The sequence below is a fragment of the Phoca vitulina genome, unplaced genomic scaffold (genome assembly GCF_004348235.1).
Source record: "Phoca vitulina isolate PV1807 unplaced genomic scaffold, GSC_HSeal_1.0 scaffold9, whole genome shotgun sequence".
NCBI lineage: Eukaryota > Metazoa > Chordata > Mammalia > Carnivora > Phocidae > Phoca > Phoca vitulina.
Window position 1 is genome coordinate 35,680,311 of NW_022589712.1, and position 57,434 is coordinate 35,737,744.

The 57,434-nt window shown below is 37.0% G+C and overlaps 1 protein-coding gene and 1 pseudogene across 1 annotated transcript; both read right to left on the reverse strand.

Moving 5' to 3' along the window:
* Positions 1 to 13,284: 13,284 nt before the first annotated feature.
* On the reverse strand, positions 13,285 to 32,676 carry CUNH6orf58 (chromosome unknown C6orf58 homolog). Its single transcript, XM_032408259.1, has 6 exons — positions 32,376 to 32,676; positions 30,639 to 30,725; positions 29,225 to 29,409; positions 28,196 to 28,296; positions 23,225 to 23,463; positions 13,285 to 13,412 (listed from the first exon to the last, which is right to left on the reverse strand). Exons 1-6 carry the CDS (start codon positions 32,674 to 32,676, stop codon positions 13,285 to 13,287), a joined length of 1,041 nt encoding a protein of 346 aa, XP_032264150.1.
* On the reverse strand, positions 17,406 to 17,859 carry LOC116634786 (annotated as a pseudogene).
* Positions 32,677 to 57,434: the final 24,758 nt, after the last annotated feature.

Below are 57,434 nucleotides of genomic sequence, written 5' to 3' on the forward strand. Positions count from 1 at the left end.
TACGGGAAAGATAAAATATGCTAATCTGTGTGTTCTACTAAACATAGCCTAAGGGACAATGCGTACATCTCTTAGATCACAGGGCGGCTGTTTGGGTTAAGAATGGTTCGAGGAAGGTAACTCCCTGTGGCATTCCAACGGCAGAGTGGTCAGGCAGCCCCGGCATTCCAAAGGCCCACGCCCTTCTCCGAAAACCTCCCTTGCCCCCAGCGGCCTCTGTATTACATTTTAGCAAGCCAGGTATTATGGGGATTTCATGCTCTACATTAACCCCAACATTTCTACTCTGTTCCATTGATCTATGTGTTTCTTTTTGTGCCAGTACCATACTGTCTTGATGATTACAGCTTTGTAATAGAGCTTCAAGTCTGGAATTGTGATGACAACAGCTTTGGTTTTCTTTTTCAACATTCCTCTGGCTATTTGGGGTCTCTTCTGGTTCCATACAAATTTTAGGATTGTTTGTTCCAGCTATGTGAAAAAAGTTGATGGTATTTTGATAGGGATTGCATTGAATGTGTAGATTGCTCTGGGTAGCATAGACTTTTTAACAATATTTATTCTTCCAATCCATGAGCATGGAATGTTTTTCCATCTCTTTGTGTCTTCCTCAATTTCTTTCATAAGTGTTTTGTAGTTTTTAGAGTGCATATCCTTTACCTCTTTGGTTAGGTTTATTCCTAGGTATCTTATGGTTTTGGGTGCAATTGTAAATGGGATTGATTCCTTAATTTCTTTTTCTTCTGTCTCATTGTTAGTGTATAGAAATGCAACTGATTTCTGTGCATTGACTATATATCCTGCCATGTTGCTGAATTCCCATATGAGTTCTAGCAATTTGGGGTGGAGTCCTTTGGGTTGTCCACATAAAGTATCATGTCAACTGCAAAGAGTGAGAGTTTGACTTCTTCTTTGCCAATTTGAATGCCTTTTATTTCTTTTTGTTGTCTGATTGCTGAGGCTAGGATTTCTAGTACTATGTTGAATAGCAGTGGTGATAGTTGACATCCCTGCCATGTTCCTGACCTTAGGGGAAAAGCTCTCAGTTTTTCCCCATTGAGAATGATATTCACTATGGGCTTCTCGTATATGGCTTTTATGTTATTGAGGTATGGTCCTTCTATCTCTACACTGACCCCTAGCTGGGGTCAGTGTAAGCTGCTTCCAGTTGCTCTTTGTGGCTTTTTTTCCCTTAAGGCTTTTCCCACCACTTTAGAGGATGAAAAAAGTTAAAAATGGTGGCACCCTGATCTCCAGCCCCGGAGCTGAATGATCGCTCTTCAGTGCACCCTCAGGGAAAAGCAGTTGATCCCTTTTATGCGCACCAAACTCCGCAGACTCCTACGGTGCACAACCATAGCGTCCTCCCAGGAGCGGTTGCCTGATCCTTCATGCACCCACGTCGCTCCTCCCAGTGGAAGGAGGAGGGTTGCTGCATTTCTGTCACTTTCAAGACCACTGCACAGAGATTGGTTGCCCGATCGTTCCCCAGTTCCCAAGTTTATGGCAACATGTAGCTGAAAGGCCACTCTGGGACTCTGGAATTGTAGCCAGCTTCCCCACTCCAATGTTTGGGAACTCTGCTGCACTAAGTCACCCCCATTCTTTCTGTGACCCCAGGGATCCTGAGACCAAACTGTCCCACCTAGGATTCTGCCCTGCTTTGCCACCTGAGCACCTTTGAGGCAGGGATGTCCCTCACGGGAGCAGACTTATAAAAGTTCTGATTTTGCACTCCACTGCTATATTACTTTCCAGTAGCCAGGTTACAGAGGCTCCCTCCCCCTGTGGTTTATCTTCTGATATATTCCCTCAGATTCACATCTCCACACCTCCTACCTTGCAAAAAGTGGCCACTTTTCTATTTGTAGAATTGCAGCAATTCTTTTCTTAGGTCGATTCACAGGTGTTCAGAATGATATGATAGGTAACTAGCTGAATTCAAGGGACCAGATGAAACATGGGTCCCCTAGTCTTTTGCCATCTTTTCTTCATACTATCACATTTTTAGCAAAAAGCTGCAATAATGGGAGATTATAGCATAAAGAAAAAGAAGACTATACCTAGATTTATAGGTAGTTTGAAAGATCAGTCAGCTTTTACCTTGGAACTCAGGGACCTGGATCATAGAAATCCGAGAACTAGTTGAGTGAAATAAAGAAAAATCAGGAGAGTATGTTGTACACCCCAAACTAATGTAACATTGCATGTCAGATTTTGAGCATAAAATTTGTGAAAAATTGACATGACTAAAGCCATCTTAAAATAGAGTTGGAGAGGCCACCATGGAGAAACTCCTTACCCATCGTTATTTGCACTGGGCAAAATGGCAATTGTTTTAGGCAATTGTGTGAAAAGTCAACAGAACATTGACCATCCTGAATCATAAGTCTGTTGGTTATGGACTTTCTGAAGATAGAGTAATTAAATAATGCAAACCAGGAATAGTTTCATTTGTTAACACCCACAGAATAGTCAATCTGTGTGTCACCAAAAGTGGCTCAGCCTCTTAGTAATTTTTTTTCCCTTTTATCCAAATCATGTAGTTGCCTCCTTCCTCTTTTTCATAAAAACTCCTTGTTTGCTCCCCAGAGGCAGATACTTTCTGGTTACTGTGGGAATCTGTACTCCCCAAATTGCAATTCTTTAATCCCAAATAAATGTTCTTTGCCTCTCATGCAGCTCTTCATTTTCAGGTTGACAGCTTCATAGGTAAAACATAGGTAAAAAGAGAGAGAGCTTGGAGATTGGTCGCCCGATTGTTCCCCAGTACATGTAAATGTAAAAATTAAAAGACTTTTCATTTTCTTTTCAGAAAAATCTCTCTCAGCCTCTGTTGATTCTTAGGGAATGTAGGGCACCATCCTGCCCAAAATATGATTCAAACAATGATGACATTTCACTGTGAAAGACAATGAGACCTAGTGTGTCAAAACATTGATCACAGTATGAAATCCTTTGAAAAATCAGGCACTGATATGTCCAGAACGGCAGTGGTCCTGTTGGATAAATACTTGTTTTTCACAAAGAATAATAAGAGTTGGGTTTTTTTTTTTCTAATTAGTATACAGTGTTGATCTAAAACCCAACATTGTTTCTTAGGAAGGTTCTTTGCCAATATAAGAAAAAAAGAAAAATAATTTGTAGAATAAATGGAATGAAAAGCACTGCTTCAACATAAGTGCTTAGTTTTCACTTTTTTTTTTGGAAAGAGACGACCTATTCATATACATATTTTCACTCTGGAACCAAAGCTCTTAACTAGTGTTAATTAAGCCAAGCAGGAAAACAATTACGAAGGAGCTATCATCACCGATGTGTGGTAGGAGCTAAGTTTTAATGCATCATTTCCATCTGTCCGTATTACTTAAGGGAAGACTCATTTATGCTTCGATACTAGAGAATTGAATATATTTTATATTTTATTTTTAAAAGAACCATTACCTGGTCCAAGTGGTTGATTGAACAGACTTTTTCACTAAATACTCATTGAAATTCTAAAGGAAAAGAAATTAGGGAAATCAGAGAAAGATGACTTCAAGCAATATCTGGAAGACATGATATTGATGAATTTAACTTGGTGAATGGCAAACCACCCAGCAGCTCAGCAGTCTACCTGGAGAGTCAATGGACAGTTTTCAGAGAGATCTGAAACACAATTAAGCTCCAAGGTGCAGAGAATGCAGACAAGCCTAGCCTGAAGCTGGGTGGGTGATGAGTGAAGGAGGGAAAGGGCGTTCTCAGCCTTTACCGGAACACATCATAGGGAAGTACATGGATACTGATACAGGGCTCACAGGCTACCATTCCCATTTTGCATTTGGCCCAGAAGGCATACGAGTAAATGAAACCAATAGAAATATTTGCTTAAAGGAAAAAGCAGAAGCAAAAACAAACCGAACTGTACACATTTAAGCTGTGAAGAATATAATAGAAACAAGATAAGATTATAGCATTGCCTGCTGTGGTCCAGCATAGTTTAGGGAGTTTTAGCCAAGGAAGGAAAGAAGGAAGGAAGAGAGGAAGGGAGGGAGAGAGACAAAGGAAATCAATAGGGTATAAATATGGAAAAGAAAGAATCAAATTTATGATTATTTACAAGTGATAAGATCATGTACCTGGGAAGTCAAAGATAATAAAAGAACCATTAACACAGATGAAGGAGTTTAAACAGCCACTGCTTCCTAGAATCAAAATAGAAAATTCAAGGCTTTCCTATATTTGAGGGGTAAAACAGATAAACCCAAAGAAAGAAATCAGAAAACTAGACAAAATATGTAGCAATGGTGAAAGAACAGATAAATGGAACAGAAAAAGATCAAAAATTGGCCCAAGTATGTGAAACAATTTGGCATAGGATAAAAGTGGTGCTTCAAATCAGTTTGATCTTTCAATAAAGTGTTGGGCTAAATGACTAAAAATCACAGTAGATCATTACCTCAGCCAAATTAATCATGTATCAGTGCAAAAAACTAAATTTTTGATGATGCAGAGAGTTTGAAAAATTATATAATCGCAGAAATACTAGAATAAATACTGGTGAATAATCCCAAGTTTAAAGACCCTTTGAAGTTAATGTCACCAAAGGTAGAAAACAATTATGATCTGCTCAAGATTTTTTTTTTCATTAAAACAAAACATGAAACATGGAAGTGAAGTTGGAAAATGATGTGGAAACCTATTGAAATTCAGGATTTAATGGCTGTTCTTAGTATGTTGGGGCTCTTTTCATTGTAAGTGAATTAAGATTTTGTTTGGTGTTCTCCAGGTGATTCAAACAGAGGTAGCATTTCCAGAAAATTCATCTATAGTCTTTCAGGTATATATTTCTCAGCTTTGGTCCAAATATGGTGCTCCTATAATCTACCCAAAATACTTGGTCCAGGAGCCTTGCAAAGAAGCCTTGTAAAATGTATTATTTAGATAAACAGTGATTTCTGGTTGTTATGAAGATCGTGCCAGATCTAGTATGTCCTCTGTCAGAAGAAACCAGAGCACAAAAGGTATTTCTAAAACTGTATTATTTACAAATTTCTAGAAGTATGTTTCTATTTATCTCATGGATATTAATATAGTTATGCATTCCCCAGAGGTCTGGCTTCATAAAGATCAAGGTGTCCAAGAGCTGGTTTAGAAGAGGATTGGTGAAACCTATTAGTAGTCTTTAATGGCACAGCAGTAAAGCTGAGGAAAACCTTTTAGAAACATAGTTATCCAGTTTTCTTCTTCATGGCATGCATTGGAAGAGCCCAAGAGGAGATGGATGGTACATAGCTGATAGAGTGTTGTATAAAAGTATACGTATAATCTGGTTCTATGGACTAACTGTGGAAAAGAGGGGAGATAGACTCCAGTATTTTTTTAAAGATTTTATTTATTTATTTGTGAGAGAGAGCGCCCATGAGCAGGGGGACAGCCAAAGGGAGAAGGGGAAGGAGAAGCAGACTCCCCGCTGAGCAGGAAGCCCAATGACACAGACCAAGGGATCCCAGGACTCCGGGATAATGACCTGAGCCAAAGGCAGATGCTAAACCAGACTGAGCCACCCAGGTGTCCCTAAGACTCCCATATTGAACAATCTGTTTCTTTATCACACACTTGGAGTCTAGAGTAATGTGTAAAACAATCCTTGGATTCAGGTTTGAATCACATCTTCAACATCAATATATCTGAAGTGCTTTTCTACTCTGTACAAACCATGTCCAGTCCCAAAGGGCTAGGGACTTTGGGTTTTAAGGCTACTCAACATGGATGCTACCCTTGTAATTATTAGAGAATAAGGAAACTTCCTCTCTGGATCCACTGACTATAATTCCATATGTCCCTTGATTCTTCTGCTTCCTACCAAGTTCATGCCCCTTCTCCTCAGCCTGCCCTGGTACAAGTTGTCAAGTGTTCCATTTCATCAATTTCCAAGGACCTAGAGTTATGGGAGGAGCAGTGGGGGAGAAGGAGGGACCAAAAAGGGCCTCTTTCTAGTATAATTCCTAAGAGTTTTTATGCGAAAATGATCTCTGCCTCTTCTCCTGATTTACATTGCATTTCCTAAAGCTAATTTTCTATCCTAGGTTTGTCTTACACTTATTCCCAGAAAAAAAGTTAGGTATGGGAAAAATGGACCATAGCCTGTTGAAAAAGCCCTAATCTCAGGCTCTGGGAACTAGAACCACAGTTCAGTAGATAGACTGGTCTCTCCCTTGTACGATACCTTGGTGAGGAATGTTTACAAAAGTATGCTTTACAAGTTTTCCTGAAGGAGGTAGTCCTGTGGGTTTCCAATAGGAAACAGTATTGAGGAAAATATGGGAAATGGATATGGAGATCAAGGCAATTTTGTGATGTCTCCCACACAAAGATCCACAGGGGAGTTTTTATCAGTATCGGAAACCTCATCTAAAGGCACCCACCAGCAGAGTCCACTTACTCGGGACGGTCCTATACAGAGGGGACACCAAGGCCACATTGCACCAGAGATTTGGTTCATAAAATGGATTAGAACACACCCTCTCCCTGCCCCATTCCCTGCTTTAAATTATCCTACAGAAGGTCTGGGGGAAAAAAGCCAATATGGTTTCCATCATAAACCCAACTCAGCTAAAGCCTGGGGTCCTCTCAGTATTGTCAATGGACCCAATAAATCTCTCCTTTTAAATATTGGCCCTCGGGGCACCTGGGTGGCTCAGCTGGTTGGGCGTCTGCCTTCCACTCGGGTCATGATCCCAGGGTCCTGGGATCCAGCCCCGTGTCGGGCTCCCCACTCAGCGGGGAGCCTGCTTCTCCCTCTCCCTCTGCCTGCCACTCCCCCTGCTCATGATCTCTCCATCTCTCTCTCTCTCTGTGTCAAATGCATAAATAAAATCTTAAATAAATAAATGAATGAATAAATAAATAAATAAATAAATAAATAAATAAATAAATAAATATTGGCCCTCATGAGGAAGAGTCAGAGGCAGTTGTGTTTCTAAATCTTCAGCTCAAGGAAGAGGAAGGGCCAGGCATAGCTGACCCAGGCAAGGAAAATTCCATTGTACCAGAGCTTGGAGGAGGACCCCGACAGTGTGGTAAAGATGAGCAGATAGTCCCAAGCTCTTCAGTACACCTGCTTAGATCCTATTCTAGCCATACCCAAGCTGATTTGTCTCGTGTCCCTGAATAATTTGTGAAACTCTTCCTGGTCACTGCCAAGAGCAGGATAAGTTATGTCTTGCTGTAAAGTATTGGCAAATAATGGTGCTCACTTCATTTTAATGTGTAAGTTATGGAACATGCCTAGAGAATGGTCAGGAATCTTAACATCTTGCTTGGATACAGAAAGGCTCTCCAGTGTATTTTCCCCAATAAGGAGAGTATGACCAAATACCACTCTTTCGGGTTTCTCGAGGTGTTGAACCTTGAGTGTGTGTGTATGAATATTGATTTCTGATAAATCTCAGGTGATTTCTTGCTCACTTCCAAATTCCTCTTGAAGGAGGGAATGGGGTAGAAATTAAGATATTGCAAGAGCTGCTGCTTTCTATATCCCAAGGAAACATTTTTAAAATTTTTATTAAGGTGATACATTTTTAAACAGCTGCAAGGATACCAGATGATTCTGTGATATGACAAATTTAAATAAAATACATTTTAATCCACACATTTATTTCAACTAAAAAATAATTGATGACACATGTATATATTTTCTATTTAAGGCCGCTTTAAAAAAAAAACTCAACGTTCTTTTGACACAAATGAGATTCACAATGTATCAACTTTTAAATGTTGCAATCAATTGCATTCATTAGCTCTTAGTTTATCTGTGCCACAAATAACTGTTCCCATACCGGCATTTAATACAGATATTGATAATTAAACTAATTGTAATAAGCTAGAATAGCATCTTTTTTTCACCTGGGGCAGGATAAATTAATATGTCCACTCATCATAAAGTATCATTAACTCAGGGAAAGAGAACATCGTGTACAAGCCACCTGCTTTCTCTTTTTTTTCTCCTTGCTAGCTAATAATATCAAGTTTGAAAGACCTCATCAAGTAACTGGAGATGAATGAATATTAGACAGATTCTAGGCTTCTAGTGCATGGTATGATGAATTCTCTAGATGTAAAAGCTCTTGGTACATGTCTCATTCTCCAGGGAAAATTTATTGATCACATACACTATGAAATATTATTTCTTCAATATAAATATAAGTTGCTACTAAAAATCATCAGGTGATGTTAAGCTAGATATAATCTTTAAAATATTCGAATCGAACAGTCATTTTTTTATATAAAGCTGTCAGGTACCACATTAAAATTGTACTGCACTGTGGTGAAATGATAAATGCTCTTATAATTCCCACATGGCTGCACTGTGTCAAAATTGTTGGTGGGACCGGAGTGGACACGTGGATTCAGAGCCAGGTTGACCGGCCAGCTCTGCGCCCTGGGGCTTCCTCTGTCCTATCCTGGTTGAGAACTGCAAAGCGGCTCCGGTACCATCCGTGGGATAAGTGAGCACGTCCTCACGAAGGGCCCCTAGCGCTTATCTACTTTATACTTCATCCTTACTAGCAACTATTTACTTCCCAGAAAGAAGGCTCACATACCAACCAGAGTGTTGCAAACCTTGAAATCTGGCTCATTTTATATTGCAGCTGAGAGCAAATGCTTATTTTCTGCAAGAGAACGTATACTAATGTTTTTCAAATTTTAAAGTTATTATCAACATCGGCACTGGAAAGCTGGTTTCTTGAATGTTAGTTGGAATGATCCTTTAAATGTGTGCTATTTTCTTTGTTGGGCCCGTAAAATATGTAAATATGTAATTGTAAATATATTGCCAATTTATAATACCTGTGTAAAGACTGCATTAAGCAGAATAAAATATCCTCAGTTATTACATAGGGTGAAATATGTACAATGATGAGATTCTTTTGATTATTACTAGATGGTACTATAAAAACCTAAATATGACATATTCTCTCTCTCTTTTTTTCTGTTCTCTGTTTTAGGTTCTTTCCAAATGGCATCTTAATGATTGCAAGTCTAATCATAACTAATACTTATTTAATGACACTGGACAAATAGTATTGTATTAGTTGAGTGACCTTAGACAAGTCACTTATCCTCCCTGTTCTCAGTTTCCTCATCTGTGAAATGTAAATAGTAAGTGTGCCTATCTAGCTCGTAAGAGTTGTTGTGATGTTTAGGTGAGCAAATAGATGTAAGCATTTAGAGAAATCCTTGACATTGTGTAGGTTTGTTATTATTATTATTTACCAGATACTCTACCAGACACTTTGATATAAAATGTGTATTTGTGTGTATGTTTTCCAAATTTTAACTTTCCAAAGATCAGAACTGAGACTTGAACTAATATCTGCATGACTCCAAACTACATGGACTTAATCCCTAGGCACATAGCTTCTCAGTGTGCGGTGCTGGGGCTCCTTAAGCATTCAATCTCCATTAACCACCCAGTTCTTCAACATTTATTAACTGCCTACCATGAACCAAAAATGGTGGTAGTTTCAGGGGACATTCTCAGCTTCTATAGAGAGAGGCAGGTTCTGCCAGCAAGGAGAACGGTTGGAATAGGATAAATCTTGGGCAAGCCATTCTGACTGGCATCACATTCCTCCAAAAATAGTTCTGTTTGGGTTTTGTTTTTTTTTTAAGATTTATTTATTTATGTTGGGGGGGAGCGGGCAGAGGGCGCCAGGAGAGAGAGTCCCAAGCAGACTCCAAGGCTGAGCGCAGAGCCCAACGTGGGGCTCCAAGCCACGACCCCGAGCTCATGACCCCAGCTGAAACCAAGAGTCCGGCACTCAACCGACTGCACCATCCAGGTGCCCTATTTGTTTTTTAATATGGATGCTGCCTTAAATTGAAGAAATGCATGGAATTCTAGTATGGAATTTCAAAAACCCAAGCACATGAGATACCAATTTTACAGAAACAATAAGGCCTTCTCATTTTCCTTGAAATCTCTCCATACACAGGGTGTAGTCACATGGTTCATTTGCCAGCACTTCTCAGTCAACACTCTCCTTCAGCTATCTCCCTTTCCAGTTAGGCCACACGGTTTGAATGGGAGCTGTTATGTTATTTCAGATCTGATCTCCAAGCCCCCACACTTCCTGTGATATTAACTAGTCCAAGATTAGGCCCCAGACTCAGGCTGGGTCAGTCATGGCACTGTGGCCTCTTTGCCTTGGCTGAATACACCAAGGTTGGCCTATGACCTAAAAAGAGTAACTCAGTATCCTTCCCTGGGGCTTTTTTCAAATTGGAATTAGGGAAAGCCAGCCGGTGCCTCTTGGTAGAAGGAGCAGCAACATGTGGGACGCAGGTGCTGGGAAGCAGGGCAAGCAAGAAGCCAGCCTCTAATGGGAAAAAAAATGAAGCTGAAAAACAGAGAAGCAGAGGCAAGAGGTTGGGATAGAGAGTCCTGGCAGTGTTCATGGCCCAAGGATTGATTAACAACTCTCCTTTAATTACTTTTGACAACAAGGTGTCCCTCCACTAGATCCCCTTTTTGCCCTAGGGGGTTTGATTTGGGTTATCGTCACTTTAACGGAAGGAACTCGTAGTAATCCAGGTAATCGCTTATTCTATCAAAAGTGTAGCTGAGTGTAAATTGTTATCCCATAATCTGTTTGGGTTTAATTCTCACAGTATGTGGGTGTAATACCAAAAGAAGCCCAAAAGGTAAAACAAGGAGTTAATATATTCAAAGCTTATGGTTCATTAGGACTAATGAGAATGTTGAAGGGATGCACGCCCCCAGAAATGCCAAGCACTTTGCAAATGGGTGCATGGTTTCAGTCCTCAGCCTGCAAGTCTAAGCACTCCAAACATTCTGCTCCTTGGAATTCCATTAGTGTTAGAGATGAGGTGAGTGGTGTGACTTGACTTCATTAATTTATAAAGGTCCTGATTTCAATCCCGTACACCAATTAATTAAACATATATTTCCCAGATATGTAAACTCGGAAATTCAAAACTAAAAGGATTTCAGGAGACTTGGTTCTCGTGTGAAATCCTAAAGCAATAAACCAATTCAGATGATCTCTTCCTGTGGTTCTCTCTCCCTCTCTCTCTCCTTTTGTTCCAGTGGAAATAACGTAGGATCATGAGATTCCATTATACCAATGTGTTGCCTATGAAAGCAGAATCCTAAAATAAGGATGTGACTGGGGCATAGGAACAGAGAGGAGATGGAGACTCATTTATTAGTTTTATGCCTCTTTTAAACACAGAAAGAACATACTCTAATTAGGAACAGTATGGAATCATTCCTCTACTAATGAATATGCAGATCAAATTACAGCTAGCTGATATGTGTAGGAATAATATAGAACATAAAAAATAAAAGCATGCTTTGAAAAAGACAGTTTTTTATTACTGAAAAATTTTCTATTAATTCACCTTTCTCTGCGTCATTGCAATAAAGTGTACTACGGGTTCAAAATGATTTTTTTTTTTTTAATTATTGGTAGGCCAGAGCTGGCCCTCCACCCCATACACAGAAGGGTTACTTCTCACAAACAAGTGTGACTTCCTAACTTCTTCCTTTGTAGAAATGGCCCCCCTTATTTTCCACTCCTCAAAAGATCACAGTATTAGGAGTGTCTATGAAATGCTACTTCTCTCCACCCACTATAGTTAATTCAGTCAATTTACTTTTTGTCCCATTTGATTTTATTACTTTTTCTTTATTTTTGTGACTATTTTCCTACACTATATCCTAGTGATCAGATGGGATAGCCGCAATTCCTTGCTTATTCTGATTTTGTCTTCTGAAACTTATTATGCACTTTGATTGTCAGGTAATTTCTACTCTTTTCTTCCAGTATCCATAGTATATGCCTGTGGCTTTCATATGAAAATAAAACTCGGTTTTAGCATTTGAAACCTCTATCAATTCTTTTTCATTTATTCAAACTTTCTTTTTCACTTATTCATCCAAATAAGACTATATTTGAGTGCTTACTAAAACTTCTGTCCTGGGTCCTAAGGATGCAGCTATTATAGAAAATAAAGCTTTACCATCATGGAGCTCCCACACTGGTGTAGGAAGGCAGACAAGAAACAAAGAAACTAACAGAGCATGTGATGGGTGGAGATAAGTGATATGAAGAAAAAAATAAAGCAGGATAAAAAGGATAGAGATTGCTGAGTGGGCACAAATTTACACAAAGAAGTCAAAGAATATCCTGACAGTCAGAGAAGGTGGCACTGGAAAAAAGACCGGTAGGAGGTGAAGAGATGAGGCAGGCAGTGATTTGGGGGAAGAGCATTCTTGACAGAAAGGAAACAATGCTCTGAAAATCATGACTCATGGGTGTGTTTTAGTGTTTGAGGAAGAGCAAGGAGGCCGGTGTGAAAGGGGAGAGTGGGAGGAGAGCAGGGCAAAGGGAGTGAGGGATCCAGATCACGTCAGCTGCGTGAGCCACATATATATATGCTGTGGGTTTTGCCCTGGGAGAGAGCACAAGCCATTTTAAGTTTGAGCAGAGGAGAAACATGATCTGACTTACAATTGAAAAGATCCCTCTGGTCATGATGTGGACATTACTTATATCAGAAAGAGAGCAAGGGTAGAAGCATTTCTTTTTCCAACAGTTAGAGGGCAGATTTAGTCTGTGGATGAGGCCCTGGGAAAACCTGCATATGAAAGCTTTATTTCAACTCTGGAAGTCACCACCTCTCTCTCCTGAAAGAGAACAACACTGACAAACATGACCCTTAAGCATTCATTATCAAGTGTGGACCAGAGGAGGGCAAACAGTGTGTAATTGCTATAAAACTGTAGTCGGTGGAAACACACACACAAGAAGACAAATCAGTATGTATTCCATCTGCCAGTTCTGTTTTATGAGTTTTAAAAATTTAGTTGACTGTCAGTATTTAGTTTTAAAATGTTCTGGATTTTGGTTATAAATCAGCAAGACATATTGCTCTAAATGTCATGTAATTAGGTTATATAGGGTAACAACAAAAGAGTCATATAATTTTAATGTCTGTTTATTGATTTCACAGTGATTTATAATAGCTTAATATAATTTCCTTTAGGTGCTAAACATTTTAAGTATTGATAAATTTTAAAAAATCAAGAATTATTAATTGAGAAAAATAATCATAGCATTAATTTGAATTTAATGTTAGAATGCATGGATAGAATCCTAACAAGTGAGCATAAATCAAAAATATCAACAAGAAAACTATATGGTTATGATCACGTTAAAATTTTGAAATTACTGTTGCTCAACAAATTAGAACTGTTCATCTTTAGTTCATTAATTAAACATTGGGAACACTCTGAAATGTTGGATTAAAGATTTCAAGAATTATTTGAAAAAGCTCTAGAACTTCCTTCCTTACATCATGATTCTTCATTAAAATTGTCCATACAGTCAATAAAAATGAACCTGGAAAAGATATAAAATTATTACATGTAAATTCAAGTTAATACTTAATTGTTAAAATGTTTATTTTGCATATATGTATTTTGTATATAAAAATTTTGCATGTATTTTGCATATAAAAATTAACATTCATTACTTGATAATTATACACATGAAGTTTTTAAATTTAAAATTTATTGACCAACTCATTATAAAAATTAATAAGAAATACAAATAATCAGAAAACTAGGAAAAGTGCATAAACACATAGAAAGAATTGTAAATTCATCAACAAAACTAAAAGGCAACCTCAGAATGGGAGAAGATATTTGCAAATGACATATCAGATAAAGGGCTAGTATCCAAGATCTATAAAGAACTTATCAGACTCAACACTCAAAGAACAAATAATCCAGTCAAGAAATGGGCAGAAGGCATGAACAGACATTTCTCCAAAGAAGACATACAAATGGCCAACAGACACATGAAAAAATGCTCCACATCACTTGCCATCAAGGAAATACAAATCAAAAGCACAATGAGATATCACCTCACACCAGTCAGAATGGCTAAAATGAACAAGTCAGGAAACAACAAATATTGTTGAGGATGTAGAGAAAGGAGAACCCTCTTACACTGTTGGTGGGAGTGCAAGCTGGTGCAGCCACTCTGGAAAACAGTATGGAGGGTCCTCAAGAAGTTGAAAATAGAGGTACCCCATGACCCAACAATTGCACTACTAGGTATTTACACAAGAGATACAAATGTAGTGATCCGAAAGAGCAACTGCACCCCAATGTTTATAGCAGCAATGTCCACAATAGTCAAACTATGGAAAGAGCCTAGATGTCCACTGACAGATGAATGGATAAAGATGTGATATATACATACAATGGAATATTACTCAGCCACCAAAAAGGATGAAATCTTACCATTTACAATTTACAATGATGTGGAGGAACTGGAGGGTATTATGCTGAGCAAAATAAGTCAATCGGAGAAAGACAATTATCATATGGTTTCACTCATATGTGGAATATAAGAAACAGTGCAGAGGATCATAGGGGAAGGGAGGGAAAACTGAATGGGAAGAAATCAGAGAGGGAGACAGACCTTAAGCGACTCTTAACTATAGGAAACAAACTGAGGGTTGCTGGAGGGGTAGGTGGGTGGGGGGGTGGAGTAATTGGGTGCATGAAGGAGGGAACATGATGTATTGAGCAGTGGGTGTTATATGAAACTGCTGAATTACTGAACTCTACATCTGAAACTAATGATGTACTATATGTTGGCTAATGAATTTAAATTTAAAAAAAAGAATTATAAATTCATACAACAGTGAAGAAGCATTTTCTGCATAAGAAACTAACCTAAGTTAGAGAAATTGCTATACAGAAGTGGCTTAGAGAAAACAGAAGCCTCAGTTCAGTTTTATGACAAAAATGTAAACTCCTGAAACCTATTTTAAGTACCACTCAGCAATATATGACTCGTTGACTTTAATTCATTTCCTTTCTACAAATGTATTGGTAAAATCATAAACTATGCCAAGAAAAACATACATAAAATGCCATTATTACATTATTGACAAACCTTATAAGAGAAAATAATGCCTACAGTTATAGTAAATTTATTAAATGAAATGCTACATATCCTTTAAGCAGAAGGAGTTGGAACAATATTTCCTGATATCAAAGAGCTTCAAGAAAATTTTCTAGTAAAAAAATATAGTGCAAGGCAGTGAATATGATTTCATTTGTGCAAACAACATAGGTTTTATTTATCCATTTATATACACTGTTTTATGTACAAACACATTCTAGGAATTTGCACCACTTTTTAAAATTGGGTGAAGGGCCAAGAAATGTACATGAAGAGAGGTGGGAAGAAGACTTTAATTTTCATTTAATGTGTCAAAGCACTTAGACATTTAAAGTTTGAATACATTAAATATAGTTTAAGATAAATCAGTAAAAGTAACAGCAATTTAAAAGAAAAAGTTTTTAAAACAATTTTTGAAGAGAAGAAATATTTCAGGTTAGATCTGTTAACATATGAGAGGTAACTGTTTGAAAGTGTCCAGAACGCTTGGTCCCAGGTCTACTTCTGTTTTCTTCCTACACTCTGGGGATGGGAGGATAATGCTTAATTTCCACAAAGAGCTATTCTTGTAAACATCATTTACTCCTTTCCATGGAGATGGAGCATGTTACCTGATTGGTGGATGAAAACATTTGGTTCATGTTTCTCAATTAGCTAGAGCTAATCTGTTATAAAGTCCCAAGACCCAAGGATAGCTCTTTTCTCTTCTTTCTATTTAAACTAGTGAGGAAGTTAGGCTAGTTTTAAATCTTCATATTTGATCAATGTTGAGTCAGTCAACACATCCAACAAGAAAGCAAAGGGCTGACACTAGAGTTCAGACTTATCTAGAGTATAGATTTCAGTATATAGGAGGATGATGTGTTAAAGAGAAGGAACACAGGCTTTAACATAATATGCCAGGATGCAAATTTATCGTCTCATTTCCAGCTGGTGAATTATTTAAACTTACAAAACCTCTGTTTCTTTTTTAGTGAAATATTGGCAATAAAGTTTTCTTACACCAAAGAAAAATGTTATTAAAGTATAGATTACTGGTTATTTAAAAATACATGGGAAAAGACAAACATACAAAGGCATTATCATACAACTGATTTCTATACTCAATACTTTCGGAATACAAAACAATGATCATTACCCCCAAAAAATCAGTTTATTGAAACAAATTGATTTTTAAGTTGGCCTAAAACTCTCTTCACTCTTTTGTTTACAAATGTTACTAGGTTTTTCAGTTTCATCTCGTATCCGAACTTTGTTTTTTGACATGTTTACTTCTCAAAGTAGGATGTAGTTATCTCTTGGAGTTAATGTCAGCAGCTATGAGAACATTCTCGAAGTCAAGAATTCAATACAATTGCTGCTTTGGAAATAGTTACCACTTTGGCTTACCTACACCAAGACTCATTTATTGAAAGGCAAATATTAATGGGCAAAATACAGGGGTTGAGAGCAGGAGGACTAAGAAAAGATGTTTTCTTTTACTTTGGACCTGCTAAAAAAAAACCACTCCATTATTTACTTTTGTACTGTTGCTGGAGAAGGGGTTTCTGCCAGACCACAGGTCAGCTATATAGTTGTTCATTTTATTTCCTTTTATAAAAAATGGCAGACTTTAATAATTTGAGTAAGCAGAGGCTTTTAAATTACCATATACTTTAACTGCATGAAATAAATTATTTTCTTAACTGGTTTAGCAGCCTTTTGTCTGGAAAGGTAGCAAAATCCACTTTGTTCCAGATTTAGAAGGCTGACTCCCAGGCTGTTTGTAAGATGCCCAGAGTCTTCTAACACCAGTCATGATGGTGGACCTTCCTGAACCCAGTAACTTAATAAATGTAAAAATGACCTCATCTATCAATACAATGTGGAGCTGGCAAAACCAACGAAGTACACTCATACAATAGCGATTGGCTGGTATAAAACAAGAGTATATATTTCCTCTTAAATAATGCAAGGAGATATGTGGTAATCAAAACAATCTATAATAAACTTGTGAAGAGATGATTCTGGTTTACATGTAAGTCTACTTAAACTGACCATGACGAAATGATTGGAAATTTTCTTCTCTTAACATAATCCCATTCATTACAAGCTAAGCTGGTCTTGGTTTCTTATAAATCTGGTATTTCCTTGGATTTATCTATTACACCCTCACTTTATAGCCATTTAGTTTATAAGCTGGGCTTGCCTAGCTTGCTATAAATCCTCTCTTCAGAAAGATCCCAGGTACATTAAACAGAGGCATCTTCTAGTAAAAATCTTCACTTCTTAACAGCATGTGAAGAACCAGCAACTGGCCCTCAAATTAAATACCTCTCATTTCACATTATCACAGAAACAGTGCAGTTTACTAACCATTCCTTCCTTAGAGAAAACTCAATAATAATAAAAATTTTGGCTCAGTTTCAAAATATTTTAATAGTTATTAATTCCAAGCATCCAAACACCATGTAACTTTGGCATTTTTGGAATTAGCAACTCAGGAGAGAAGCTTTGTTTAGACGTGAGTTGGATCATACTTTGTATAGAAACTTGCCAGAAAATAAAGAATTGTTGGGAAAATTGTACAAAACTTGTGTGCAGAGGTAACCTGCACTCCACCGGCCATTGTTCCCAGGTAGTTAGGAGCCTTGCTTTACTGTGGTCAGGAGTCTCAAAAGGCATTCCTTTTACTGCATGCAAAAATCATACATCCCAGAATACGTATAATACTCGTTAAGGTATAAGCGACAGGAACACTGAAGAAGGGACTACTGAGGAAGACAATATGAAGCAAGCCAACTGCTGACATATATGTCAGCCACCTACCGCAGCTGTTCATTACACAGGTACATGGATTCACCTCACTTTGGACAACTCTAATATTCATATTTGCTCCACCGCCCCACACTGGGCAGCTGGCTGAGAGCAGGACCAGCTCCGTGGTGTCTCTTCAAAGCCAAATGCCTATGATCAGCTCCAGCCTTGGCAATATATTTTTATAAAAGTATTGTAGTGATATTTATATATGATAAAGGGAAAAAAAGCACCTGACACAATTTCAGGCACATGGTAGGTGTTTAGTAAGTAGGAGTTAACCACTTAACTTTACATCTTAACTTTATATCGCACCCCATTGTGTACTTTCAATTTAATGCAATAGATTATCAGATTGAAAATTTAGTAAGTTTTTTAATTGAAATATAATTGACATATAACATTGTGTTAGTTTTGGGAATACAATGTAATTATATATATATAAATATATATATAAACATATATATATGATTATCACAATAAGTTTAGTTAACATCTGTCACCAGATATAGTCACAAATTTTTTCTTGTGATGAGAACTTTTAAGATATACTCCCTTAGCAACTTGCAAATATATAATACAATATTGTTAACTACAGTCACCATACCATACGTTACATCTCCCTGACTGTCTGTTCAGATCTGCCCATTTTTAAATCAGATTTTTAAAATATTTTTTGGGTATTAATCCCCAATCAGATATATGGTTTACAAACAATTTCTCCCATTTTGTAGGGTTTTTTCCTTTTTTTTTTTTTTTTGATGATTTCCTTTGCTTCCTTTTTATTTGATATAGTCACATTTGTATTTTGTTGTTGTTGCCTTTGCTTTTGGTGTCAAATCCAAAAACTCATCAGTAAGACCAATGTCAAGGAGCTTACCCCCTGTTTTCTCCTAGGGGATTATGGTTCCAGGTTTCACTGTCAAGTCTTTAATTCATTTGCATTTGGGGTAAGATAATGGCCCAATTTCATTATTTTGCAGGTGGCTGTCCAGTTCTCTCAGCACCACTTATTTAAGAGAATGTCCTTTCCCTATTGTATATTCTCAGCTCCTTTGTTGTAAATTAACTGACCACACATGTGTGGGTTTATTTCTGGGCTCTCTGTTCTGTTCCATTGATCTATGTGTCTGTTTTTGTGCCAGTACCATACTGTTTAGCTAACTATAGCTTTGTAATAGCGTGAAAAATGTAAGTGAGATGCCTCCAGCTTTGTTCTTCTTTCTCAAGATTTCTTTGGCTATGCAGGGTCTTTTGTGGTTGCATCCACGTTTTAGGATTGTTTTATTTCTGTGAAAAATGACACTGGAATTTTAATAGGCAATGCATTAAATCTGTAGACTGCTTTGGGTAGTATGGACATTTTAACAATATTAATGTTTCCAATTCATAAACATGGAATTTCTTTCCATTTACTTGTGTCTTTTTCAATTTCTTTCATTAATGTCATAGTTTTCAGTGTACAGGTCTTTCACCTCTTTGGTTAAATTTATTTCTAGTTATTTTATTCTTTTGATATAATTATAAATGGAATTGTTTTTCTTAATTTATAAGTTTATAGGTTATGAACCCACCACTATTACATTAGATTATCCTGAATTTAACTATATTTATCAGAGGGATTTATGCTTTCATATGTTTTATTGCTACTAATTAGCAACTTTTTTGTTTCAGCTTAAAGAAGTCCCTTTAACATTTCTTATAAAGCCAGTCTAGTGGTGCTGAACCCCTTCAGCTTTTGCTTGTCTGGAGAACTCTTTATTTTTCCTTCAATTCTAAAGAAATATTTTGTCAGGTAGAGTATTCATGGTTGGGAGTTTTTTCTTTCAGCACTTTGAATAATTCATGCTACCCTTCTGGCTGGTAAAATTTCTCCTGAAAAATCTGCTGAGTCTTATGGGGGCGGAGTGGTTCCCTTGTACATAATGAGTTGTTTTTCTCTTATTGCTTTTAAGATTCTCTCTTTGTCTTTAACTTTTGACAATTTAATTATAATGTGTCTTGGTGTAGCTCTTTTGGAGTTCATCTTATCTGGAACTCTAGGTTTCCTGAATCTGGATGTCTGTGTCTTTCCTCAAGTTACAGAAATTTTCAGTCATTGTTTCTTTCAGTACGTTTTCTGCCCCTTTCTCTATCTCTTCTATTTCTGGGAGCCTTGCAACACAAATATTGGTCCACTTGATGTTGTGCCATAAATGTCTTTAAGCTATCTTCATCCTTTCTCATTCTTCTCTCTTTTTGCTCCTCCCATTAATGAAATCTGCTGCCTTGTACTCAAGTTCCAGATCCTGTCTTCCACTTCATCCAAACTGCAGTTGAATCTCTCTATTGAATTTTTCAACTCCGTTGTTATATTTTTTTCAGGTTGGTAATTTCAGTTTGGTACTTTCTTATATTTTATATTTCCCTGTTGAAATTTTTACTTTGTTCATGAATTCTTTTCCTGACCTCAGAGAACATCTTTATGACCATTATTTTGAACTCTTTATCAGGTAAATCGCTTATCTCCATTTTATTAAAGTCTTTTTCAGAGGTTTCATGCTGTTCTATCGTTTGGAACATATTCCTCTGTATCTTCATTTTCCTTGCCTTTCTGTGCTGGTTTCTATGGATTAGACAAAACAACCACCTCTCCCAGTTTTGAAGAAGAGGCCTCTGTATAAAAGATAAATCTTATTCAACCCTGCCCTTGCTCTTGGTTGTCTTTCAATCCTTTGTGAAACTGCTTAGTGTGTTCTTAATGGCCCCCAGTAGTTAAAAGTGGGCTAAGACCTGTCAGTATCCCAAAGAGGCAGAGCTCAGTCAACACCTGGATGCCAGATGATTTTAAGCTGGATCCTCAGGTAGCAGCTTTTGTTTGTTACAGTCCTACGGAACCCATGAATTTAATTAAGCCCTGTTGGCCATCAGAGCCATGCAAACAAGGGGTATCCTCTGAAAAAAAACATGACACAGATGTGTGTACAAGTTCCTTTCCAGGAGATATCTCCACCCTGAAGCAAAACAAAGGGAAAGCGCCAAGATGGCACTTATCAAGTTCTTGGTTTCTGGAGAGTAGGCAATATTAAATAGGAAGCCTGCCCCTCAGTCCATAGCTATTAAAATGAACAAATAGGCCTCTTTCATGAAAAGACTGGGTGTGTTTCAGTTTGCTGCCTTTGCTTTGGACCCTTGGGAATTTGCCACATGAGTCTGCACAAACCTTTTAAGAACTGTCTCTTAGTTTGCTATAGACTTCTGGGTCTTGTGGATGCAAGCCTGCTGGCTTCTAAAACTTCTGACAGTTTTAAATCTTCATTCAGTCTTCACTGTTTATTTTAAATATCACCCATGGGGGTAAAAAGTAATAAAATCTAGGCAAGCTTTGTTTTCTTACTAATTTATACCTAATATTATTTTGCAACTTTAATATGAGCTTTACTCTTAGAATATGTATAGTCAAGGATTAAAACTTAATGCCACTGTAGATAAAGAAATGGTTCAGAAGTTTACATAATTAAAAATGAAAAACTCCGTGCCAAGTCTTACCATCAGCAAAAATGTTAAAAAACTAATTTGAAGCCTGAAAAGTTTAATTTTATTTTGTAGATTAAATTAAATGAATTTAGCTTAGGTTTCTTGTGGAAAACACTTCTGGAGACTAAAAAGTAGCTAAATGACACTTCGAAACTTTACTGTAAATGTATACATATGTTTCTATCAAAGATTAACTGAAAATGCTCATTTTTAAATATCAGTATTTGTTTTTCACTCATGCTTGGTTTTCTTTTTTTTAAGTGTATTTGTTCTTTTTTTTTTTTTTTAAAGATTTTATTTATTTATTTGACAGAGAAAGACACAGCAAGAGAGGGAACACAAGCAGGGGGAGTGGGAGAGGGAGAAGCAGGCTTCCCGCTGAGCAGGGAGCCCGATGTGGGGCTCGATGTGGGGCTCGATCCCAGGACTCTGGGATCATGACCAGAGCCAAAGGCAGACGCTTAACGACTGAGCCACCCAGGCGCCCCATTCTCATGCTTTGTTTTCAATACATCTGTTTTCTCTATTCTCTGCTTACTTGAAAACTTCAAGATCTTTGACACTGTGACTGAATTCTGAGTATCAATGGGGAGTGGTTGCCATGAGACCGACAACTACATGAGAGTAAATGCCTCATTATACAACATCTGCACAATTATACTATCAAAGCTCACCATTTTTTCACCAATAGTTTTCAACATTTACTCTCCCATTTTTTTTTCTTGTAAAAGCAATTCAAAACTGCATGACATAAAGCTGAATTTCAGTAAAACTGAATCTTGTAATAAAATCTTGTAGTATGGTACTTTCAAGCTTTAAATGAAATAACTTCCACTCTCCACTCAGTTCTTCACCTTGTACATCTTAAGAGGAAAGATCCAGTTTATACAACCCAGGCCTGCAATGCAATTATGCCATCTGATAATTTGGCAGAGATAAGCAGGTGATAACCAAAATTCATGCTTCTCCTTTCATGGTATAGATTTGTCACACAAAAGCAGTTCTTAGAAAACAGTTTAATTCCTTAGCCCACTTGCTTCTCCAAACATGAAAGTATCTTTCTACTGGTGGGATGTGGATTATATAGAAGCCAGGGGTTGGAATAAGCACAGATGGAAGGAGACTTAGTCCTCTACTCATTTTGTAAAGGGAACCTGCCATTGACTGAGAATATTGCACTGGAAATATTACTATGGCAAGAAGAAACTGCAATTGCATGAAAGCCTTAAATGTTTGGGCTTATTTTTTACTTGAATTAATTCAAATAAGATTTCAAAACATATATTTAATGTATTTATGTTTACTTTGCTTGTATATCTTTCAGATTCTTTCAGGGGGGTTAAAATAGTAATATTTTAATTATGTTTTCAGCTTGGTTCACTGCATAAGAGCATATCTAGAAAATTGAGATGATGTGGTCATTCGAATATACAAATATAGATTCCTTCCGTTTTTCATTCTGAAGGAAGTCCTATAGTTGAAGAGCTGCAGCAGAATACTTCATCCATGGCTAGTATGGCTAGATGAAGGGAGCTCATATAAGTCAATTTGCTAGTTTTTCCCATTAATCATGATTAATCAGATTTTCTTTTGAGATTTCATTTTTTTTTTAAATTTAAGAGCAGTGTAAGAGGTTTTTTAAAAAGGAATATGATAACAGCAGCAAAGGATTATATCTGGGTTTGTGGATGAAAAGTGGACTGGAGGCAGTCTGGTGGCGTCATGGATCAATAAAGATGCATAAGAAAGGACAGGCTACCATTAGAAGGACCAAAAACTGTGGAATGGATACCCATGGAAAAATCATGACTTTCTTTAATAGTATGTGTTATAACGATCTTTGTATCTGATAAAATCATTATTTCTTCCTTTAGTCAATGAAATATTAATTTTCTTTAAGGTATTGCTTATAAGGCCCTTACCTGGAGAGTTATCCACTTTGGGAAGAAAACTTAGAACAAGCAGGACGGTGTTTTGAAAGTCAGTAAAGTCGCTGATGAAGGGAGCTCTATCCCCGTTAACAAGCATTCGTGGTGGCAGGCCCTTCTGGAATTCATATGTTCTAACCAAAGTTGTAGGAAAGAGGGTTGCAGCTAAAAAGTCCACAGCCACACACCAACTTCTTCCAAAATTTGCTTCTGGTTTAGAATAATACTCCAACCTAAGAGACAAGTGGAAGCAGGTACAATTGTAATTAGTCCACTCAGAACTTCAGCCTCATTATTTTCTTTTTTGTTGTTTTTTATTTTTTAGTTTCAAGTTTTTATTTAAATTCTAGTTAGTTAACATATAGTGTAATATAGGTTTCAGGAGTAGAATTCAGTGATTCATCACTTACGTATAATACCCAGTGCTCATCACAAGTGAGGAACAATGGCTTAAATAAACTGCAAGCCCTAAGAACAATGGCTTAAATAAACCACAAAGCCTTAGGAACAATGGCTTAAATAAACACTAGGAAAGAGGTGAGGGCACCAGTTCAAGGCACAGAGGCGTATAAACAAAATCAGATCAAATGGAAGCCTTTCAAATGATTTAATTGAATGTGTTATTGGACAATTCACCTAATAAGTCAGTTAATATGTAGTCAAGTAAAAAAAATAAAAAAACACTTTTAAAGGCTCATTTTAATTTAAAGTACAGATATACATGCACCAACCAATCCTAGGATCCAAGACCACAGAGTTTTAAGTATATGTAGACTATACAGAGTTCAGTGTTGTCTCACGTAAATAAAAAAACCCTAATATATTCTTTTACCTAAAAATGTAACACATGAGATTTGAAGGAAATGCCCCAGTATGTAGTAGATTGCAAACATGACCCCAATTTTTCAAAACTCTTTATATCTCTGTTTTTTGTTTTTCCCAGTGCCCCTTCCCTGTTACAATTGGAAGGAGGTGGGAAGGAGAGAGGCATAACTTTCTGACCCTGGCTCAGCCATATGATTTCATTTGGCCAATAGGATAGTAGCCAACTTGACACAGTGTAAGCTTGAAATATTTTTCACAATTTGGTTTCTCTCTCCTTGCCATTCTGCCATCAGTATGGCAAACACTCAAGCTTGCCTGCTGAAGAATGGAAGACAAGTGCAGCAGAGCTGAGCTTCACTCATCCCTGTGATGCCAATCAAAATCAGCTAACATGAGGTGAGTCCAGGAAAGGTCAGCAGAACTGCCCAGCTGAATGTTAAACATGTGAGGAATAAACACTGCTGTATGACACTGAGATTTAGTAGTTATCAACTGTGCTACATTCTCGTGAAAAAAAATGGAATGAAGTACAGGGCAACATACCCAATAAACTGCGGACTTCTCAACAACGAAAGTGAAGCTAAAAATTAATGGAGATATGCCTTCAGAAATCTTAAGTATTACCAGCCGAGCCTTCTGTAATCACTCAAAGCCTCAGGCAAAAATCGTGATAGAATAATGATATTTTAAGAATGCAAATTACCTACAATTTTTTCTTCTTATACAACTGTTCTGAATCGACTAGTGTGTAAGTCCTAACAAACAAAGTAATCCAAGAAATAAAAAGATACGGGATACTGGAAATGGGTGATTTAACACAAAGAAAAGACAAAGGAAATCTACTACAAAGATACTAGAGACCTAAGAATCATATCTGACCATTTGGGCAGAGCAGAGCAAGTCAACAGCTTTGAAAGAAACCTCTTCAAGAAGAAGAAATTGATATAATTCTGGATGCTTTTAAACATGTTGAGAAGAAAGTTCCTTGGTTTGCCAATTTGAAGTAATTAGTGTTGTGTACAATAGAAAGTAAACAAAAATGCACAAAAAATTATCAACTCTAAAGGGAATAAGATAACAAAGAAAAATAATTATAATCAGTTTAGTACGTGTGATATGAAGAGTAATTAATAGTTAAAATAATGTAGCCGCTGAACATTGACCCAATCCAAATCACTACACAATTATGCAGAGAAAGTGAGAGTGGGAAGAATTTGTGCAGAGTGGGGGTGAGGGGAACTCAGTGGTAATTTTCTATGGTCATGATAAAAAGGATAATACTTAAATCTGCAAATCGGGAAATGTTATAGGATTTTTTATTTTTAGAAATATAGTACCAAATATCAAAGTAACCAGCGTTTATAGTAGTATTCTCCCTGGATACAGCTATTTCATTTATTTATGTATTTTTGGTGGAAGAGATGGCAAAACCTCATAGAACCATTTGACTCTTTAAATCATTGACATATAAGAAGTGGATAATATACAAACTAAAAATAATCCAAAACAAAAAATAAGAAAGCACACCTGAATTCAATATATAAATTAAAGAAATGGAAGGAAGGAAGGATGGATGAGGGGGAGGGAGAAAGAGAGAGAAGAAGGGGGGAAGGAGGAGAGGAAGGGAGGGAGGGAGGGAGGAAGGAAGGAAGTAAAGGAAGGAAGGAAGAAAGGAAGGAAGGAAGGAAGGAAGGAAGGAAGGAAGGAAGGAAGGAAGGAAGGAAGGAAGGAAGGATCTCTGAAGAATTCCTGAAATAGAAATAGCAGCAGCTGTGGGAAGACTCTAAGGACCGTCCATCCACTACTCTCACACCTAGGACAGGGAGGCCCTGATCACACTCACTTGCCTGCTAACCTACCTGAGAGGGAGGGAGAAGAGGTCTGAATGATATTTTGTTCAGTTAGGTGATTGCCTGGGTGGCTCATCTCTCCCCAGAATTGAAAGATTCTTCAAGGAAGTGAATATAATATTTTATTCCTGCTTCCTTATATATTGAAAAGGTGGAAGCATTTTTTTATTGTTTAATAGCTTTTAATATCTTTTTAGATGGGAAGAAGAACCTTGGCAGTTATTGACCTCATAAAACTAGTTTGTAGTCCAGGTACATTGCAGGCAGCACAGCTTACAGGTAAGAAGATGAGCTATGGAGTCCTGAGAAATTTAAATACTAGCCCTGCCAGTCATTGGCCATGAGATTTTGAGCAAATTACTAAACAGCTCAACCACATACTCAGGATCTAGAAAAAGGAGGTGTTTTGAAGTGAAATATTACGTTAGGATACCTTGTGAAATTTCTTCTACTTATTGTACTTGAGAAACAGTAGCTATTTAAAAAACTCATTTCAGAGGGTCATTTGTTGATACCTAAATAAGAGGTCAGGTAAGAAGGATCAAATTTCAGAGAATAAAAAGAGTTTTTAAAAAAAGCAATTTTTTGGTTATAATTAGTGAGGAAAGTGCTTCTAATACTATCAGAAAAAAAATTTTTAGGTCATACACTTTTGATCAAAATAGTCATGTAAATATTTAAGATTATTCACAAAAAATTCCTATGTTCTGTGATTTTGGAGTTTTTAAATAAACTTGGCCTGCTAAAAATACAATATTTCTTTCAAAAGCAGTTCCATTACATAAATAGGAATAAATACAGTAAGATTAGAAGTCTAAATCTGCAGGAGACAGGAAATGTACCTATAAGAAAAAAATTTCTTCCATTTCCTTGAATTTACCTAAAGTACTCTTATATTTCTCAAGGACAAAGTTGCATTCTCTAGTGATTTATCTTTGTATATGAACCTGGAACATCCGTAAATGAAAAAAATAATCTAGAGCCATGACTTGCTATCAGTCAAATCTTGAGGTTGGCAATCCCAGGCCGAAATCGTTGTCTGATAATCTCATTACTACCTCCTGTCATCAGAATAGAAAGAGCAGTTGAGTTACAACCGCAGCCCCAAATCCTATCACTGATGCTGCCACAGGAGAAAATTCCTCCATTGCCCAACTCAATATCTGGTTTTTGAAGCCATACCAACAGGTAAAGGAAGAAGTGTACTTTGAATCTGCTACTTAGGTGATGTATTTACCTAACTGAATGATGGAGTCAGTGGGAGAGACAATCAGTGAAATTAAGAGGCACACATTCCTGCCTGGATTTACCAGTCTGCTTATTCAATACCAAGAACCCTGATTTTTTGGTTCCTGTTTTTTACCATACCCAGACTTCTACCCCATATCTCACTCAAAGTGGTTGACTTTCCCCTCAGATAGTGTCCATGATGGCTGATTTTATGCATCAACTTGACTGGGCCTCAGGGGGCCCAGATATTTAGTTAAACATTATTTTGGGTGTTTCTGTGAGGGGTTGTTTTTTTTTTTGGAAATTTCCAGATCAGTTGATTGAGTAAAACATATTGCCCTCCATAATGTGGATGGGCCTCATCCAATCTGTTGAAGGTGTGAATAGAACAAAAGGCTGACCTTCCCTAAAGTAAGAGGGAATTCTCTTGGCTGATGGTCTTCAAATTGGAAGATAGGCTCCTCCTGGTTTTACCTATCTATATCTATCTACCTCTCTCTTTCTCTCTCTCTCTCTCTCCTATTGGGACTGTTTCTCTGGAGAACTCTGACTAATACAGTATCATTCACAACTAAACACAAATCATTCTTACACCTTCACATCTAGGTGTATAATAACCTCGAGATGTACACGTAGAGTGGCTTGATAATCTTCTAAATTATTCTGTGTGCTAATCCTGATGCTAATCGATCTTTTTCCTTAAGTATGTACCTACCATATAATGTGCCCATGGTCAAAATAATGAAGAAAATTTCTTTTCTTTTTTTTATATAGACAAATTGGTTGTATGTTTTATTTGTTGATTGGTTGGCTAGCTGTTTTGTTAGTATCAGTTGGTTAGCACAAGATTTTTTTTTTCCTCAAAATTTTGCCCCTTCTTCATAAGACACTTTTAATCTAATCATTCTAAAAGAGCTACACTTCATCATTAAAATACACAATGACCAATATTATTTAATAAGAAGATTGACCACCACTTTAAAAGAGGAATAAAAAGGCGTAAGTAAGGCCAAAAATCATTTACCATATTAAATAGAAATGATTTGGGATCCATTCTTACCTATCTTCAAATATTTTGCCAGCATATTTCAAGGTTGAGACATGTGCAGCCCACAAGTACTTCAACAGGTCTTCAAAGCTACTAGAAGGATACTGTAAATGCTGTAGCAGAGGAGAAATTTATTAATATTTGAGAAAATATAACAATTCCTCTCCTTACCATTTAATTTAATCCCATATATAATTTATAAATATTCCACATGAGAGGAGAATTTTGTTTCCAAGAACTGTGCAAGCTCTCAATGACTAACACTCTGTAAAAGAGTATAGTAAATATCTATTATAAGTAATAATATTGAATGCACCTATAAGAAATGAGCTGCAACAATTTTCTTAAGAGTCAGTTTTTTATACTGGCCAGGAGGATTTTGGCTTTGTTTTGTCATTTGCTTTCCTGCTACCATAGTAGAAATTACTACAAAAGTTTAAAATTAAGAAAAGGAGGAAATTTGTATTAGAATATTTAATTCAATCATATCTAAAGTAGTGAACTAATAATCTATAGAACTAGTAAATCTATCTTTTCACTGTGGACCTTAGCCCACGTCTATGTTTAGCCAATGTTTGTATTTTGCTCATTGAATATTTGGTTTTGATTACCACATAATTGTTTAGTTCTACTATATATGATCATTTATTAATTCAGTTGAAATAAGTTAATTGACTATTCTAAAAACCAACTCCATAATTGTGTTTCTCCCAAGAGTTAACCTTGGTTGCCATGCAGGTTCAATTAACCAGACTACTCTTTTTATTTAGTAAAATATCTTTTGTGCTCTGACATTTATGTATAACTTATTTGAAATGAATGGATAGACTTTGTATTAATGCCGTATTGGTTCAGAGGGTATTAATGGCACATAATGCCCTGCTGCAGTGTAATAATATAATCTGCATAACAATTTATATTTTTACACTTAGGAAAATATTATACAATGCACACAAAAACCTAGACAAAAAGCATTATACAAAAAAGGAAATTCTCTTACCACCTCCTAAGAAAATAAATTATAAAACTTAAGAAAACAACCTGGTAAAAGGTATTCCACTTGCTCATTGGCTCAGGAAAGGATGACTGACAACTAGAAACGTTAAGACAAAACTGTGTCTGATCCTTGGGTGGTGGCAAAAGCATGACTTGGTCTGATGATATCCCCATTATGCCAGAATCAACCGCAGCAAGGAAAGGTAATGCACATAGAAAGTAATTCATATCTGTAATAGCAAAATACTTATTATTACCACAAGCACTAACAAATGTGATAGAGAATATCTTTAAGTAATCAGTAAACCAGTAAGCAAAAATTTCAGATCCAGAAACCTAAAAGTCACTAGCAAAAAAAAAAAAATTGAAAATCTCCCTAAGGATCATATACATAATTTTAATATGCTTTTTTTAATGACCCTACAATTATAAATAAACATAGGTTCAAGCAGTTGTCTATAATATCTTAAATAAAAACTAATTTTAATATTTAATATTAAATGAATTAATGAATTAACTTTTTTATTTCTTCTATTTTTATTTTTATTTATTTATTATTTTTTTATTTCTCTCTAAATATAACCTATTCCAGCAGATTTAGACATTATAATTTAGATGGCTGATTCTCACTGGCAATGCAGAATATTTTTTATCATAGACACGCATTTATGAATGCAATTCTATGCCCCAGTGGAGCAGGCTGATACTCCAAACTACTAAATCAATTTGAGAATAAAGCCTGAATTCTACATCTGTGGCCATGACTATTTGTGGGTCTTGAAAAGAACCAGTCTGTATTAGAAGTATTAGAAAAATATGTAAAGGTGTATGGGACATGTGTCACTCTAAGAAAGTGAAATTTAATATATTCTTGTCTCTAGTTATTGGGAAATATCTCTAAGAAATTGTGTGTAAATTTTATTACTAAAACACAAAATAGAATTAAAGAATTAGAAAATACCTTCTGATTATCTTAGTATTAAATATCTGACTGAAGGCTTTGATTACGGATTGATAAAATGATTTGTGGTACACTACTCTGACATGTTTATGGTTTAAAAGTCAAACACATTTGGTCTGAGCAAAATGAGAAAAACCCCTATTTACTTGCTCCCTCATTTCTCATCCTTCCTCATTCCTCATCCTTCCTCATTCTGGAGACTCACCCTCACTCGTGAGACCTCCCACCTGACTGCCACTGCTGGGCTTTCAGAGGCCATGGTCCTTTGCAGCTCCTAGTTTCAGTCCTTCCATGAAAAGCTAAAGATGTCCTAGGGAATCGTTATTGACATTATGGCTGTTAAATTCTAGAATGTGGCATAAAGGCCACAAGGTACATGATGAAATAGATTCCTTCTTACAAAGGAATAATATTGTTCTGTCTCTGTCCCTAAGATTTTAGGTTGAATACTTTCCTTGGAGATGGTTATTACCTATTTTGCCATTTAAATGAACCTACCAGCCCACCAACTGTCCACAGAGATACACAGAGGATCTCCACATTCATAGCCACAGCCTTCCTTTTGTCTGGGATCAGCTAATCTTCCTAGAAGAGAGAAGGTGCAGGGATTATTTATTATATGCTAACATTAATTCTTGAATATCAATAAATATTTTGCTTTAATTTGGTCTCTTCTTTCATTGATCCCCAACAACTCCCTCTCACTCAATCCCTCTCTCCCTTCCTTTTCTTGTCCCTTTCTTAAACACACACACACACACACACACACACACCCTACACTCAATCACATGTTTCTATGCCATCCTGTTTCCAGGTCCTGTGGTTTGGCTTAATTTCTAATATTATCAAATTAGAATAGAATTTTTCAGGTGGACTTAAACATTGGTATTTTTTTTAACTAGGCAATTATTTTCAATATGCAACCAAGACTGAGAAACACTGCTTTGGCTCATCCTTTTATTTCCTAGTAGATTTCATTTTTATTTCCCCAGTAAAATTTCATCCACATTTCAAGTCTCAGTTTAAATTCATTTTTTCCTGATTACTCCAGCTGACTCCACTCTGCCCTTTGTTTTGCACTTTTATCTTTTATCCAAGAGTTATTGTTTATTGTTTTCTATTTAATTTCTGCTATCTTTTTCTATTTCACTTGTGTTGTAAATTCTTTGATGGCAGGGAAACTGAAAGTACTTACTCACACCCCATCTCCTCACTGCTCTTAGTAAATGCTGGTCCCTTATCAGCTCATCAGTGGATGAGTTTAGTCAGGCTTGACCCTGATGTGTGAATGCAACAAAAGTGTAAGAAGGGCATTAATCTACCAGCTCATTCAGACTCCATCTCTCTCCTGAGGTTGGCATGCCTCCCATAGTAGACTTCACGTTAGCAATTTCTTTTGGACCAGGGTTGTTTTGACCCCAAGGAATGTAAGATAAATAGGAGTAGATTTGGGTCTCAGGACATTCCCTGACAAAGACGCATGACTTGTCAACCTCAGTAGCTCCTGAATATGACCACTGCTCAGACTTAAGATCAACCATAATCTTCTCTCTATAGTTTTTCCATTGGAATAGAACAAATTTCCTTATTGGTGGTATTATCAGTGTGGAGTAGGCAGAAGCACCACTCTCCTTCTTGAGCTTCTTCTGTCAGCCAGAACAAAAATATCTTTTTAATTCGTGAATCCTTGGCCCACAATGTATCTCCTAACTAAACATTAGAATGTATTTTCAAGAGGAATCAATCATTTGCAGAGAAACATCCTTACAAACAAGATGGCACTCCTTGCCTATCAGCCCCATCTCCATGTATAGGTCATCACAATTGGAACTTCCAAAAATTCAAGCTAGTTTGACATCACCTTCTGTCTTTAATGTATATCCTTTTGACTGCTTTGTTCATCTGAGTGCTTAGAATGGCATCTAGCACCTAGCAGGAGTTCAGTAAATACTTGCAGTATGCTCAATAGATTTCAATAGATTTAATATGAAGTCTTTTTGTGTTTGGCAACTATGCCTTATGCCCCATTGTGGTTTCTAGTCAAAACAGAAGCACATAAAAGAAGGATTTATGGAGCAGAAGGAGAAGTAGAGAAATATGGTTATGAGGGGAAAAGAGGAAAAAGAAAAGGATCAATTTTCAAAAACATGGTATGGTATATACAGAGTCTTATTTCCCAATTACTACATGGTCATACTGGTAGATCATCAGGATGAAAGCAAGAGTCATTCTTACCTGTTCTGTATTGCCAGCCATTCTGGAGAGGTAACCCCCATAAAATATTTTGTTCATTGTCTGCTCCGATGTTTTCAAAATAACTCGCTGTCTTGTTCACTAGGATTTTGTACATCCCCATTCTCTCAGGGTATACCCAGGGGTCAATAATGTACTTTCCATTCTCTACCCTGTAGTCACTGAACTGACCAGCACTCTCCTTCCACAGCGGGGGATACAGATCTGAGAAATTAGATGCTCTGGCTAAAGAAGCAGAAAAGCAACCAACTAGTACACAGGTCCAAGGAGGAAGGAAAGCCATTGCACCAAAGCTGGGGGTTGAGATTGTGGCAAGGGTTTTATTGGGAAATGGAGGAAGAAGTCATGGTATTTGCTTATATCCCAGCATGTCAACACTTTTTGTTCTTTTCCCTGAAAAGAATAGAGTGAAGATGGGAAGGCCTTGCCAATGAAAATAGGGTGTCTCTCTTGCTAAATAATAAATGGATTTATTGATAATAAGTTTATCAATATAGTTTGTTATTCACATGATAGTCCAAACAAGCTGTTGAAAATTTTATTGCTGAATGAATAAATATTCTAAACACTTTCAGAAAACTGCTATTAAGTTTACATTGTGTTTTTATGCCTATTAAATGAAATACACTCCTACACATATATCTTGACCTTATTCATCTAGAAATTTAAAGATATGGGCAGTTACCTATGTCTGCAGAAAACAGTTTACATAGCAAGCCTGAGAATGTTATAGTTTAAAAAACCAGCTTGCAAGGTTGGCACTTGGCTGGTATCTGTCTACTTGGCTCTCAAAGTTCCCAGTCAACAGTTAAATGACAAGTGATTCACTATACCTAGACTGTGCAAGTAAGATGGTTTATGCTCAACACCTGCTTTCTTTGTAGAGTCTGGAACTTCCATATATGACCAGCCCCCAGTAAATAGCTTGGGTACTAACTCTTTAGTGGGCATCCCTGGGCAGAAACATAACACACATATTGCTGTCCTCCTGTTACTGGGGGAAAAGTGTTCTCTGTGTGACTTCTCATGGGAGGGAAAGAGCATTTAGAAATCTACACATGCATTCCCCCAGACTCTGCCTGTGTCTTTTCCCCTTTCACTCAGCTGTGTGTTCTTACTACATCACCATAAAGAACCTTAGCCATGAGTATAATCATATGCTGAATCTTGTGAGTCTTCTAGAGCATGTTTAAACATAGGTCTCTGAATGAAAACCTTCAGATACCCACTAGTTATCTCTCACCAAAGGCTAAGAAAAAAATGTTTTAAACATTTATTTAGTATGTTTAGTGAATATAAAAACTTCTAGCCCCCATATTGAATCATGTATCTCTAGACCCTAGAGGAAAAGGCAAAGTCTAACAGGTTTTAATTTTGGGTGTATAAGTGTCAACAATATAAAAAAGAAATTCCTTGATATTATAATTTAATTAAAAAGGAATGGACTGTCTTAAAGTGCTGAGTTTTTTCCACACAGAGGCTATTGAACTAGCATTTGGGGGATAACGTAAAGGAAATTGATATATTAGCTAACATATAAATAGTTGAATTTTGCAACTCCTTCTGTGTCAGAATCTAAAAAATAGGTTAGGCTGACCTATAATATTATAGATAAGACTACTGTCAACAGAAAGCTTCCAGGGTTTCCTAATCTACGTTATGATTACAAAATATATCACCAATGATATTGGGGTACTCCCTTATCATTGAAAAAAAAGCTTTAACGTGTTGCACACATAATATGATGGTTGATGTACCAGGATTTATAATAATGTGTCAATATATACTGAAAAAAAAAAAGAATGTTCCATTTAGTAGAAGTTTCTCTTTTTTTATGGCTGAAAATAATCATCATGTTTCACATACAGGCAATAATTCAAACAGAAGTGTCACATATTTCAGCATAAATATACAATCTATAGAACTCAGAATAATAATATAACAATGGTTAACTTTACTATGAATTATTTTCAGAAGCTTGAAGTGCGCTTATGTACCCAATAGACCAAGCCAGTCTATGGGCAAAAACTCCTAGTTAATTCCCAGTTTTCTTTCATCCTTAGAATGTTAGCTGGGAACATGGATAATCCAGAATTAAGGCTACAATTCCAGTATCTCTTGCATAAGTAACCGCATTACTAGGTGCCAGCCACTGGGACATGAATGGAAATCATGTCCACGTATCCCTTAAAAAAAGGGAAGGCCACTTTTTCATCCCTTCCTCTATTCTGTGGCTTGGAATGTAGATGTGATGGCTACAATTCCATCTCGATGCTTATGGACAATAATACCATCTTGGGGATAACAAAATGCAAAGCTGGAGATTGCATGAGTCCTAGAAGACTGTGCAACCACGAAATATAACTGAGTCCCTACATCTGGATTTGACCTGAGACAGAAACAACTTTCTATCTTACTTCTAGCACAGTTATTTGGGTTTCACCTGCACATAGTGAAAATAATGTCCTCACAAGTAAGCAGTACAAAAGTCTGATTATTAGCATCATCAGAAACCCCTGTTTCCCAGCAGGTCAAAAGTGAGGCTTACTCTGGCATGGTCCACACTGACTATCCCTCAGCAGGATATAACTGCTTTACTCCTGTCATTTCATTTACCCAATGGTCTTCTGATCACTGATTATTCAACTTTCCAAACATATTAATATAAAGGGGAAGTGGTGAAAATTACTGTTTTTTATTCTGGATCAAGAACAAGCATTCTGGATATCAAGAAAATATATTCCATCTTTATAAAAAATTAACATATGGATGTATATTATAAGACATATTTTTCTAGAACCAAATGCCAACATTAGCCATGTACTAAATTAATATATATAAATCAGTAATTTTAATATAAAAACACTTAGGAGCATAAAGGAATAAATATATTGGAGGAAAAGTTCCCATTTAAAATGTCAACAAAGGGACTGAAATATCTAGGAATAAATTTAAATGTGTTAGATAAATATGGGAAAAAATCTTTAGACACACTCATGAGAGACACAAAATAAAACTGAACAAGTTTAAGTCATGCCATGTTCTTAAATGAAAAAACTCAACATTATCAAGATGTTAATTGATAAATTCAACACAATCACAATGAGAAATATTAACAGAATTTTTAGAAGTAGTACAGCTAAGTCTAAAGTCTCTAAAAAAAAGTTGAGAAAATAAGAAAACTCTAAAAATAAGGGTAATAAGAATGAGAGGCAACTTCCCCTAACTGATATTAAAACTTAATGATTAAAGTAACACATGAGAGTCATCCACATCCAGAGTCCTCAGTGGGATACTGTAACCATATGCATATAAGCAGATAGATCATTGGACTAACAAAAAGAAAAAGGTTTTTTAAAACAAGACCCGACCCCAAAACAAATGAGCAATTTATAGGGAATTGTAGGGTTAAATGTGCACAGTCCTTATGGATGTTATGGGCATTGGATTCCTACATACAGTGGGAAAATAAGAATACATACTGAAGTAAGATATTTGTTAAAGATACTACAAGAAATAATAAAGTCAATAGAAGAAGCTAGATTTTCTAATCCAGAAAACTGTGAACAGCATATATAGATGTATTGAACCAGTCAAAGAGAAAATAATTAGAAGCTTCCAAGTAAGCCCCAAGTGAATGTTCAACTTATCATGGCATGCACTGCTAGGTACATACACCAATAGTCATTTCCTCTCTCTTTCTTAGTAAGGCAACAATAATGTTTTTAGTGCAGGACAGTCTTTTCGGGAATAAAGGTTATGTTAGTTCCTCTCACTTACAGCAAACTGTGGCTATGTGATTAAGTTTTGTCCAATTGACTGCAAGCCAATATGTGATGTTGCAACTTTCAGGAAACCTTCTTAAATGACAGTTTGTCTTTTCTTATTTATTCCTTCTTCTTTCCGCTGGCTGGAGTAACTTGAGACTGACAAACCCTCTTAGATTATGAAGTAGCAAAAAGGGTGGAGGAACAAGAACATAGAAGAACCTAGGTTTCTGATATTCATGGCGCTCTAGACTACGCACCTCTGGACTACTGTTTCTAAAGAAGAAATGAAATTTTATCTTGTACAATACAATTTTTTTTGCAGGATTTGTTACTAATCTGAACTGACATTCTAATGATGTCTTTCAGTATCTCTCTGACTCTTCCCTTACCTGTAAAGTAGACGTAGGGTTACCTACTCTTATATCCACTAATTATTACTGTTTCAAGTCGTTGGAAGTTTGTGATAACATAGAAAATTTGGATTCGATTATTGGATAGAAAATTTGTATTTAAATGTGAAGCACAAACAGGAAAACAACTCAATCTGTATTTGTGTTTGAAACACATGTGTACACACAATAACTCAAACTCCAAAAGATCCACGTGAGATGAACACTAATGTCTACTTCATAATGGGGACACTGAGGCTTATCAGGATTAAAGCACTTACCCAAAGTCACTCAGGATGTAAATGGGAAAGCCTGATCCCAGGTCTGCCTGGTCAGAGCCAAGGCTTTTGTAGGCTATACTATATTGTGCCACAAAATAATAAATCAGATTATAGGAAAAAAATTATTTAAGAATGAAATTATGCTTAAACAACTCCAGCATTTTATTCATATCAAGGCATTTGTCAAGATTCTTTGCCTATAATTCTGATTGAAAGTATTAAATGACAAATGTTTGTGGAAACTGCCAGAAAATTAAAGCCAGAAGACATGTGTCCTCGTTTCAAACTTGCACTAGCGGTGTGAACTTGGGGACTCTGATTCTGAATTTTTTTCTGCAAAACAAGGATAATAAAACCATTTTCTACTTCTGCAAGTCATTGGGAAACATGGATGAGAGAGGACGTAGACAAAAGGAGTAAGACTATAAATCCATTCAAAAATAAAATCATAAAACCATTTTTATTAGAGTTAAACACCAACTGAGGACATGTTTGACCCACCTCCATATTCTAAGTATGTGCCTTGACTTACGCATGATTTGATCATATTCTTGAATTACTTTGATGCTTTCATCCTTCTATTCCCCGTTTGGTCAAACAGTAGAAACATTTGAAGGTTCTTTTTGTAGATAAAGCACATGGTTTCATGTCATAGTAATCAATAAAATTTCTTAAATTGCCAAAAAGAGAACATAAGGTCGACTTTTTAAAAATAAAATATCCCCAAATACTTACCTGACCTATACTTAAGAGCATATGAAAGATATTTTATGTTGCTATTTTTAATCACATAAGATAAATTTATACAAGAGTGCTAGTACAGCAGCTAGGTCATGTTTTTCCTGGTTCAATATTCCTTGGATATACTTTGTCTGAAATGGGCTTTTATTAACTCCTGTGTAAAATTATCTTTATTCCTTCCATTATGGCATGAAATATAAAGGGAAAAAAGGAAAAACGAAAATGAACAACCAAACATAAAACACCAAAACCGCATCTTCATTGGAACAAAGGCATGGATGTATTTGAAAATTATAGACTATAAACATATTTAAAGTAAAGATGCACCTGAATGCATTGACTGGTGCAGGGTAAACTTTCTGTAAGATCTGGAGCCACAACAGGGGACTATCACTAGACACCCAGTATGAAATCCTAGAAGAAAAAAGAAGAAAATACAAAATAAATCATATTGACATGATTCTTACTATCTAACTCTTACTCCTTGATAGAAGGCACTGTCCCCATGATTCCCATCAGTTTTCTACAAGTCTTATTGGTTATCTCTTTAAATTTTTCCCTTTTTTATCACTGACCTTACTTTATATTCTTGACAACTGAATTCTAAGAGTTATCACTCCATTCCTGGAACACTGACAAGCTGGGGTACTGTTGCCCCTAATCCTTTGTCCTCCTGATCCAATCCATCTTACACAGTGCATTCTGAATAAGTCTCAGCACTGTCTTGATCTTGTTATGACAACTCAAAACATTACTTTAAACCCTACTGTCCACTTGACCAAGTCAAGACTATAGCAGTTTGCTTACCTGTGAGCTTCACAACCTTGCCCAGCTATCCTCTGTATCATAGAAACAACACATTCATTGTTTCTTTGAATAAGCTATTTTGCTCTTTTCACTCTCTGTCTGATTATGTCTTTCCCCTTCTCATCTCCATTTAACACTATCATACTTTTGGGGCGCCTGGGTGGCTCAGTCATTAAGCGTCTGCCTTCGGCTCAGGTCATGATCCCAGGGTCCTGGGATCGAGCCCCGCATCGGGCTCCCTGCTCGGCGGGAAGCCTGCTTCTCCCTCTCCCTCTCCCCCTGCTTGTGTTCCCTCTCTCGCTGTGTCTCTCTCTGTCAAATAAATAAATAAAATCTTAAAAAAAACAAAAACAAAACACTATCATACTTTCTATGTCAGTTCAAGTTCTGCCCTTCACAAATTTTCTGTGATTTAGCACATTGCACGCAGTAGATAATCCTTTCAATGTACTTAATTTCATTTATCTTTAGCAAATGAGATGTATTCTGAATAGGCCAGTGTAAGGAGAAGCAGGAATAGAAAGAGGAGCTCGGTTACTCTGAAGAATAATGGACAATGTACTGTATATTTTTTTCTCAGGATACTTTCAGGAGTTTCTCTTTGTCTTTTGTTTTCAGCAGCTCGAATGTAATATACTAATTATTTGTTTATGAATCCTGTTTGGTGTTTTCTGTGATCCATGGGCTTGCAGTTTTATGTTTGTCATTAATTCCAGAAAATTTTTAGCAATTAATACTTCAGATATTTCTTTCACCCCATTCTGTTTTCTCTGTTCTGTTTTTCCCCTACTCTATCTTTTGTTCATTTCAGTTTTGGTAATTTCTATTCACCTATTTTCAAGCTCACCAATTTTTGTTGCCTCAGCGAAGTGTCTTGATGAACCTGTCATAGGCATTCTTCATCTCTGTTACTGTTCTGATTTTTAACATTTCCATTTATTTATCTCTTTACTGAAATTACCTGTATGAGCTTATATGTTGACCACCTCTTCTTCTAGAGACTTTAACATATTAACCTACATACTTAAAATCCTTTTGAGATGGTTTAAACATCCAGGACATTTCTGAATCTGGTGCTAGTTTCTTTGTAGCTTTGAAAGTACATTTATTTCCTTGATTTTTCTTACGCCTCAGATGTTTTGAACATGGCAACATATCAAACAGAATAACAAATATTAATCTACCTTTGTGCAAAGGTTACACTGAATTCTGAGCTATTGGGACTTAGGTCATCTCAGGGCAAGGAAACCCTGAGGCCAGAAAATGACAAATGGTTTTTGAGATAAACACTAGAGTTAAATAGTTTTGGCTTGAATGTGGGCACACCTGACTTTCTGTTAGGCCTTTAGTGGGGATGTGATATTTGTGTTGTTGCTATGGTTGCACTCAGTGAACCAGAGGCTTCAAATTCCTATAATGATACTTTGTGTTTTATATTGGGAACTGGTTTGCCAGACAATTTTTTTAAGTCTCCCTCCATCTTCATCTTTAGATTTTCCCTTTGTGGTGTGCTATGCTTCAGGGAGAGTCGGCCTGTTTAGATCCCCCAGCAGTATTTCACACTTATACCTGACATGCGTTAGCCTCGTGGAGGTGGGGGTGTTGGATGATTTGTGATTTGCATTGGCCAATAGAATGCAGTGAAAGCAATGGTGAGCAATTTCTCAGCCTAGACCTTAAGACACCTTGCAGTTTCTGCTGTTGGCCTTTTGGAGACATCCATCTAGCTTGCTGAAGAGGCATGTGGTAGAGAATCAGACAACACCCACCATCCACCAAAACAGAGATCGTTCTAGGCCATCCAGTTTCAATTTAGCCACTAGATTGCTGAGGTCACATTACTGAGCCAAGGCAAGACCAACAGAAATCTGCCCAGCTAAGCCTAACCTTAACTGCTGACCCACAAATTTTGAGTTCGGTAAGTGAATGTTGTTATAAGCTGCTAAGTTTTGGGGTGGTTTGTAACATAGCAATGGACAATTGATACAAACACACTAGCAATTTAGAATAAAATTTTTTTTCAGATTTTAGAAAGGTAATATTTGATTTTGTAACCTTAAGTAGAGTCTGAGCCAAATATCCTGTAATCAAACACATTAAGTGTATGTAGTGAAAGTATGAGCATTCACACTCAAGAAGTTAAATAAAGACTATACATAGCATTATGATTTATTTCTATAAAACAAGACTGTTAAATGAAATGGTAGGATAAGGATTGACTATAAATATCCTAGTACATCTTATTTATTCATAAAAACATAATTCCAGTTTAATCTAAGGTCTATACATACATATATGCATAAATACATACAGATATATTTAGATATATGCACTAAATACTCATTGAATCTGGTCTCTTGAAGACACTGAAGAAGAGTTTACCACTGTTGACATGACCACTGTCATCAGATTAATATTAGACATCTGATGATGTGTCAGCAACAGGACTTTCAAGTATGGAGCAATACTTGATAGGCAGTCTTTCTTAAAACTTCTTTCAGTGCCTCCTATGTATTTATTAGCACAGATTTATGTCTAAGCAGTCTCTTTTCAAATCAACTTCCATAACCATGTTCTCACTAATAAAAGCATATTTTTCAAGGACAAGAATTAAATTATTACATATATTGACAATGTAATCAACTCAGTATTTTTCACTTTTGTTAAAAACCATCACCGTCATCATCAAAACTATCTTCATAATTACGTGTATTAACATTAATGTCATGTTAGCACTTTTCCTATTAGTCAAGAGATTCAGAAGAGGTGCATGATTCCAGTCTTACATACTAGTTGTCCCATATTTTATTGTTGGGAAAAAAATCACTTTATGCACTATTAAAGACAGATATGATTTTTATCGCAGTTATTCATAGGATTATCTTTAGTTTTTGATATTTACATAAGCAAGTAAACGAAGGTCAATTAATAGCAAAGCTGCCTATGTAAATTCTAATCATTCTTCTTATATAAACTATGTTCTTGAGATAATGCAATAAATAAGAAGAGTGCCTAATCCAGACTAGGAACTAGGAAAAGGGCCTAATCCAGATTAGGAGTCAGGGAAGACCTTGCAGAATATTAGGATAAACAGACATTAACCAAGGAAACTAGGGGAAGAACACTCTAAACAGAAATTGAAAAACCTGCAAAATTCTAGAATATTAAAGACTGGGACACTGCTACAATTTGTTAGTGTTTCACCATTAAAATAACTATAAGGGGCTTGGAAAAGAGTGGAAAGAATTACTAGTGAGTCAGTTTAGGACCATCCCATAGAAACATGATCTCAAAGTCATTTTCCATAGGACTTCAAGACTTTTTTTTTAAAGATTTTATTTATTTATTTGACAGAGAGACACAGTGAGAGAGGGAACACAAGCAGGGGGAGTGGGAGAGGGAGAAGCAGGCTTCCCGCTGAACAGGGAGCGCAATGCGGGGCTGGATCCCAGGACTCTGGGATCATGACCTGAGCCGAAGACAGATGCTTAACGACTGAGCCACCCAGGCACCCCAGACTACAAGACTTTTAATCAACCTATTTTAACTCCAATATTTTAGGTTGGCATTCAGAAGTGCCATAATCTGGACCTAAAAATTTCTTGAGGGGCGCTGACTTAGTTGGTAGTGCATATGACTCTTGATCTCAGGGAGAGTTCGAGCCTCATGTTGGGCATAGAGCTTACTAAAAACAACAACAAAAAACAAACAAAAACTTTTGAAACAATCTCTCTCAATCAAACTAGGCGTTATGTTTCCTACAAATGCTAAAGGAATACTTTCCTTTTGATTAGTATACATTTCTCTGTGTGGGATTTAGCTTCCTTTCTGATCACAATTTTTAAAATGTTAACCTACCTTCAACACAGCACAGTCCCTTCTCTCTGCAGCTTTCCATACCTACATGAGAACTCTTCTTCCTCTAAGCTCAGATAATTGACCACTGGATGGGCACTTTGAATATTGTTGCATTGTTATTTATATTTACATGCCATCTGGCTTTCATGATGTTGAATTGGAGTATAAACAATCATAAATAAATAAATCCATGTTCACACAACCTAAAGTATATTATAGAGTGTTGGTGTTCACAAGGTAGTTCCATTGCAAATCCTTTTGTATGCGATACATCCCATTACTTATTAGGGCTTAATTAAATTTAATTAATGTAATTCTGCTGTTGGGTGGTGTTCTACAGATGTGAATTATGCTCGGTTGGTTTATAATGTTAATCAATTCTTCTGGGTCATTCTTAATTTTCTTCCTAGTTGTTCTCTCCATTATTGAGGGTGTGGTATTGAAGTTCCAACTAATGTTGTTGAACTGTAAATTTCTTCCTTTAATTCTGTTAGATTCTGTTTCATTTATTTTGGTGCTCTATTCATAGCTGTGTACATATTTATAATTTTAAGTTAATTGATTTATAGTTGCTATTTCTTCCTAACAAATTGACTCTTTTGTAGTTTCTGGGAAAAGTCTCCTGGGATTTTAATTAGAATTGCATTCATTTAGAGAATCGAAAATTTAACAACACTGAGGTTTCTAGTTGATAATCATGATATACCTTTTCATTTATGTCTTCTGTAATTTCTTTAGCAATGTTTATAGCTGTCAGTATTTATCTTTTGCATATATTTTGGTAGACGTATCCCTAAAAATTTTATGTCTGGGAGAGTATTGTAAGCAGATTTTAAAAATTAATGTAATTTCCAATTGTTCATTGCTAGTATGGAGAAATACAATTAAACATTGTATATTGATCTTGATTTCCTTTGGTCTTGCTAAATTTATGCAGTAGCTTCTTTTTTAAGATTATTTAGTATTTTTATCTACAAAATCATGTTGTCTGAGCAGAAAGACATTTATTTTTTTTTTAAAGATTTTATTTATTTATTTGACAAAGAGAGACACAGCAAGAGAGGGAACACAAGCAGGGGGGAGGGGGAGAAGGAGAAGCAGGCTTCCTGCAGAGCAGGGAGCCTGATGTGGGCCTGATCCCAGGACACTGGGATCATGACCTGAGCCGAAGGCAGATGCTTAACGACTGAGCCACCCAGGTGCCCCGAAAGACACTTATTTTTTGTTTTTCAATCTGCACAACTTTATTTTTCTTATTTTATTTGTACTACCTACAACCTCCAATAAAATACAGAAGTGGTAAGAGTGGATATTTTTGCTTGGATTCTGGTCTTAAGTGAAATGCAGTCCTTGCCATTAAACATTACCCATAGATTTTTCACAGATGTACTTTTTCGTCTTGTGAAAGTACCTTTCAATTCCTGGTCTCCTTCTTTTTAATCACAAAAATGTGCTGAATTTTGTCAGCTGAGATTTTTTAACCTATGGGGATGATCTTACATTTTCCCCCCAAGTTCTGTTAATATAATAAATTATATTAATTAATTTTCAAAGAGCAAATTAAGTTACTATGCTAGGATGAACTATATTTGTCCATAATGTAGGACCCCCCCTTTTTTTAGACATATATTTACTGGTTTATTATAAAGGATACAGCTGGGGCGCCTGGGTGGCTCAGTTGGTTAAGCGACTGCCTTTGGCTCAGGTCATGATCCTGGAGTCCCGGGATCGAGTCCCGCATCGGACTCCCTGCTCAGCAAGGAGTCTGCTTCTCCCTCTGATCCTCCCATCTCTCATGCTCTCTCTCTCTGTCTCATTCTCTCTCTCAAATAAATAAATAAAATCTTTTAAAAAAAAAAAAAAAAAAAAAAAGGATACAGCTCAGGAACAGTCAAATGGAAAAGATGCATTTGGGCAAGGTATGGGGGGAGGGTCATGGAGCTTCCTTGCCCTCTCTGGATGCAACACACTCCGGCATGCATTCACCAATCTGGAAGCTCCATGGACCCTTTTTATATACAGCTGGATTCAATTTGCTAATATTACAATTAGTTTGTATCTGCTCATGAGGCACATTGGACTGTAATTTCCTGTTCCTGTTTTTGGTGGTGATAACAGGGTTATGCAGTCCTCATAAATGACTTGATAATTACTCTCTTCTGTTATTTTCAGAAAGAGTTTGTATAAGATTGTATTTTTCTTTCCTTGCATGTCTGAGAGAATTCACTAATGAACATCTGGGCCTGGAAAGTTTTTATTGTGTGTAGGGAAAGATTTTTTTAAATTACATCTCCCATTTCTTTATTTAGCATATGACTATTCAGATTTTCTATTTATTTTTGTGCCAGTTTTGTGTTTTAATCTTTCAAGAAATTTATCAGTTTTACCTGTTTTCAAAGTTGCATAGATTTGTGTATTGTTATCTTTTAATGTTGGTAAAATATATAGTGATATCTCGTCTCCTTCCTGATATTGGTAATTTGTGTCCTATTCTTTTTTCTTCACCAGTCAAACTGCACATTTATTTATTTGACAAAGAGATCAATAAATTGTGACCTAAGGTCACAATTAGTGACCTTCCATCCAGGTCACTAATTGTATTGACTTTTGAAAATCATTGGTTCTGTTGATTTTTTTTTGCTGTTCACTCATTTTATAGTTAATTGATTTACACTTTTTAGTGTTTCCTTTTTACTTACTGTACTTTGTGTTTAATTTGATGTCCTTTTCATAGTTTCAGAAGACAGCTTAGGCCATTAATCGTGAGCCTTTTAAAAATTTTTATGTAAGTGTATAAGTTTTATAAAAGTGTATACAAGTGTACTTTCTTCTAAGCACTGCTTTAGTTGCACGTCACAAATTTTGATGTGTTGTACTTATTTTCATTGAATACAAATTCTTTCTAATTTACATTGTGCTCACTTCTTTAGCTCATGAGATATTTAAGTGTGTTGTCATTTTTTTAATATTAGGGGGGATATTCCAGATATCTTTTTTAATTGATTTTTAATTTAGTTCTATAGTCCCTGGAGTGAGTTACTGTAAAGAATATATATTACATATTTTAAATCCTTTATATATCAAGGCTTGTTTTTTTTTTTTTGTTTTGGATTTTTGTTTGTTTGATTTTTTGGTTGACAATATAGCCTATCTTACAGAATATTTCTTTTTTTTTAAGATTTTATTTATTTATTTGAAAGAGAGAATGAGAGAGAGAGAGCACAAGACAGGGGAGGGTCAGAGGGAGAAGCAGATTCCCTGCTGAGCAGGGAGCCCGATGCAGGACTCGATTCCGGGACTCCAGGATCATGACCTGAGCCAAAGGCAGATGCTTAACTGATTGAGCCACCCAGGTGCCCTCTTGCAGAATATTTCAATAGCACTTGAAAAGAACGTGTGTTCTTACAATGTTGAGTGTACTGAAAACGACCTCAGCAGCAGGATAACCAGGTAAGGTATACTTCAACACCCAGAGCTTCTGTTTTTTCTTCCATCCAGGTCACTAAATGTCCCAAGTGTAAAATACAATGCCATAAATATACATTAAAAGACCTGGGAGATATGGCCTAGGAATTCTATATTTCTCTGTTAAAATTCCAAATCTCTGTTAAAATTCCAAATTCTGTATTTCTCTGTTAAAATTCCAATTGTTATAGAAGTTCCGAGTCCCTTTCTCCTTCCAGTCTAGAAACAGTTCTTCCAAAGCACATGAATCAAGGCAAGCTCCTGAGAAAGTCTGAGCTCCACTTTGAATGGCACCCTCTGCTAGACACACACAGATGTCCTTTTCATGTTTAGTAGCCATGCTTTAGAGGAACAGCTGCAGAAAGCCCTGCAGGACCTACACCAATTATATTTCCACAAGCACTTCTGCAAACCTCTCCATGTTCATTGTCCATTGCTCATCTTTATGCTGAGAATAAATAGAATAAAATGTAGTAAATTGAGGTACAACAGAAGTTGAAGACCTGTTCATACTGCACAGAGATAAATAACTTTTCTTAATTTTTAAGGCATGAAAATACTGATACACTGGACAGTTCAGCTTGCTAGTTTACCCCCATGGTCACGGTAACCAGAACTCTCCCTCAACTGGAAACAACCAAAGGACTGTCTATGGCTTGCCACCACCACCTGCTGAGAAGCACTGACCCCTCTTGTACCAACCTGGCCATTTCTTTCCTCTCCCTCTGCACCTGGTCCACATATGATATGCAGACCAGTAGAGACTTCCAGTCACGTATGGAGCTAGGGAAAGAAATGAGCTCCCAAGTCCCAGCATGCCCCGAACTTCAGGTCATGGGTTGGGTATGCGCTTCCTTCTCACCTAGTCATGGTGAGTCTAGGACCCAGGTGGGAGAGGCCCACCCCCACCGAGCTTTTGTACTACTCTTGTCATACATTTGATTTCTACATGTGTTATAAACCACCCCTGCCAACTAATTATTATTTTTGTTTTAAAAAGTCACTTACACTTTAAAGGTTTTTTTTTTTTTTTTTTTTTTTTAATGAGGAAAATGTCTTCCATATTTTCTGCATGAATGTCATGTCAGTGCCCTTTCTTCTTGGGTATCGTTAAGCTTCAGCTACGTGGAGCTGGTTTTGCCCAGCCTTTTGATGTTTCCCCTTACGCTTGCCTAGGTTGTGTCAAGGCATAGACTCCGGGGAACTCTATACAGATTCCTGATACTCTGTGATCCAAGTGCCTGCTGCCTGACCTCCCTAAACTCTGTTCTCTACCTCCTGCACTCAACTTGATTGCCATGCTCTGTTGGGCTCCCTTTATTTACCTGTGGTCAGGAAAGTGCCTCGTGGCAGGAAGCCTGGGCACCTTGAGAGCTCATCCTGTATGTTTTGCTTTTCTCTGGGATAGCAGTCCTGTGTTTCCTGGTACTGTGTCCAAACCCATGTTTACTGTTTCTTTTGTTTGATTTTTCAGTTGTTTACAAAGAGAGGACAAATCCAGTACCAACTTGTCTAACATGGTTAGAAGATGATAGTGTTTAATTTTTGTAGAAACATTTTATTAGTGTTAAAGGTAGTTACTTTATATTCTCAGTTACTAAGTTTTAATTTTTCTTTTAATCATAGATGTTGAATTTTATCATATCTTGTTTGTGTCTTTGGATGATTACATTTTATTTAATATATTAGTATGACAAATTGCAGATATGAATTTTTCTAATATTAATTAATCCTTATATTCTTTAGTTACACCTGAGTTATGTTTTTTCTCTTTTTAAACTCCTATTTGACTCAATGTGATAATGTTTTGTTTAGGATATTTGCATCTATATTCATATGTAAAATGGGTTTTTTATTTTACTTTCTCATGATAGCTTTGTTTGTTTTTATTATTAGGGTTCTGATCTCTAGAACAGCATTGCCCAACAGAACTTTCTGTAATGATGGAAAAGTTCTGTTATCTGTAATGTCCAGTATGATGGCTGGTAATCACAGGTAGTTACTGAAGATTTAGAAATGTGACTGGTGTAACTGGGAAATGAATTTGAATTTTATTTGATTCTGAATAGTCACATATGGTTAGTGGCTACCATATTAGACAGCACACTTCTAGAATACACTGACAATATCTGCACTTAATCCATTATTCCATTATAGAGTCCAAATAAAGTCACAATTATATGCTTCTTAAAATTTTTATAAAATCTGCCTTTACAATCTGTTTCTTTTGTGTGAAGATGTTTAACTACTTTTTAAATTAGAAAATAGTGAAAAGATGGTTGAAGCCTTATAGTTCATCTTAAGTAAGTTCTGGTAAATGGTTTTCTATGACTTTATCTATTTCAAGTTTTCCAGTTTGATTGAATATACATGTACTGACTGTCTCCTACCTTAATAATGATTTATGTTGTAGAGATTATTTTATCTGTTATTATAGATATAAGAACTCTCTTGTTCATCTATTTCTACCATCTTAATTTTTTATTTCATTTTTGTCACAGTTTACCAGAATTTTAGACTTTTCTCTACTTTAAAAATATAGCCTCCCTCAATAATATATTAACTCATTCTCCAACCCTCCAGCTCCCATCATGTTGATACTACCTACCATTTTCATTTTGGATAATACACATATTTCACATATTTTAAGTTATATTTATATATAAATATATGGTATATAAAATATGTGCATATATATTTATATATTTACAATATACATTATACACATACATACTTTCATCATTTATCTTTGGTATTTTTCTAAGACAAAAAGAAATTTTACCAAGGTTTTTGATTAATTTTATTCATTTGTCCACATGAACTTCATAGATCTCTTGCAACATCTCTTGGACTTATCTTTTCTCTTGTTTAAAATACTTGATCCAAAACTTATTCAATGCTAGTCTTTGTGCAAAATTTTGAAGGCCTTAGAGTTCAGAAAAAATATTTAGTTATGTCCTGAAATTTAATTGACAGTTTGACTACATATAAAATTCTAGGATCTAAGGGTTTTCCTTCAGTGCTTTGAGAAAACTTAGTAGTGAAATATCTAAGATGTTTGATTATTATATGTGATTTGATATTTTTCTGCAAGTTTTTAGAATGTATCATGATTTTTTATGTTCTTAAATTCATTATTATATATCTAAGTGTGAGTTTCTCTTTTCCCCCCTCCTCTTTTCTACTTTACTTTGTTTTTCATCATTTTTTAAAATTCTGCGAAATGTATGTTATCTAAATATCTTAAAATGCTTTTTCAGTCCCATTTTTCTGTGGGTATTAGCAGTCTCTATATTTCTTAGCTTTTATTTTAACATTTTCTATCTGTCTTTTTTCATCACTGAAAGCATTTCATCATCTGGTTTCTAATTTCATAAAATTGTCCTTCAAGAGTATCCATTCTGTTTCTTATCTGATTTATTGTGTGTGTGTGTGTGTTTAAGATTTTATTTCTTATTTGACACACAGAGAGAGAGAGAGAGCACACAGGCAGGGGCAGGGGCATGCAGAGGGAGAAGGAGAAGCAGGCTCCCCACCGAGCAAGGAGCCCCATGAGGGCCTCGATCCCGGAATCATGACCTGAACCAAAGGCAGATGCTTAACTGACTGAGCCACCCAGGCGCCCCTGATTTGTTGTGTTTTTTATTTCAGCCATTGTAATTCTCATACCCAAAATTCTGTTGGGTACTTTTTTATATTTTATTGTGTTATGCTAGTAATGTCTTATCTTGTTCAGTATGTTTATAGGCTAATTAAACTTCTTTTACCATTTATTCTAATGATTTCACTTTTAATGTAATCCATGATCCAATATATCTCTTTGCCTTTGAAATACTTTTGCCCACTGTGTTTTGTCCGTAAGCTCATGTTCTCCTGGAAGCTTAACTCCTTTCGTTGCATAGTGTCAGACTGCATTTGTGGGTGAGAAGTAGATAAGCCTTAAGTAGAAAAGCCCCAACCCCAACAGAAAACCCCAATCAATTACTTCTTACCTAGTAAAACAACTCTTCAGTTGAGGATTGTATCCTTTGTTCCCCAGAGAGAAACAGAATATGGAAGAGGTTCTCTTTAGATTATAATTGATTGATCCTGGTAGTTTGGAAGAAGAAACATGAGGATGTGACTTCAGAAGTCAATCCGTTCCCTCCTGTTATCCTCAGCTACTCCTAAGCAGGCATCTTATACGCTGCCCTGGTTTCTTCCTTAGTAAATGGCAGGAATTAAGGTAGGCTCTTTTTCTCTCTGCTTGGCTACCTCCTGCTCCAAGGAAAAGCCACCATCACCGACCGTCACAGCCACCCCAGAGATTTCTCCATTTTTCTATTTTTTTCATGGTGTTTTTTCTATAGGTTAATCTTGGAGGAGGGAGCTGGGAATTATCCCAATTCAGGATTTTAATAGGAAAAAGAAACAAAACTGGAATCTAATTAGAACTTTCTCCATGCCACTCTATATTACCATTCATGCTCAACTATGTCTTTTTTTTTTTAAGGTTTTTTTTTATTTAACTAATCTCTGCACACAATGTGGGGCTTGAACTCACAACCCTAAGATCAAGAACCACACACTCAATCTATTGAACCAGGCACCCCTCAATTATGTCTTTTAAATAAATTCCTCTAATTGGGATTTCTGGATCCAAGGACATGAACATTTTTAAGATTTTTGATATATACACTCAAATTGCTATGAAAAAATCTGCAATAATTTGCCATACAGCTGTTAATGACTGTCTATTTTCTCCCTCTAGGTCTAACACTGGTCTAATGGTTTCTATGTGTCTTCCCTGATTTGATGAATCAAAAAAGTTTTAATGTTCATTTTTTATTCTTGTGAGCACAAACATTTTTGTAAATTTATTAGCCATTTGTACTTATAATTGCCTTTTCTCATCCCATCTTTTGCCCACTTTTTCTATGGGCCTATTTAGCTTTTTCTTATTGAATTTTACAAATTAGAAAGTAGTAATATTGCTTAATGATAATTTCTCTGCTTCTTCAAATTCATCTTTACAACTCTGTATCGGCAAAATGTATTTTTTTTAAATATTTTCACTTTTTCAGGCATTTGTTCATGTTCTATGAGTAGCACATAAGTGCACAGATTTTACCAATTGTCCTACTGAGTCCTGTTTTATAAAATATGTATGAATTGGCCCATTGAGAATATTCTCTGCCTGGCTTTCAAGTTGAAAATAGGTTTTTTTCCTCTTGCTTCACATGATCGTACTTCAGTTTACACTACGATGTTCTGTCGCTTGCGATCATCCTACAGTCCCAGCAATAGTACTCCACTGTGTTTTGCCTCAGCTTGTCATTGTGATGCAGGAAGCGCCTCCAGGGTCTGTTGTACTGCTCATGATTTCATAACCTGCTCTACCTGAAAGAGCTCGTGGATGTGAGGCGCTATTATATGTAGACCAATACATTCTTTTTTTTTTTTTAAGATTTTATTTATTTATTCATGAGAGACAGAGAGAGAGAGAGAGAGGCAGAGGGAGAAGCAGGCTCCCAAGGAGCAGGGAGCCCGATGCTGGACTCGATCCCAGGACCCTGAGATCATGACCTGAGCCGAAGGCAGACGCTTAACTATCTGAGCCACCCAGGCGCCCAGACCAAGCTTGAGATAGTGGATGGCCCATTTTCAGACCAGGATTATTTAAACAATGAACTTTTCAGATGTTTTGCTAGTTATATCCAGGCTGCTCAGAGCATACTCAGAGCTCCACATTTTATCACCTCTGATGGTCAGTGTCTGTAATCAGCTACACTGCCTTTGTCACTTTTTTTTTTTTTTTAATTTTTTTTTTAATTTTTTTTTATTTATTTGCGAGAGAGAGAATGAGAGACAGAGAGCATGAGAGGGAGGAGGGTCAGAGGGAGAAGCAGACTCCCTGCTGAGCAGGGAGCCCGATGTGGGACTCGATCCCAGGACTCCAGGATCATGACCTGAGCCGAAGGCAGTCGCCTAACCAACTGAGCCACCCAGGTGCCCTGCCTTTGTCACTTTTAATACGTTTTTGGCACTTCTACTCTAAGCGGGCACTACACTTGAAACTATCATATTAAAACCTACTTTTCTAAGTTTGTGCCTTTATTGTGTTTATGGTGGTGTGTTTTTTTTTTTTTTTTTCCTTAATTCATCCCACTTGTTCTTCAGCTTCAAAAAGTTTTGTTTTGTATAGAAAATTTGCCCGAAAAAGAGCCATCTTTGTTTCTGGTTCAGTGGCTTCTCTGTAATCTTTGGTTTATTGTCTTGTTTTTACTGTTGTCATTACTGCTCAAACTCAGAGAGCTTTATTATGGGTCATAAATACCATTGATGGCTGAATATCGTAGATGGCTGGTAGAGGTCTGCATGTGTACATAAGATCGTTTTAGAAGTTCTTTTTTTTAAGTTTCTGTATCAGTAAAATAGTATATCATTTGTTCTCAATTATCCAAGATCTCAAAAGAGTATCAGATCACTTCATCCGCATATTGTACTTATATCAGCTAAATCCTGCCCAAATTGCCTCTTTAGTGCATAAGGCCTTAGAATGCATTGTTTTATAATTATTACAACCATGAAATATGTTGGGACTCTGCTACACCATAACAGTCAGAAAATAAGTTATTTTGTATAGAAATAAACTGCTACCATCTATTTGAAATTAAACTTTTCTTTCTTGTGATCTAGCAATTGCACTACTAGATATTTACCCCAAGGATACAAAAATACAGATTCAAAGGGGTACATGCACCCCAGTGTTTATAGCAGCATTATCAACAATAGCCAAACTATGGAAAGAGCCCAAATGTCCCCTGACTAATGAATGAGTAAAGAAGATGTGGTATATATACATAATGAATATTACTCAGCCATCAGAAAGAATGAAATCTTGTTATTTGCAATGATGTGGATGGAACTAGAAGGTATTATGCTAAGCAAAATAAGTCAGTCAGAGAAAGACAAATACCATATGATTTCACTCATACGTAGAATTTAAGAAACAAAACAGATGAATGTATGGGAGAGGGATAAAAGAAAACAAAAGAAAAAAGAGAGAGAAAAACAAACCATAAGAGACTCTTAAAGATAGAGAACAGCCTGAAGGTTGATGGAGGGAGGTGGGTGGGGGATAGGCTAGGTGGGTGATGGATATTAAGGAGGGCACTTTTGATGATGAGCACTGGGTGTTGTATTTAAGTGATGAATCACTGAATTCTACTCTTGAAACCAATATTGCACTGTATGTTAACTAACTAGAATTTAAATAAAAATTGGAAAAGAAAAAAGATAAACTTTTCTTTCTTGGAGGAAGTAGGGTGACAAAGGTTCCTCACCTCCCTGCTTGCCTAGAGATAGTTATGGGTTCTGCTAAGAGACTTTACTCTCCATGTCAGTGATTGCCAAGTAACAGTCTGACCTTTAGGAGTTATGCAATTTCACACCATGGATGATTTATTTCTGTGTCTTCTCATACGATAATTGCTGGTCCTTCTGTTCCCAGTGGGAAGCAAGAGTGCCACCTCAGACCTGCCTCACTAGCCTCTCTCACCCCTTACCACATCAGAAAGCTCCTTATGAGATTTCCTCTGGAACATGTGGTCAGTTTTCCCAGTGTGCTAGAGAGAGCTATCCTGCGATGACCTCTGTTTATTCACCTATATCTGAATGTTTTCATAAATCTCAAAAACATAAAAGTTAGGGGAAAAAAATTAATGGCATATGACTTCTTATTGCTACTCTTTTCTTTCCTAAACATATATTGGGGTAAGAAGGAAAGGGCTTCAGGATTTTTATTTTTTCTCTATCATGTACTGTTATATTTTAGATTATATAGCAAAAGAGATGTCTTTCTTACATTAATAATTCAATGAACTGAGGTAACCAAGATACTCCACATATAAAAATGCAAGTGTTCTGCTTATGCTTAGGTAGAAGCCATGTGAGAATATCACTCTCACAGTAAGAAACAAAAGTCATATAATCTACTAAATCCTAACTTAATTTGAGCCCATTGGAGAAATGCGATCAAAGGCAACCAGGTGAACTAAATTCTAGAGAATATCAAGCCCTTCCAAGAAAAGATGAGATATACAGTCTTGCCTTCGGAGAGCACAGGGTAAGAAGTGGCAGCCAGAATGCAGGTAAGAGGAAAACAACTGAAATGTTAAATTATTTTTTTAATATTTTATTTATTTATTTGAGAGAGATAGAGACAGAGAGCACGAGTGGGGTGAAGGGCAGAGGGAGAAGCAGGCTCCACTGAGCAAAGAACCTAATGAGGGACTCGATCCCAGGACCCTGGGATCAGGAGCTGAGCCCTAGGCAGACACTTAACCGATGGAGCCACCCAGGTACCCTGCAACGTTAACAAATTCTCAAAAGTATTCTGTGAGCAACAGTTTAGAATCTCTGGGGCCCTTGACACAATAAGAATATAGATTCACTCAGCAACTCTTTTCTTGAGCTTCATCACATAGCTCATGAAAATGATTTGGTGCCGGCCAGGAGACCTGCAGGAGGTCCCTCTATAGTTTAGAACTGAGGGTGGTGGTTGTCTGCTGCTGATAGACAGGTACAGTATTAGACCATTCTCTCATATGAAGCACAAATCCTCTGATGCCACAGGAGGGCAGAAAACCCTCTTGTCCTCAGGTCACAGAAAAGGTGGCTTGCTGCTGAGGGAGAAAAAGAAACAAATAGCATCTCTCCCTGCACGACGGGCAGAAACCTCCTCGTGTACAAGATGTATGCTGATAGATAAGAAAGGTCTGCTTTTGGGGAGAGGCAGGAATCTCACTCCCATCCATGATTGGAACCTCCCCACTACAATGCAAACTGGTGCAGCCACTATGGAAAATAGTATGGAGGTTCTTCAAAAAATTAAAAATAGAACTACCACAGGATCCAGAAAGCCCACTTTTGGGTATACATCTGAAGGAAATAAAATCACTATCTGAAAGAGATACCTGCACCTTTATGTTCACTGCAGCGTTGTTCACTGTAGCCAAGATATGGAAACAACCTGAGTGTCATCAACAAATGAATGGAGAAAGAAAATGTGGTATAGGGAGAATGACATCACCAAGATGGTGGTGACATAGGGAGTTCTCGATTCATTCCCCCTCACAAGAAGAACAACTACCATCTATTCAAGAATAAGATACCACTGAGGTGAGGCTGGGGTGAGGCTGAAGTACCCACCTGTACCTCAGAGACCAAGACAGATTACATTTGAAGGTAAGAGAAGAGGCTACATTTGACCCCCTGCCCCTTCCCCAGGCCAGCACAGCACCACACGAAGAGGTCTTGCCTGAGCCTCTAGTTCCTCCAGTGGAAAAAAGAACCTAAAGGTGACAGCTACCCTCTTCCAGCATTGTGGGTCACTTTCTGGGAGCCCCTCCTCTGATCTTACACCACAGGGTTTGCAGGGAAATTTGGGGGGCCCAGCTCCTGGGAATCTCACTCTGATAGAGAAAGGGGCAGGGCTTGCAATAACCAGCACATGGATCTTGACAAAGTTCATACCTGCAGTGCCCAAGCAGTAATCCCAACGAGCAACTTTGCTCATGTGCAAAACCAAGTCAGAGGTGTATTCTGACCACGGAACTAGGTGCGGTGCAGATCTGCTTCTTCAGATCCTCAGACAAGGAGTTTTGTGGCTCTAGAGCTCAGTTTGCCCACACCAAGGCAAGGTGCTGAGTCACAGCCCCACCCATGGGGAGAGTTCCTTCCAGTTCCATCTAACCAGGAGGGCTGGTGTCAAGTCCTGAAAACTGTGCAACCCAGGGGCATTTGAGCTAAGAGGCAAGTGGACAGAGCACATCCCCCCTAGAGCAAAGCCAATACCAGGCAGGAGACTTCCTTTCATAGCCAAGGCTGAGCTGAGGGTAGATCCCAGCCCAGCCCAACCCAGCCAAAAAGCCTGTTTGGGAAATGGAGAGCAGTCTAGAGGATCCCCTCCCCTCCCATCCAGGCAAGAGGGATAAGACATAGCCCCACCTGCTGTGGAGAATGTCTGCCAGCCCCATCTGACCAGCAGGGCTGGCAAAAACCCCTGAACGCTGTGTGGCCCAGTAGCACTCAAGCTGAGAGAAAGGCAGCAGAGGAATAGTTTACAAAGCTGAGCCCCTGGCCCTGTTCAGTCAGGGAACTTGGGGTGTGGGTTGGCTTGAGTTAAGACAATAGAGAGCTTTACCAACTTTAGAGCTGCTTCTCCCACTGTGCCTGGGCAGAGAATACAATTCATAGCCCCACTCATTGCTAAATACAGCTTTCAGCCTCTCTGACCAGGAAACCTAGGCAGAGCACATGGAGGGCCGTGTAGTCATTCAACAACCCTACTACGTACAGCGGCGCTTGAACAGACAGCATAGCCCTTCTGCAGAGCGAAACCAGTGGCTTCATCTAACCAGGGGATTCAATGTACTCGGGCCTGATTTCAGTCCCCAGAAATGGGCTGTGCCGGCCTTGGGCCCTGGCCTGCTGCCCTGCCAGCCCAGGGGAGCTAATTCATGGCCCCAACTACTACAGTACCCAGTCCCGACCACCTGGTAAGCCTGACCAGAGTCCAGGCGCGAAGCCCATCCCACAGCCTCACTTGGGTAGGGAACCAAGCTAGCAGCCCTATCCAATCAGCCAGAGGCACAGCTCTCTATCTGCATCCTCAGACCTCAAATGGTTGCTTCCCCTCAAAACAGACCATATAATAGCAAGGCCCACCCACCTAAAGACATTTACCCGGAAACCCAAATTGAGCTAACTGGTGAAGAACTGTCTCTGCCAAAGCAAACCTGCAAAGTCTGTAAGAGAAGCCACGTTACTCACATGCACAAATACTAACATAAGAAATCAAGGATCACAAAAACTCAGATAAATATGACATTACCAAAGGAAACTAATAACTCCAATAACTGAGTCTAAAGAAATGGAGATCTCTGAACTGTCAGACAAAGAATTCAGAATAATCCTCTTAAAGAAGTTTAGTGAACTACAAGAAAACAGACAACTTAATGAAATTAGGGGAAAAAAATTCATGAACAAAATGGGAAGTTTGACAAGAAAATAGTAGCCATTAGAAAGAAGAAAAGAAAAAGAAAAAACAGAAATCCTAGAGTTGACAAACACAAAAACTGACCTGAAAATTTCAATACTGAGTTTCAAAAATAGACTCAACCATGCAGAAAGAATCAGCAACCTGAGGGATAGGACGTTGGAAATTAACCGGTCAGAGGAGCAAAAAGAAAGAAAAATGAGAAAAGGTGAAGAAAACATATGGAATTATGAAACACAATGGAAAAAAATTCTTATTATGGGAAAAGGTGAAAGAGACATAGTATATTTAAAGGAATAATGGCTGAAAACTTCTTGAACCCATAGAAACAGAGAGTGGAATGGCAATTGCCAAGGCTGAGGGTTGGGGAGAATGGAGAGATGTTGGTCAAAAAGTACAAACTTCCAGCTGTAAGACAAATAATTTGTGGGGATCAAATGCATAGCATTGTGACTACAGCTAACAATACTGTATCATGAACTTGAAAGTTGCTAAGAGAATAGATCTTAAATGTTCTCACCACACATACCTACAAAATAGGGATAATTGTGTGAAGTAATGAATATGTTAATTAACCTTATTGTGGTAATCATTTTGCAATATACATGTGTATTAAATCATCATATTGTACACCTTAAACTTACACAATATAATAGGTCAATTATACCTCAATAAAGCTTGGGGGGGGA

What these genes read in the sequence shown, in the direction of transcription:
- CUNH6orf58 (XM_032408259.1), bottom strand. Translation starts at nt 32,676, where the DNA reads ATGGCTTTCCTTCCTCCTTGGACCTGTGTACTAGTTGGTTGCTTTTCT. An exon ending in TGGCTGGCAATACAGAACAG is followed by an intron (nt 30,726 to 32,375) that starts GTAAGAATGACT and finishes TCTCTCTTCTAG; the next exon opens with GAAGATTAGCTGATCCCAGA. An exon ending in CAAAGTGGATAACTCTCCAG is followed by an intron (nt 13,413 to 23,224) that starts GTAAGGGCCTTA and finishes TATCTTTTCCAG; the next exon opens with GTTCATTTTTATTGACTGTA.